Raw genomic sequence first — 60,948 nt, 5'->3', positions numbered from 1 at the left:
GGCTGAGGAAGCAGAGACATGGCATGCTCTGAGGGGCTGCGGTCTGATTACAGGGACTGAGGTGCTGAAGGGTTGTGGTCCTGGAAGGCAGGCGATAATAGAGCCTCTTCTAGGAGAAGAGATCAGTAAGGGAAGGGCCTCTCTCTGGGTCCTGCTGGGAAGGAGTTGATATGATGATGGGCAGTTGGAGATGGACACATCATGGTGAGGGAGATACTGCAGTGTTGACCAGGGTTGGGGTCGATGCCATTTTAATTCAGTCAATTTAGGAAATGAACTGAAATTTAAAAATAGAATCCTCCTGAATGAGTTGAAGTCAGAAGTTTACATACACCTTAGCCAAATACATTTAAACTCAGTTTTTCACAATTCCTGACATTTAATACTAGTAAAAATTCCCTGTCTTAGGTCAGTATCACCACTTTATTTTAAGAATGTGAAATGTCAGAATAATAGTAGAGAGAATGATTTATTTCAGCTTTTATTTCTTTCATCACATTCCCAGTGGGTCAGAAGTTTACATACACTCAATTAGTATTTGGTGGCATTGTCTATAAATTGTTTAACTTGTGTCAAGCGTTTCGGGTAGCCTTCCATAAGCTTCCCACAATAAGTTGGGTGAATTTTGGTCCATTCCTCCTGACAAAGCTGGTGTTACTGAGTCAGGTTTGTAGGCCTCCGTACACGCCTTTTCAGTTCTGCCCACACATTTTCTATAGGATTGCAGTCAGGGCTTTGTGATGGCCACTCCAATACCTTGACTTTGTTGTCCTTAAGCCATTTTGCCAAAACTTTGGAAGTATGCTTGGGGTCATTGTCCATTTGGAAGACCCATTTGCGACCAAGCTTTAACTTCCTGACCGATGTCTTGAGATGTTGCTTCAATATATTCACATGATTTTCCTGCCTCATGATGGCATCTATTTTGTGAAGTGCACTAGTCCCTCCTGCAGCAAAGCACATCCCACAACATGATGCTACCACCCCGTGCTTCACGGTTGGGATGGTGTTCTTCGGCTTGCAAGCATCCCCCCTTTTCCTCTAAACATTAAGATGGTCATTATGGCAAAACGGTTATATTTTTGTTTCATCAGAATAGAGGACATTTCTCCAAAAAGTATGATCTTTGTTCCCATGTGCAGTTGCAAACCAGTCTGGCTTTTTAAATGTCAGTTTTGGAGCAGTGGCTTCTTCCTTGCCGAGCGGCCTTTCAGGTTATGTTGATATAGGACTCGTTTTACTGTGGATATATATACACTTTTGTATGTGTGTTCACAAGGTCCTTTGCTATTGTTCTGGGATTGATTTGCACTTTTCGCACCAAAGTACATTAATCTCTAGGAGACAGACTGTGTCTCCTTCCTGAGTGGTATGACGGCTGTGTGGTCCCACGGTGTTTATACTTGCATACTATTGTTTGTACAGATGAACGTGGTACCTTCAGGCATTTGGAAATTGCTCCCAAGGAAGAACAAGAGATGTGGAGGTCTACAATTGTTTTTCTGAGGTCTTGGCTGATTTCTTTGGATTTTCCCATGATGTCAAGCAAAGAGGCAATGAGTTTGAAGGTAGGACTTGAAATACATCCACAGGTACACCTCCAATTGACTCAAATAATGTCAACTAGCCTATCAGAAACTTCTAAAGCCATGACATAATTTCCTGGAATTTTCCAAGCTGTTTAAAGGCACAGTCAATTCAGTGTATTTAAACTTCTGACCCACTGGAATTGTGATACAGTGAATTATAAGTGAAATAATCTGTCTGTAAACAATTGTTGGAAAAATTACTTGTGTCATGCACAAAGTAGATGTCCTAACCGACTTGCCTTTGTTAACAAGAAATTTGTGGAATGATTGAAAAACTACTTTTGTGACTAACCTAAGTGTATGTAAACTTCCAACTCCAACTGGACTGAAATTGATTAAACTCTGGTCTAAGTTTTTGTATATTCAAATTGGTTTAGGTCTACAGTTTTCATTTTTGGAAACGGTTCAGTTTGGCAAAGGCACTAATTGTTGTTCGAAGGAATGCCTGCGTCTTTCCTTTCCCTCCCACATATCTGTAATAAATTCTTCTGATTCCTCTGGTACTCAAAGCTTCATAAAGGAGACATGTTTGTAAGCGTTTTAATCAGATTTCACAGATCAGTGTGTCATCATGGTCTTTCATGTGACTTAAACCTTATACTTTTGGACCGATTTTTGGTGTGGGAGTTTGATGTTGTACTGTAGGCTATAATGTTGCTTTATGATGCTAGCCCAAAGCTTTCTTAATGAGCCAGATATGGACCTTATCCTCTTCTTCAAAGAATGTAGAGTCTATTTCCCTCAAACTGTGCCAAAATCATTTATTACAAAGCCAAAATTCAAATCCAACCCATAAGAAAAACCATCAATCTTCTCTGGAACATAAATCCAAACCGAACTGAGAAATGCTAAACATTCTCCTCTCTAGATGATCAAGGACATAGATATATATACTGGCATTGCAATCACCTCACAGACAAAGCCAGAACAAGTGAGCATTGCGAGACTATCTTGCTGGGCTAGCTACATAAATTCAGGGGAATATGGGATTTTCAGAGAGGATCATGGATATGGAGGAAGCAGTCACGTTCAGTATTCATCCAAAAATCTCAGGGAGAAGAAATGTGTAATTATCATGTAACATATGTAAGTATCATGATAATTGTCAGAGAAAAGGCAACAAATCTCTAAAATATCACAGTGTGTTTGGACCATGAACTTGCATCCTAAAGACCGAAGGATTTACTGTAGATTGTGGAATATTGTCACAAAAGACTCAGCTGTGAAAGACTGCTGACCCCTCATGGTCAGTTCAAAGTTCAACACCATGTCTATGAAGACTAAGCCGAAGGAAGATGGCCTGACTGACACACCAGCAAAGCCACATACGTTTACATATTAGTAATTTAGTAGACGCGCTTATCCAGAGCGTTTTACAGGAGCAATTAGGATGAACTGTCTTGTTCAAGGGCACAACGGATCGGTGATGCTCCAACACTATTAACCGTTATGCTACATGCCACTACCTAAAGATAATGGCTTTATGTTAGGTGGCATTCAATGACATCCTGAAGCTCATTGCATCCTAGAAAAGATTAAACACTTTCTCTTAAATGGAAATTGCAGATGTCACCCTATCATTAAAAGATTAGAATCAATTATTGGAGGATGAATCCGAATCAGATTGAGCATGTGATTGAGGAAACAAGAGCAAAATATGAATCTAAAAAACAATCAAGAGGAGAATGACAAGAACAATGCACCCTCTATCTAAATTCACCACGACCATTTCATGGGTTATTTTCCACACGAAGGCACTTCTGGTGCACCACGTAATTAATCTTGTGACAAATGTTCCGTACACATTATTACTGAAATATTTAACAGGAGAATTCATCTTTACACATATTATCCTCCAGTAGGTGCTAATTGAATGTGGGTAGAGGTCAGCCCAACCCTCAAACCCACTTCATTATCGCAACGCTTCTCATGTCCTACTGGGACAAACAAAAAAGGGGAAAGTACAAAATATGTCATTTGACAAGGGACTCACATCTCCGGGAAACATTGATTTTTATTGTATAACGAGTTGTAGCCCTAAATTTCTTTCACATAGAGAGAGCTGCAGTAGGGTCAAAACAAGGCAGTAACAGCCTGTTCAGGAGTCTCTCTCAGTTAGGCCAAATGGACACAATGTGCATCTGCCTATAGTCCACTGTTTATAAGACATCTATAGAAAGTCTGACCCTGTGCATCTTCTAGCTGTCTCAGCAGACTCTCCTTTCTTACCAGGGCATTGAGGCTGACACAGCGAGACGTCAGGCCGGCAGAGGACATTGTGTATGTAGGTCACCCAGCGACCTGTGTCGTATCGTGTGACAGCCACAGCGGTCATTGTCCTTGTGCTGTAGTGCCGGCCGCCCAGCGGGAGGTGGGATAGGGATTAGAGTGGACAGACCACGGTGGGGCTGAGCACAGAGGCCCCCAACACGTCAGCATGAACTTTCTCATTTCCTCCCTTAACGACTTTGACATTATCAGGCCAGGCAGTGCAATGTCCAGCCGCATTACTCTCACCGGGCTTACATTATTCAGAATGGCCGGAATGGTGAAGGGATACTGTAAGAGGCAGTGCTAGGGTTCAGATGACTGGAGAGAGAACATGGTGAAGGGATAGGAGGCAGAACTACAGTTCAGATGACTGGAGAGAGAACATGGTGAAGGGATAGGAGGCAGAACTAGGGTTCAGATGACTGGATAGAGAACATGGTGAAGGGATAGGAGGCAGAACTAGGGTTCAGATGACTGGAGAGACAACATGGTGAAGGGATAGGAGGCAGTACTAGGGTTCAGATGACTGGATAGAGAACATGGTGAAGGGATAGGAGGCAGAACTAGGGTTCAGATGACTGGATAGAGAACATGGTGAAGGGATAGGAGGCAGTACTAGGGTTCAGATGACTGGAGAGAGAACATGGTGAAGGGATAGGAGGCAGAACTAGGGTTCAGATGACTGGAGAGACAACATGGTGAAGGGATAGGAGGCAGTACTAGGGTTCAGATGACTGGATAGAGAACATGGTGAAGGGATAGGAGGCAGTACTAGGGTTCAGATGACTGGATAGAGAACATGGTGAAGGGATAGGAGGCAGAACTAGGGTTCAGATGACTGGAGAGAGAACATGGTGAAGGGATAGGAGGCAGTACTAGGGTTCAGATGACTGGAGAGAACATGGTGAAGGGATAGGAGGCAGAACTAGGGTTCAGATGACTGGAGAGAGAACATGGTGAAGGGATAGGAGGCAGTACTAGGGTTCAGATGACTGGAGAGAACATGGTGAAGGGATAGGAGGCAGTACTAGGGTTCAGATGACTGGAGAGACAACATGGTGAAGGGATAGGAGGCAGAACTAGGGTTCAGATGACTGGAGAGACAACATGGTGAAGGGATAGGAGGCAGTACTAGGGTTCAGATGACTGGAGAGACAACATGGTGAAGGGATAGGAGGCAGAACTAGGGTTCAGATGACTGGAGAGACATGGTGAAGGGATAGGAGGCAGTACTAGGGTTCAGATGACTGGAGAGACATGGTGAAGCAGGTTTTAAATATATTCCTTTTTTGACTGACACTAAACCCCACAATTGTATTATACATTTCTGAAAGACATAACATAATGCAGACTTGTTTACATTTTTGTTATTTAGCAGACACTCTTATCCAGAGCGACTTAGATGAAGTATTAGTGCTAAGTGCCTTGCTCAAGTGCACAATGAGATTTTCACCTAGCCGGCTCGAGGATTCGAACCAGTGACCTTTTCTGCAACAATGACCAAGTTCTCAAACTGTCTTGTCCCTTGAATATAAATGGAAAGACAGTGCTCTCTAGTGTTCACAAATGGAAGCACATCTGACAAATTTCTGCACTTTCACAGTATGATACTTTCTTCGAAAAATGATGTATTTAATCAAAAGATAACATAGCATACATATATCATATGAATACTTGCATTACTTTACATGGCTCACTCTGTAGGCTTCCTATCAGTATGGGATAGAGAGCGGATCTTATCGGTTGTAAGGATGCATTGAGGAGGCAGCCTTGATGTTTGTCTTGATGTTGCATGGCATTTTCCCTGAAAAATAAAATAAACAAATCAGTTACAGGGCAGTCTTTTTCTCAATACCTGAATGGTCTGGTACATTTAAAGTCATTTTTTGTCCAGGACTATGAATAATCTTTCTGAAAAACCAACTGCCCTTATTATTCAGGTCTATAGAACCTTTAGTTATGGACTTAAAGTGAATAAAACACTTAAGTGTAGCAAAGCAAGACTCTATATATGTCTATATGACATTCAGGATCTTCATACCTGGCTGTCCTTGCTGCTGAGGAGCACCAGGCCCCATGCCTTGCTGCTGGCCTGAACCCCCACCGATGGTGACCTGCTGTAAGGTGGGACCTCCGCTCATCATGGGCCCTTGTCCTGTGTGTCCAGGGGCCACAGGACCAGGGGGCCTGCACTTCGAAAGCCCCTTCCCAAATCCCACCGCTGCCACCAGTGCGTTGGTGTCAGCAGGGTTGAAAGATGGTTTGTTTTGCCGTATAGCTAAAACAGAGAGGAGAGTGCATAAGTATAAACTCCATACCATGGATTTTAGGTTAGACCGCCTGTACATCGAGTACATAAGCATCAATAAACTCCATAACAGTTCTTACGTTAGCGTATCTGTAAATGTTCTCAGGTAAAAAGGGAATCTTGGTTCAATCAGTGTACCTGCACTGTCTGCATCCCTGTCATCACGAGGATTGTTCAGTTTCTCCAGTAGATTTGAACAGAGTTTGTTCAGTGTCTGGATTTGTTTCTGTTGGGAGAAAAACAAGGCATTATTTTGTTACTCCAACTTGAGTTGTTGGATAGATAGACTACAATGTACATGGGTGCATTACATGACAAGCACCATTTTACTTTGCGTCTTCCCACCACACAACATGAGTTCGTGTTCATTTGGGCATATGTAACTAACTGTTATAGTACCGTAACCTCATTCCACAGCTTGAAATGTACGCACAAACGTTCGAAAACAGTTACATGTGTTTGAGAGGCAGATGACCCTGGTATGAGCCGTTGTACGGCCAGTGTGCCGAGAAAGGGAGGAAGCTCACCTGCTAAGCAAGCACAGTGACGTCCGTCACGCTGGCTTGAAGTGGCTTCAATATTTTATTATCCTTTTCAGCAACAGGTGGATGTAATAATTTAATAAATTTAATTAATAATTTCCCTCAGTAGTATGAAAATGATACAGGTCTCCTTATGTGAACCAGGGAGCTGCTTTCCTCTCAAACTGCAGTATGATTAGATGAAGACCAAGTCGGTTTACCTGTGCCACCTCAGGTCCTATCCGGGCAGCTTCCGCACTCAGCTGTTTCTCCTGCTCCTCCACCTCAGGATCAGGCTTGGTGCGCAGGTGATCCGGCACAATCTCATGGCTGAACACAGGCACGCGTTGCTCTGTCAGTTTCTGGAGAGAGGGGGCAGTGTATACGGCGGTAAGCAAAGACTAGGGTATGTCATCACCAATAAATCCATGATAATCGAAAATTTCAATAAGCATTTCTCTACAGCTGGCCATGCTCTCCTGCTGGCTACCCCAACCCCGGCCAACAAACTAATGCAAATTAATTACTTAAAAATGATACAATGTGATTTTCTGGATTTTTGTTTTAGATTCCATCTCTCACAGTTGAAGTGTACCTATGATAAAAATTACAGACCTCTACATGCTTTGTAAGTAGGAAAACCTGCAAAATCGGCAGTGTATCAAATACTTGTTCTCCCCACTGTACTTGCCCGAGCCTCCCCAGCTTATCCTTCACCCATATCCAGATCACAGATGTTCTGAAAGAGCTGCAAAACCTGGACCCGTACAAATCAGCTGGGCTAGACAATTTGGACCCTCTCTTTCTAAAATTATCTGCCACCATTGTTGCAACCCCTATTACCAGTCTGTTCAACCTCTTATTTAGTCCGAGATCCCTAAAGATTGGAAAGCTGCCGCGGTCATCCCCCTCTTCAAAGGGGGAGACACTCTAGACCCAAACTGTTACAGACCTATATCCATCCTTCCTGCCTTTCTAAAGTCTTTCAAAGCCAAGTTAATAAACAAATCACTGACCATTTGAATCCCACTGTACCTTCTCCGCTGTGCAATCCGGTTTCCAAGCTGGTCACGGGTGCACCTCAGCCACGCTCAAGGTACTAAACGACATTATAACCGACATCGATAAAAGACAGTACTGTGCAGCCGTCTTCATCGACCTTGCCAAGGCTTTCGACTCTGTCAATCACTTCTTATTGGCACACTCAATAGCCTTGGTTTCTCAAATAACTGCCTTGCCTGGTTCACCAACTACTTTGCAGATAGAGTTCAGTGTGTAAAAGCGGAGGACCTGTTGTCCGGACCTCTGGCAGTCTCTATGGGGGTACCACAGGGTTCAATTCTTGGGCCGACTCTTTTCTCTGTATATATCAACGATGTCACTCTTGCTGCGGGTGATTCCCTGATCCACCTCTACGCAGACGACACCATTCTGTATACTTCTGGCCCCTCTTTGGACACTGTGTTAACTAACCTCCAGACAAGCTTCAATGCAATACAACTCTCCTTCCGTGGCCTCCAACTGCTCTAAAACGCTAGCAAAAATAAAACAATGCTTTTCAACCGTTCGCTGCCACACCCGCCCGACTAGCATCACTACTCTGGACGGTTCTTACCTAGAATACGTGGACAACTACAAATACCTAGGCGTCTGGCTAGACTGTAAACTCTCCTTCCAGACTCATATCAAACATCGCCAATCCAAAATCAAATCAAGAATCGGCTTTCTATTTTGCAACAATGCCTCATTCACTTACGCCACCAAACTTACCCTGTAAAACTGACTATCCTACCGATCCTCGACTTCGGCGATGTCATCTACAAAATAGCTTCCAATACTCTACTCAGCAAATTGGATGCAGTCTATCACAGCGCCATCCGTTTTTTTTACCACCCACCACTGCGACCTGTATGCTCTAGTCGGCTGGCCCTCGCTACATATTCGTCGCCAGACCCACTGGCTCCAGGTCATCTACAAGTCTATGCTAGGTAAAGCTCTGCTTTATCTCAGCTCACTGGTCACGATAACAACACCCAGCTGGAGACTTACATTTCCCTCACAAACTTTAACATCAGCTATCTGAGCAGCTAACCAATCGCTGCAGCTGTCCATAGTCCATCTGTAAATAGCCCACCCAATCTACCTACCTCTTCCCCATATTGTTTTTAATTTACTTTGCTGCTCTTTTGCACAACAGTATCACTACTTACACACCATCATCTGCTCATCATCATCTGCTCATCTATCACTCCAGTGTTAATCTGCTAAATTGTAATTACTTTGCTACTATGGCCTATTTATTGCCATACCTCCTCATGCCATTTGCACACACTGTATATAGACCTTTTTTTCTATCGTGTTGACTGTACGCTTGTTTATTCTATGTAACTCTGTGTTGTTGTTTCTGTCGCACTGCTTTGCATTATCTTGGCCAGGTCGCAGTTGTAAATGAGAACTTGTTCTCAACTAGCTTTACTGGTAAAATAAAGGTGAAATAAAATAAATAAGTATGCCTGAAAAACTATTCTCCTCTAGCCTGGTTAAATCAGACTCAATGCTGTTCTCACCATTGTTTCACTGCCTGAGTACAGCATTCAGTCTGGTTTAACCAAGCTAATCCTCATCCACAGAAAAGATACTCACAGCTAGTTCTTCATCCCTGTCTGGAGACAACAGCAGGGGGATGATGATCTGCTGGCGGAAAGATGGCGTCTTCTCATTCCGCAACAGTTTATTGATGGTGTTCAACTGACCGGACAAGAGGGCAAAGTTGTCCAATACAGAGGGCCTATTGTTCAAGTATAGAGAGACAACAACTTCATGAATGAACTATTAGAGTACATTTATTTTCATACAATTATATTAATTTATCCAAATAGGTAACCAAGTCTCGCAATTGCTTTCAGCAATGCCATCCAAAAGCAACACTGGGACCTAGCTAGCTTACTCCAAACGTATCATATGCAATTTATATACAAATCCATTTTTACATCAGCCGATCAGATGACGATGTGTGAAAATATGGCATAATTTAAACAGCTCGACACCCAAATGCGCATCCAAAAAAGTATAATGCATAATTATGGAAGAATCAAATGTATTTAAAAGCCCTTTTTACATCAGCAGATGCTTATACAGAAACCTAGTCGAAATCCCCAAACAGCCAGCAATGCAGATGTAGAAGCAAGGTGGTTAAAAACAATCCCTAGAATGGAAGGAACCTAGGAAGAAACCAGGCAAGCATACGAACTAAAGTTAGCTAACTAACGTAAGTATTTAGCTCGTCACTTGCTAGGTAGCAGATTGTAACCGGCTAATGTGATGCTGTCAGCCATCTGGGAACAAAGCAGCTAATTGTCTGACTAGACGATATTTTTAATAGCTATAGCAGCTAAGTTAGTCACTTACCATGTCAGTCGTTCATACTCGTTTTCCAACTTGTAGATGAAACTGTGAAGAGCGTTTTTTAGATGAGCTACGCGGGAAATAAGCGATTCCACGGATGCGTCCAGCAATTTTTCTTCGCGTTGCTGGACAGAAACAAAAAAAGACAGATTTGATTAATAACGCGTTAACATTTAGCTCTTAGTGAGTCGCTAGCAGTAATTTGGGGCAACGTTAGCTGAATACAAATAAGCATGTCATGCGCTATGAGGAACTGTACTTCATTTAAGACAATTGACTGGTTCAGAATTTAACATTTTGTCGAAAAGCCACCTTACCTGCATTTTATTAGGGTAGCGAACCTGCTGGCTAGCGAAATAAATATCTACCGGAAGTAAATAATGATTGCAACAGTGGGCATGCTCCGCTCAGAATAATTTTGCTTTACGTTTTAAGTTCCAAACCTTTGTAATTAGCCAGACAACCGTGTGTTACTTTGAGTCGTTATGCCGTGAAATTCTCAATAAAATATTTTATACCACTTATCTGCACTCTTTTTCAGAAAGCTGGTATATTGGAATCAAAGTAGAACTACAAAACCGTTGAAGGCCTAGCTGTTGAACTCCGGTGGAGAAACGAAGACGGAAGCATCCAGGTCACGTGTGGTTTATAACTAAATAAACAAAATACAACAACGACTAGCCTGCAGTCGTGTATGAAAACAAAGTGAATAAGTCAGTATATGTCAGTCGTTATGCCATACAAGGCATGGCAGACAAACAGGACAATGAGATAATTTACTGAGGTTCATGTGTTTGTAATTCTGAGTTGCCACTAGCTTGTTAAACTAACTAACTTCTACAATTAATTTCAAACAGTCAGCAGAGTAACTTGAGCTAGGGGTGTTGCAAAACGCTCGCGCCTGAACTGACCTAGCATACTAAATTCCACTCCATGGTGAAGGAAGTGGAGTTTAGTCCGCTAGAAGTGAGCATACCAAAGATGTCCCCTGTATTTGCTGTCAAACGTATCTTATGCATTAGCTTGACAGGCCGCATAAAGCTATAGACCGGTTGTTTTGCCAGTGTCATGCCGTGCGTCACGTGAGTCGAATTGGGATCAGATTGCTGCTCATTTAGCTTTAAGTCACCCATTATATGGCATATGATACTGTCAGGAAGACTTCACACAGAATATGCAAACTGATTTAATGTAGTTTAATGTTATTAAGCCGTGTTGTGACAGAAGTCCAGTATCTTGCTAATATGTAGGCTATTAAACCACATTACTGAACAAAGGGCACAGAGTCCTTCCCTTGCAGACCAGATAATTTATTATTTTAGTTCATGAGGATGTCAAAGTTCATCAATATGTTGGCAGAAGCAGGGTCCAGGACAACATCCTGACTCTTCTCAAAGGGCTCTGTCATTTTTTTCACGAGATAACACCAAATGTTCTAATTCTTACTCTTTGTCTTCTTCAGGTGGAGGAGCCAGACCAGGTGTACCTGCTAATGAAGGAGGAATACCGTATCTCACGCAACATACGTCTGGCCTGGTTCCTGGGCAAGCTCAATCGGGTCATCTGGCCGGTCCCAAAGTCTGAACTGGTGGGTTAACTAGCTCTACTGGAGGAGATGTAGCTAGACTTTTGTGCTGCCGCTCTAAAGATAACGACTATAAGTGTTGGCAATATAGCGTAAATAGATCTGCGACCAGACCAGAAATCATGTAGTAACCAAAAAGTGTTAAACAAATCAGAATATATTTTATGAGATTCTTCGAAGTAGCCACACTTTGCCTTGATGACAGCTTTGCACACTCTTGGCATTCTCTCAGCCAGCTTCACCTGGAATGCTTTTCCAACAATCTTGAATTGTTCCCACGTATGCTGAGCACTTGGCTGCTTTTTCTTCACTCTGAGGTCCAAGTCGCCCCAAACCATCTCAATTGGGTTGAGGTCGGGTGATTGTGGAGGCCAGGTCATCTGATGCAGCACTCCATCACTCATTCTTGGTAAAATAGCCCTTACACAGCCTGGAGGTGTGTTTTGTCATTTTCCTGTTGAAAAATAAATGATAGTCCCACTCAGCGCAAACCAGATGGGATGGCGGATCGCTTCAGAATACTGTGGTAGCCATGCAGGATATGTGTGCCTTGAATTCTAAATAAATCACATACAGTGTCACTACAAATCACCATCACACCTCCTCCTCCATGCTTCACGGTGGGAACCGGACATGCGGAGATCATCCGTTCATCTACTCTGTGTCTCACAAAGACAGCGGTTGCAACCAAAAATCTAAAATTTGGACTGGTCTAATGTCCATTGCTCATGTTTCTTGGCCCAAGCAAGTCTCTTCATTTTATTGGTGTCCTTTAATAGTGGTTTCTTTGCAGAAATTCGACCATGAAGGCCTGATTCACACAGTCTCCTCTGAACAGTTGATGTTGAGATGTCTGTTACTTGAACTCTGAAGCATTTATTTGTGACTGCATTTGAAGAAACTTTTAAAGTTCTTGAAGTGTTCCTGATTGACTAACCTCCATGGGGCGGCAGGGTAGCCTAGTGGTTAGAGCGTTGGACTAGTAACTGAAAGGTTGCAAGTTCGAATCCCCGAGCTGACAAGGTACAAATCTGTCGTTCTGCCCCTGAACAGGCAGTTAACCCACTGTTCCTAGGCCTCATTGAAAATAAGAATTTGTTCTTAACTGACTTGCCTAGTAAAATAAAAAATAAAATAATGTCTTAAAGTAATGATTTATTTGAGCTGTTATTGCCATAATATGGATTTGGTCTTTTACCAAATAGGGGTGGTATACAGAAGATAGGGCTATCTTATCACAACACAACTGATTGACTCAAATGAAAACTTTCTGTCCAAAAATGATGCACTTGAGTGGGTTGAGTCACTGATGTGATCTTCCTGTCTGGGTTGGCGCCCCCGCCTTGGGTTGTGCCATGGCGGAGATCTGCCCTGTCTCAGGATGGTAAGTTGGTGGTTGAAGATATCCCTTTTTTATCTTTATTTAACCAGCAAGTCGGTTAAGAACAAATTCTTATTTTCAATGAAGGCCTAGGAACAGTGGGTTAACTGCCTGTTCAGGGGCAGAACGGCAGATTTGTACCGTGTCAGCTCGGGGGATTAAACTTGCAACCTTCCGGTTACCAGTCCGGTTACTAGTCCAACGCTCTAACCACTAGGGTAGCCTAGTGCTTTGGCAAAGTGGGTGGGGTTATATTCTTCCTGTTTGGCCCTTTCCGGGGGTATCATCGGATGGGGCCACAGTGTCTCCTGACCCCTCCTGTCTCAGCCTCCAGTATTTATGCTGCAGTAGTTTGTGTCGGGGGGCTAGGGTCAGTTTGTTATATCTGGAGTACTTCTCTTGTCATCTGGTGTCCTGTGTGAATTTTAAGTATGCTCTCTCTAATTATCTTTCTTTCTTTCTCTCTCTCGGAGGACCTGAGCCCTAGGACCATGCCTCAGGACTACCTGGCATGATGACTCCTTGCTGTCCCCAGTCCACCTGGCCGTGCTGCTGCTCCAGTTACAACCGTTCTGCCGGCAGCTATGGAACCCTGACCTGTTCACCGGATGTGCTACCTGTCCCATACCTGCTGTTTTCAACTCTCTAGAGACAGCAGGAGTGGTAGAGATACTCTTAATGATCGGCTATGAAAAGCCAACTGACATTTACTCCTGAGGTGCTGACTTGCTGCACCCTCGACAACTACTGTGATTATTATTATTATTTGACCATGCTGGTCATTTATGAACATTTGAACATCTTTGCCATGTTCTGTTATAATCTCCACCCGGCACAGCCAGAAGAGGACTGGCCCACCACTCATAGCCTGGTTCCTCTCTAGGTTTCTTCCTAGGTTTTGGCCTTTCTAGGGAGTTTTCCCTAGCCACCGTGCTTCTACACCTGCATTGCTTGCTGTTTGGGGTTTTAGGCTGGGTTTCAGTACAGCACTTTGAGATATCAGCTGATATATGAAGGGCTATATAAATACATTTGATTTGATGTTGATTCTTCTGTAGCCCAAGTGGCCATCGCAGGCACATAATAAAGCCATGAATAGCCGTAGCATTATTCTCACCATTTCAATCACCATTTTATAATCAGAAAGCAACCAAAAAACGGTTCCTTTTGTAATGGAAGGATTTGTATGGAAAGCGAAGTTGAAGCCTGCATTAGATATATTGTCGTTCTCATAATAACCACATGTGGTTTTACCGCAACAGAGTAGCGGTGGGAAACAAACAAAAGTGGCCACATCTCACACAAAAACGGATAAATAATGAAATCACAGATAACTAAAAGTGAGCAGGAGAACTTATAAATTGTCTACAATAATTACAACGACTTCTCAAGCACCAAATTGAGTAAATGTCTGATCTTCATTGTAAGCCTATTCCAGTACTTGCATTTCTGAGCTCAGTATTCAATTTCAAGAAGCCTACTTCAAGCCCCTTGTAATTGTTCGAAATTGCAGGTATAACCAGGGGTGAAAGTAAGGTGGTACGGTCCATTACAGCGTCCCTGCAAAATAAATAGTGGGGGTACGCCGTACCAGTAAAACATGAGCCTATCACAATAATGAAAACAAAATGTCAAATCTATAGGCTATTACACCACTATTTATCATTACTGCATGCCAGAGGAATGATGAATTTGCGAATGGACTTGAAAACAGGTGGTATAACTTACACACCAAAATGTGGTGGTTCGACGAGAACACTGACATTTTGTCAAGGCAGAGATGAGTGGTCGACAATGAGACGCGCGCGGACAGCAGTGGAGGCATAAATTCTGTGAAAGATGTGGCTTTCTATTCACCACTGTTTGAATGTAGGAAATATGTTGCAGGTGGTTGAATTTGCACAGGTAGTCTAGTAAAGGAGGCATTTGAAGTGATTGTTTGACAATCAGATGAAAACATCATGACTGGTAGTGTTTATGCCACAATAAAAAGTAACACGTTTTAAAAAATGAAGTGACAAATCTTTACGACTAGGTCCTATTGAATAGGGATTATTTATGTCATTCTATAATTAGGCCCATAAAAAGTATTGTACCGGGAAGAAATTCAATCTACTTTCAACCCTGGGTGTTACATAAAAACCAAAATGTATTTGTCATGCTATTTCATTACCAGATCATATTGTGAATAAGTCCATTAGGCTATGTAATTGGTTGTCATTATATCCAGAATAATTCATAGGAATAGTGTTGGGTGTTGCACAATAGTCTATCCTACACAATTGTGTACAGTAAACTCTCCAATCTGAGGCTAAAAAACATACGAAAACGAACTCATTACCTTGATGCTTTCTCTGTTAAATCTTGCGAGACCCTGCTGTAAATCAAGCAAACAACCGATGAACATCAATTCGCTAGGGATATTAGATCCAGGACCAGCTGTCTTCACCGTCATAAAAAATGAGACACCAAAATATTCTAGACGTTCCTCACCAACACTTTTTTACAGCACTTGGGCTGTTGTTGCAACAGCTGTTCTTCACTTGACTGTCATTCAGAAATTCCTTCCTGGATCAGATGATGATGTGGGAAAATATGGCATAATTAAACAACTCGACACCCAAATGCGCATCCCAAAAAGTATAATGCATAATTATGGAACAATCAATCAATCAAATGTATTTAAAAGCCCTTTTACATCAGCAGATGCTAATACAGAAACCCAGCCTAAAACTCCAAAGAGCAAGCGATGCAGATGTAGAAGCACGGTGGGCAGGAAAAACTCCCTAGAAAGGTAGGAACTTAGGAAGAAACCTTGTGGGGAACCAGGCTCTGAGGAGTGGCCAGTCCTCTTCTGGCTGTGCCGGGTGGACATAAGAGTACGTGGCCATTAATGCCAGATAGTTTTTTTAAAGATGTTCATAGATGACCAGCAGCGTCAAATAATGGTCAAAATGGTTGTAGAGGGTGCAACAGGTCAGCACCTCAGTAGTAAATGTCAATTCGCTTTTCATAGCCAAGCATTCGGAGGTTGAGACGGCAGATGCGGTGGAGGGAGAGAGAGAGTGTCGAAACAGCAGGTCCGGGACAAGTTATCATGTCCTGTGAACAGGTCAGGGTTCCATAGCCACAGGCAGAACAGCAGAAACTGGATCAGGGACGGTGACAGCCAGGAGTCGTCAGGCCATGTAGTCCTGAGGCATGGCCCTAGAGCTCTGGTCCTCCATGAGGGGAGAGAGCAAGAGAGAGATGGGAGAATTCGAGGGAGCATACTTGAGATCACACAGACACCAGACAAGATAGGACAGATTGACCCCAGACTCCCGGCACATAGATTATTTCAGCATAGATACTGGAGGCTGAGACAGGGGTGATTGGGGGACACTGTGGCCCTGTCCGACAATACCCCCAGACAGGGCCAACCAGGCAGGATATAGCCCCACCCATTTTGCCAAAGCATAGCCCCCACACCACCTGAGGGATATCAACAGACCACCAACTTACTACCTTGAGACAAGGTGGAATATAGCCCACAAAGATCTCCATAAAAATGTAGCTCTATAGGAGAAAGTCCTTCCTCCAGCTGTTTGCTTAGAAATTCTAGGAACAATAAGGAAGCCTGCCTCTTGTTATCGTAGCGTACGTGTAGGTACAGTGCATTCAGGCGCCTTGACTTTTTCCACATTTTGTTAAGTTACAGCCTTTTTCTAAAATGGATTAAATAGTTTTTTCCCCTAATCAGTCTACACACAATACCCCATAATGACAAAGTGAAAACAGTTTTATTTTTAGGAAATGTTTGCAACTGTACAGTGAGGGAAAAAAGTATTTGATCCCCTGCTGATTTTGTACGTTTGCCCACTGACAAATAAAATATCAGTCTATAATTGTAATGGTAGGTTTATTTGAACAGTGAGAGACAGAATAATAACAAAAAAAGCCAGAAAAGAACATGACAAAAATGTTATAAATTGATTTGCATTTTAATGAGGGAAATAAGTATTTGACCCCTCTGCAAAACATGACATAGTACTTGTTGGCAATCACTAGAGGTCAGGCGTTTCTTGTAGTTGGCCACCAGGTTTGCACACATCTCAGGAGGGATTTTGTCCCACTCCTCTTTGCAGATCTTCTCCAAGTCATTAAGGTTTCGAGGCTGACATTTGGCAACTCGAACCTTCAGCTCCCTCCACAGATTTTCTATGGGATTAAGGTCTGGAGACTGGCTAGGCCACTCCAGGACCTTAATGTGCTTCTTCTTGAGCCACTCCTTTGTTGCCTTGGCTGTGTGTTTTGGGTCATTGTCATGCTGGAATACCCATCCACGACCCATTTTTAATGCCCTGGCTGAGGGAAAGAGGTTCTCACCCAAGATTTGACGGTACATGGCCCCGTCCATCGTCCCTTTGATGTGGCGAAGTTGTCCTGTCCCCTTAGCAGAAAAACACCCCCAAAGCATAAGGTTTCCACCTCCATGTTTGACGGTGGGGATGGTGTTCTTGGGGTCATGGGCAGCATTCCTCCTCCTCCAAACACGGCGAGTTGAGTTGATGCCAAAGAGCTCCATTTTGGTCTCATTTGACCACAACACTTTCACCCAGTTGTCCTCTGAATCATTCAGATGTTCAATGGCAAACTTCAGACGGGCATGTACAGTGGGGCAAAAAAGTATTTAGTCAGCCACCAATTGTGCAAGTTCTCCCACTTAAAAATATGAGAGAGGCCTGTAATTTTCATCATAGGTACACTTCAACTATGACAGACAAAATGAGAAAAAAAATACCAGAAAATCACATTGTAGGATTTTTATTAATTTATTTGAAAATTATGGTGGAAAATAAGTATTTGGTCAATAACAAAAGTTTATCTCAATACTTTGTTACATACCGTTGTTTAAAAAAAATGTATAGTGCGAACAGTAAAACAATTAATAAATAATGCCGCAAGAGGTACTGTTAAATTAAGTTTGCTCCTCGTTATTTCTCCTGACCCATCATCATGTAAAAGTGTGGTGACCCTTCTGTGTAATCATCCTATCCTGCCACACTGATTTAAACTAGCAATACAGTGGGTGGAATGTACAGTTACATCCTCTGCCTCAGTTGTAAAAAAGCAAAAAAAACAAAGAGCCGTCAGAAAAAAGGTTTTTGAACATGCTCCAACCAAGGTGCATTTGGTGTCAGCCAGCCCTGTAGACAAGGACACCCAGGTTATAGTTACTCTACAGACAATTTTTTCATTTTGAGTGTTATCTTCCCAACCTCCTTAGGAGGCTAAACATCACAGCCACAGGCCCTCTCATAGCTTTGAGCAAGAAATTGACTGTCAGTGGTTAAGTGGACTTGATACGGGGATTGTCATTGTGGGAGGTTAATGTGAATATGTGCATCATATTGTCACATAGGCAGGAAGCCTATATATTCTCGTGTGTTCTGCTGTAGCCTATATTGATTTATTTGATTTGAAGTGATATATATATAATATATAATATCTTCCGATATTGTGATATTTGTTCTACTGCTACATGATGTCTGGTAAGCCCCACAGCTGACTGTGTGTATATGGCGGGCTTTCTGCAGTGATGTCTTGAAAATAATATGAATTCGAGTCTGGTAAGCCCCACAGCTGACTGTGTGTATATGGCAGGCTTTCTGCAGTGATGTCTTGAAAATAATATGAATTCGATTCTGGTAAGCCCCACAGCTTACTATGTGTGTGTATATGGCGGGTGTTCTGCAATGATGTGTAAAAACGTTGCTGTACATTGATGTCTAGAAAATGAGGCAATAAGAAATTCAGACTTGTGTAAGCCCTGCAGCTATACTCAAGTATGTGGGCAAAAATGCTTTGAAATAATCAGCACCTTGGAGAGTGCTGTCCATTTCACCACCATAGATAGTAGGCTACTTGGCTGTTTACTCTGTCTGCTGTGCTGCTACGTTGTTTGACTTCTTTTTCTCAATGCGTTCTGGTATCTCATAGCCCCCCAGATACCCCCCCCCCCCCTCCATTTTCAGGTTGATCTCAGTTGATCATTCATTTTCTCTCTCATAGTTTGTTGGGCCAATCCCTTGCCCTGGGTTCGGCAGTGACATGATCATGGAGGATGTGCCTGTGAGGAAACATGGCGTTTCCATGGTGACTGCAGACGTAGGGCTGGTCAGCATGGTGTGACAGTGCATCCTAGCTCTACAGCTGTTGCCCCCCAACTCCATTGCAGGTTGGTTTAGACCGTCCATACTTACTGCATTTCTTTGTTCAATCGAACAATCAAGGTTGGTTTTCCACACTGTGCCTATTTGTCTTTGAAAGCCTAGCTTCTTACCACTGCTCCCTAGGGAAGAGTGACATTTGTTTCAGTCAGTTTTACCTGCCTTAACCTGAGTTGATCCTGTTTTGTTGTAACCCATTAAACCAAACTCTCAATCAAACTTCTCCAGGTGTAATCGTAATTACAGATGGGGTGACCAGTGTTTCTGACGTGGCTGTGTGTGAGACCCTTCTGAACCAGCTCACCATGAGCTCACCATGAGATCTGCTGTCTACTGTGGATTATTGTATCTTCTCAACTGAGGCAGACAACGAGCATGGAATCCAAACTGAGTCCATGCTCTGTTTAACAAAGTGAAACTCATGGATTCAGTTTGGATTTTAGGCCAGCAGGCAACTGCCCTTCAGAGAATCCATCTAACTAAATATTGTCTCTCTCATTCAGTAACACTATTTTTGAAATCAAAGTTGGTTCTGAATAAATCTTCACATATTGTGGATAATCTATAGTTGTGGTTGGTTTCATATTTTGTTTCCGTTCTCTGTGTATGTTGTCAGGTGGGCGGGGCCTACTCATACGACTTGTAGTTTTGGGTACATCCCTAACGTTGAGCTGATGAAGTTCATCTCCTTGGCGACCTTTGGCTCCTACCTGTCTAGCTGTCCTGAGCCTGACCTGGCCAGTCAGAACATGAACACCTACCACAAGGCCTTCCTCACATACTCTTTCCTCAAGACCAGCGAGTCCATGAACCCTGAGTACTACTGTGGTAAGAAAGAGTATGGTATTTTGTCAATTTTTCACTCTACAATTGTTGTTCGCCATTACAGTTTTGCTCAATGTCCTGAGCCAAAACAGGATTTGAGTAGATCACTTTCATATTCTCAGATTTGTTTCATATCCCACCATTAGCTTTTAAATTGCACAGCACATCATGATAATACAGACATGTCGTTACCCTTGTCACATTGTTATGCCGGCATTATGTCGGAAGTTAAACATTAGTAATTGGAATATTTTAGTTGGTGACATCCACTTAGTGGTCACTGATTATCAACTACAGATTGCACTATGACTACGCTAATCCAGTGGTGCAAACAGGGCTGCCGCCAGGGATTTTGGGCCCCCATGAATGATATCACTTTGGGCCCCCATGAAAGATATCACTTTGGGCCCCCATGAAAGATATCACTTTGGGCCCCCATGAAAGATATCACTTTGGGCCTCCATGAAAGATATCACTTTGGGCCTCCATGAAAGATATCACTTTGGGGCTCCATAAAAGATATCACTTTGGGCCTCCATGAAAGGTATCACTTTGGGCCTCCATGAAAGATATCACTTTGGGCCCCCATGAAAGATATCACTTTGGGCCTCCATGAAAGATATCACTTTGGGCCCCCATGAAAGATATCACTTTGGGCCTCCATGAAAGATATCACTTTGGGCCCCCATGAAAGATATCACTTTGGGCCCCCATGAAAGATATCACTTTGGGCCCCCATGAAAGATAACCACCACAGGCCACACCATCCCTGCGCAATTGCTGTAACCATACACCTCCAGAACCCAATTGACCCGTTCAAAGCCTTAAATAACTCTACCTTTGCAGGCTTGCAACTCTCTTGTAGTCCAATATTTACTGTACGATATTTACTGACAGTGAGCTGTGAAAATATAACACTGTGCAGACATTCATGCAACACTCTGCAGTGGAATTTGCTATTTGATGCAAGACTGATACCCTCTATAAGAAATTAGCAATTACAATTCTTGAATGTAAAATTCTCTTAACTTTAATGAATAACTTTCCTTTGTGAAAAATTATGTGACATACTGTCACCCTTTCTTTTCTCTCTCCTGTCTTTTTCTTTTCTTTCTTTTCAATTTTGGAAGCCAGATTTTTCTTTGGGAAGCTAAGACCTGATGCTCCACCAGCACTCCTCACTCACAATTCACTGCTAGCAAGTACCGTTTGTGCCTGGTTTGGGGGCAGGACCGAACCATTTCATATAGATAGAGGGAGGGGAGGGGGCAATACAGGCTCTCTGGATGTTTACTTTTTGCCAAAAACAAGACAAATCAACCATTTAGTTTTATTAGTACATTGTAAATAAAATATTGTGTTAATAATTTAATATTGGAAATGTTTTACCTAATGTTCTAATATTTTTTTAGGGCCTCTGTCAGTCACAGGACCTAACAGAATCGTCCTACCTTTCCCCCCATATGGTGCCCCTGGGTGTAAAGTACTTAAGTAAAATTACTTTAAAGTGCTACTTAAGTCTTTTTTGGGCTGTACTTTACTATTTATCTTTTTTTACTACTTTTACTTCACTACATCCCAAAAGAAAATAACATATTTTTCACTCAATACATTTTCCCTGACACTCAAAAGTACTCATTACAATTTGAATGGCTAGCAGGACAGGAAATGGTCCAATTCATGCATTTATCAAGTGAATATCCTTGGACATCCCTATTGCCTCTGATCTGGGGGACTCATTAAACACTGCATCTTTTTTAAATTATGTCTTGAGTGTTGGAGTTTGCCCCTAATATATATGGAATTTTAAATGATTTATACTTTTACTTTCAATACTTAAGTATATTTTATGAATTACATACACTTTTGATACTTAAGTATATTTTGTCTGTTTTTCTGCATACACACAAATCAACAGAAAAATAGTCTGAGAGCTGAGGACATTATTTGTTCTCTTTATTTAGTTTCCGGGACATGTCTATGATCATTGTTGTCTGTCGTCTGCTGTGTACCTGATCCCCATCGGAGTGCAATTTAGGCTGAAACAAGTTATTTTATAGATAGTGTTCTTGATTGAACTCCTTAGCGCTCTCTGTGATAGTCCAAACACAGTGGCTTTTGTACGATTCTCTTGTCATTTCCAAACACCCCATTATTATCCGTGTGAATCAGGATAAACCCGCAGAGATGTCTGGCTGCTCTCTGAATAGAAGTCAATCTTTATAATGTGAGGTTTAACATGAAGAGATGCTGATGAAAGAACAGGCTTTAATGGCTGGCTTAGACACCTCGACAAGATAAAATTGGTTGTCTTTTTTTGTCTGTTTCTGATGCTTTTCAAAGTGAGAGGGACCAGAGTTTTGGTCGGGCAAAGTTTGTCACAGTCCATATTGCAACAGGGGAAGTGAAAACACATGATGTTGATAATAGTAATTTATTTACCTTGCTTCTCAATAATAGTATAAGCTACTGTATATTGAATCACACGTCAGGGCCTTCTTGTTGCCGTTTCTTTAACAATGCATGAATTAATTCACTTATTATGTATTTGTATGTGTGCTTCACAGTGTCTCAGCACAAGCTGTTCAATGAGCACCTGGTGTCAGCCCTTGGGAACCCTGCATTAGTGATGAGGAGGAAGAAGCACACAGAGAAGGAGGTGCACGCCCACCTGGTCAGTGTGGTGTCGGTCAGACTGAGAGAGGGATACACCATCAGGGAGATCAACCTTACCAAAGGTACAGGACTCTTTCAGACCAGTCACATTACCTCACAGCAGTACTGTAGTTGCGTCACTACAACTTGAGGTCGAGTCACTATGGCTGAAGGTAGAGTCTTAGTCTGAGTCACCAATGGTAGAGTCACGAGTCATCCATTTTTAATATGTCTTATTCTTTTACCAAACAAAAGTTCTATAGTTATAATGACACCAATATTTAATTTAGTGAAACCCCTTAGAATTAGTAGACCTTTAGGGTCAGGGCTGGGTAGGAGACCTTTAGGGTCAGGGCTGGGTAGGAGACCTTTAGGGTCGGGGCTGGGTAGGAGACCTTTAGGGTCGGGGCTGGGTAGGAGACCTTCAGGGTCGGGGCTGGGTAGGAGACCTTCAGGGTCGGGGCTGGGTAGGAGACCTTTAGGGTCGGGGCTGGGTAGGAGACCTTTAGGGTCGGGGCTGGGTAGGAGACCTTTAGGGTCGGGGCTGGGTAGGAGACCTTTAGGGTCGGGGCTGGGTAGGAGACCTTTAGGGTCGGGACTGGGTAGGAGACCTTTAGGGTCGGGGCTGGGTAGGAGACCTTCAGGGTCGGGGCTGGGTAGGAGACCTTTAGGGTCGGGGCTGGGTAGGAGACCTTCAGGGTCGGGGCTGGGTAGGAGACCTTTAGGGTCGGGGCTGGGTAGGAGACCTTTAGGGTCGGGGCTGGGTAGGAGACCTTTAGGGTCGGGGCTGGGTAGGAGACCTTTAGGGTCGGGGCTGGGTAGGAGACCTTTAGGGTCGGGACTGGGTAGGAGACCTTTAGGGTCGGGGCTGGGTAGGAGACCTTCAGGGTCGGGGCTGGGTAGGAGACCTTTAGGGTCGGGGCTGGGTAGGAGACCTTCAGGGTCGGGGCTGGGTAGGAGACCTTTAGGGTCGGGGCTGGGTAGGAGACCTTTAGGGTTGCAGATGCTTATGCAGTAAAACAGTTGCAGTAAATGTGATGTGGATGCTAGATGGTGGCTTTGAGATATCACTGGTTTAAGAGTGTACCTTTTGAGGTACTGTGTGGCACTGGTGAGGTACTTTGAGCCAGTGTTGTAGTGCTAGAGTTCTGAACTCATGACTTTTGACTCAACTTGGGCTCGACCATTGGTAACTTGGACTCGCTTTCTCGTGACTTGGACTGGATTGGCTGCTATGATAAGCAGAATATTAGCAGCACTGGGTGCACAGACCAGCAAGGTTTCTGTTCTCTAGCAGTGGGAAGGATTCGCCCATACCGACACATAGCCTACGCCAGCTGGTGAGCTGCAGGGGAGAAAGCAATGATTTTGGGCAGGCAGGCTCCGCTCTGCCTCCGATCACAGGCTACACATCGTGCAAGTGACTCTCTTGCTTCCCTGTAACCACCAGGCTTCCTGAGTCCGAGTCGAGTCCTGGTTAAGAGACACAAACTGCTTTACGAAATTGAAAACAATACTAGTATTGAGTTTAATAGTAAAAAAACAGTCGCACAACAGAACAGTGTACTGTCTACACTTGTTTTGTTGTTTTTATCAAATCATTTTAATTAAATTGTTTTTAATCATAGCTAAATTTTTTATTGCTACTGATTCCGCGACGCAGTTAGCCTTTTTACAGCTGGGACCGCAAGTTTGTGTTCCAAATTCCTGTTGTTGTGTCTCTGACTGATTAAATTATATGACAGGCTATTTTATCAAATTGATTACCTAACATTTGATTGATTACGTGATTGAGTTAAACAATGCAAAAACTAACTTGTTAATAACCTGGGGCACCACAGAAGAGTGTTTTATAGGGCTGCTGTCTTCTGAATAAACTCTTAAAGATCTGAAGATCTTTTATATCAATAGCAGTCAATTATTAATCGGCACCTTATTCAGTCTCATCTGAAAGTCGTCAAATTCTTGGTTATCTTCACGAAGCCTGGCTAACAAGTTGAATCAGCAATACAAAAATTGGCTTATTTATTTACTAAATACCTAAATAATCACATAGAATTACATATACACAGGATGGATCATACATCGATTACTAATCATGTCATAAAAGAAAAAACGGTATGACGGCTGGTTACACAAAGAAGGGGGGTTGGGTTTGAATGAAAGCGCGGGAAGACTGAGGGAAAAGGGGATTGGGTCTCTATCGGACCTTGAGAAGCTATGCTACCGTAAATACAGAATCTTATGCATTCTAATAACCGCCCATTCGGAAAAGGAAAATGCAGGATATATATTACACTGAGCTACTCTTCGATAGATGGGTCGAAGATGGAAGACTGGTTTGTCCAGCAGAGATCGCCCTTGTCCTTTGTAGAATATTTCAGGTCGTATTGTTGTAGAGCAGATACGTTGAAGTATCCTGTCTTCTCATAGGATTGTCTGTCCTGCAGCTGCAGCTGACAACTCAACGCCTAGGATGTATCACTTGAATAAGAGTTCAAAGTTCATACCAAGTTGCCATACTCAGCTCGTGCTGTATTCTGGCTGCTCGAAATTCATCCTTCCAGCATGGTGATCTTCACCTCCAGGTGGCGCTACAAAGTATTAACTTAAGGGGGCTGAATAATTTTGCACGCCCAATTTTTCAGTTTTTGAATTGTTAAAAAAGTTTGAAATATCCAATAAATGTCGTTCCACTTCATGATTGTGTCCCACTTGTTGTTGATTCTTCACAAAAAAATACAGTTTTATATCTTTGAAGCCTGAAATGTGGCAAAAGGTCGCAAAGTTCAAGGGGGCCGAATACTTTCGCAAGGCACTGTAAGTAGTAGTTAGCTGCCAGCCGTCATGAAAACAGAGCAGGCTAATGCTAGCAGTGCTAGCCCACTGGTGTTTTTATCCACGGCTGGGCACAAATGCTTTAGGTGTGAGATTCTTTCCACACAATCACAAGATGAAGATAAGATGGAACTGATAAATTGAAAAGTGCTTTGTCTGCTTTAAATGCACCACCATCAAGCAGCTTAGGGAATAGGTCCTTCTGGCTGCTCAATCAGCTGTGAGAAAAAGATAACCTGCTTTCTATGTACCACGACTTTGCTATAGCCCAGGCAAACTGACTCTTACTTATGGTCTGGTAGAGCTCCAGTCCTCGCTGTCAGAATAAGCAACAGAGGACTTGGAAATCATATCAACTCCCGTAGAAATGGCACTATGTATCTCTAACTCCGGCTTCTAGTGAGTTTATACAAACGGTCATATCCTACCATTCTGATAGATTGAAGACTGTCCAAAGATGTGGTTGCAACATTAATAATATGGTTGTTATCCCATTGGTTACCTCGAGCCAGATGCCCCAGGGGCAGAGTGGCACACACTCATTGAATTTGGAGCTTTTAAATGTTAGAGCAATCACTGGTAAAACCTTTCTCGTGAATGACCTCCTGACTGAGCACAAAGTTGAAAAAGCCACATCCAAACGGAGCTCCCCTTGGAGTAGTGAGGAAATAAATCAATTGGACAAATTGCCGAAAGGCAGAGACGGAAGTTGCAGGTCCATTATGATATTTTGAGGTGGCAAATATAACAAGTCAGAATATTTTGAGAGTGCTCTTCTCGACCATTGATGGCCTGATAAATCCTACCCCCACAAACCTCTGAACTTTCCTCATCTAAATGTGATGAGTTTGCAGCATATTTGTCAGAGATAAGATAACAAACATTAGGCTAGGTGTCAGTCAAGCAAGACCTGATGAGAAGTTTGATATGTTCTGTAGCCTTCCATGCAAAGGCACTATGGCGTTATTTTCCCTAGTTGACACAGACATGCTCAGGAAAGTGATATCACAACTTAAGCCTTCTACCTGCCTTCTCAATCCTATCCCCACCAACTTCTTCAAAACAGTTTTAATTGCATATCTGAAGAAGTGTAAGCTATTGTTAACCACTCCCTGTTTACAGGCACTTTCCTCAATGCACTAAGAATAATATAGATTCTTCAGCATTAGCCATTTTCGGCCAATTTCTAATCTTCCATACTTAAGCAAAATTCGGGAGAAACTGTTTTTCAAACATCTAAAATATTTTTGGGGAAGTGCCAACTGTATTTCTGAAAATTCCGATCTGGTTTTCATGCACACCTTATCACAGATGTTAAAGTGGTAAATTATCTTCAGCCAACAGATGCCAAACTCTTGGATTTAAGTGCTGCATTCGACTCTGTTGACCATGATGTCCTTCTGGATAGACTGGAGAGGTGGGTTGACCTTTCCGGTCCTGTTCTAAATTGGTTTAGGACCTATTTAACCGGTCAATAGTTTCGTCACCCTTGGTGAACATAGCTCAGAGAAAATAGATATCACAAGTGGCTTTCCACAAGGTTCGATTTTGGGTCTGGTACTGTTTAGTTTATAAATGTTACCCCTTGGCAGTGTTATCAGAAAGCACAGCATTGATTTTCACTGCTACGCAGACAACACACAACTTTCCATTTCTGTGTCACCAGAGGATTTTAGCTCCACAGATACATTATTTGACTGTATTAGTGATTGAAATACTTGGATGGCTCACAACTTCCTCCAGCTAAATCAAGACAAGATCGAGGTACTTATTATTGGAGCCAAAGCACAGAGAGAATCTGTCCGCACATTTTAATGAATGGGCAATAAAGGTTAACCACCTTGGTGTCATTTTAGATTCTGAACTCGATTTCGAATCACATGTTCGGTATGTGACCAAAATGGCTTTTTACCACCTGAGGAGCATTGCCAACATGTGGACGTTTCTGTCTCAGGCTGATATTCATCCATGCTTTTATTATAAGCACGCTTGACTACTGTAATGCTGTCTTGTCCTGTCTACTAAGCATGCCATTGGTCAACTACAAAACATATAGAATGCTGCAGCTCAGGCACTGACCAAGACCAGATGGAGAGCACTGACTGCCTGTGAGTTTTAGAATTAATTTGAAGTTTATTCTATTGGTTTTTAAATCAATCCACTATTGTGCACCCCAATACATATCAGACGTGTTTAAAACACCTTTTTAACTTTCCTTAACCTTATGGTCCTTTTTGAGTCTTTCTAGTTTTGTTATTCATTTTTGTAACCTCTTATGTTTGTGTAGTAGTAAATATATATATATTTTTTTTCATTGTGTTTTTAAGTATTTTTTTCCTGTGAAGCTCATTACGTTGCATTCATGTTTGCAATGTGTTATGTAAATGAAGTTTGATTGAGGGCAAAATGTGTAGTAGGAATACCGCTGCTAGTCATTGTGCAGCTCGTGAGCTGCATGTTGCTCTCACGAACTAATTGGCAGCTTGCGAAAATATATATTTTTTTAGTAGGGGTCCTCACCCAGGGGATCATAACATTTGGGGGTCCTTGATGTTAAAAAGTTTGAAAACCCCTGTACTATCCAGCCCCAAGTAACCTCAAGTTAGCATCTACTATTCACGTAAAAACCTCCATATAGATCTGTTTTACTGCAGTAACATTCACTAGGCCCAGTCTTCCAGACTAACTGTATACATTTCTATAAATGCTGTGTTTCAGTGTCTGTTCTGCTTCCTTTCCCACTAGGTGGCACCCAGCTGGAGGTGAAGCTGGTGTTGCTATGGAAACACAACATACTATTAGAGTACCTAGCGGTGGCCCAGTGGCCCCTGGACCCTGCCAAATGGACCACCTGGGTAGAGGTCACCATGGAAGGAAGCTACGACATCCTCCATGATATCAGCTGTACTCTGAGGAAACCCATCTCCTCCCCATACCGCACCTCTGTCATACGACGATTTTGGAACACACTGCAGAGGTCAATAAAATAGATACTCTATTGGCAATTTTGTGAATGTGAGAAAATGAGATTTGTCTTCTGCTTATCTCAACCCTCCTCAACTACACACGTTGAGAGGTACAGGTTCAGCCACGGAGTAGTACCTCAGGATAGAGGGTTGTTTAAAGTGCCTTGCTTCAAACAATTTTGTGAGCATATACTGTGTATTTCTCTTGTTAACGCCCATGTCATTCTGCCCTCTGTAGTATAAACCAGACGAATCAGATGCGGGTCTACTTGCAGTCCTTTAACTCTCTCCCAGAGAATTACACCATACCTGAGAGCACCAAGAACGGAGTTCCTCTCTCCTACATCCCCCCCTGGATCCACCATGCCGGTATCTACTCTGTCTGGCTTTCATACAATGCATTTTCACCATTAGGGACTGAGCCTAGTTAGTTTATTTAGCCTTTATTTGACCAGTTTGGAGGTACTCTGTCTGCTCTAAGTAACGTTGATTCAGCAAATAGAGGCTATTTTGAATGTTTTACTGGCAAATATTGTGATGGTTGTTTTCTGTACTGTGTTGTCACAAGCCACACCGACTCTATTTACCTCAGGACACATAGTCACAGTCTGTATCCCAAATGCGACCCTATTCCCTACATAGTGCACTACTTTTGACCAGAGCCCTGTTTTGTCCTCCAGGTTCTCTCCCTTCAGCACAGTTGCTCTAAAGACTCCTCCCAGTCCCAGTTTGCCTCATACTGGAAGCCCATCCTGTCCATGGATGCAAACCTCTGGCAGAGATGTCTTCACATGCACCGCATCACCATCATCCTGGAGCACGACATGTGAGAGATGCCTTGAGAGATTGTACCTTTTTTGTTGTTGTCAATTTATCAATATCATCCTTGGGAGCAGTCTTTACAGTCCTCTCCCAGTCAATAGTAGAGAGAGAGAACTGTGGACCTTCTCTTGTTCCGCTACTGACTGTTTCAGGTCTACGCACCAACTATTGTACAGTTGTTCCTCCTTTAAAAGTTGCGAGCTTACGCTGCGGGACTTAGAGGTCATTTGTGGTTTAGTATGGTACCCTGCGTCACCACTTCATTGCTCCAGTCCAGTGCAAGTGGGAGTTAGAGCACTGATTATGCTTTTGGGTCCTACTGTGTCTCTAGGAATCTACCATTTTTATGTCTCTGCGACCAGTATCAAATCAAATCAAATTGATTTATATAGCCCTTCGTACATCAGCTGATATCTCAAAGTGCTGTACAGAAACCCAGCCTAAAACCCCAAACAGCAAGCAATGCAGGTGTAGAAGCACGGTGGCTAGGAAAAACTCCCTAGAAAGGCCAAAACCTAGGAAGAAACCTAGAGAGGAACCAGGCTATGTGGGGTGGCCAGTCCTCTTCTGGCTGTGCCGGGTGGAGATTATAACAGAACATGGCCAAGATGTTCAAATGTTCATAAATGACCAGCATGGTCGTATAATAATAAGGCAGAACAGTTGAAACTGGAGCAGCAGCACGGTCAGATGGACTGGGGACAGCAAGGAGTCATCATGTCAGGTAGTCCAGGGGCATGGTCCTAGGGCTCAGGTCCTCCGAGAGAGAGAAAGAAAGAGAGAATTAGAGAGAGCATATGTGGGGTGGCCAGTCCTCTTCTGGCTGTGCCGGGTGGAGATTATAACAGAACATGGCCAAGATGTTCAAATGTTCATAAATGACCAGCATGGTCAAATAATAATAAGGCAGAACAGTTGAAACTGGAGCAGCAGCACGGCCAGGTGGACTGGGGACAGCAAGGAGTCATCATGTCAGGTAGTCCTGGGGCATGGTCCTAGGGCTCAGGTCCTCCGAGAGAGAGAAGGAGAGAATTAGAGAACGCACACTTAGATTCACACAGGACACCGAATAGGACAGGAGAAGTACTCCAGATATAACAAACTGACCCTAGCCCCCCGACACAAACTACTGCAGCATAATTACTGGAGGCTGAGACAGGAGGGGTCAGGAGACACTTATGACAGAAGTTAAATATTTTTGAATTCTAATTTATATAATTATTTCAAACAGTAACATGCAAAATGCAAAAAACAGAACAGCCAGAGGGAGTATACAAAGAAATAATGAAGAGGAAAATAATCCACATTATATCAAATGAAAAAGACATGTTTGTAACGAATACATTGAGACATTTTGTTTAGCATACATTTTAATGATTTAAATAGTTTTCCAAATACGTTTTTTTTTTTATTCAACAGGCATTTTTCTTCATTTTTTCATTTTTCTTCATTCAGAACTCTTTAGTGAGTCTTGCAACCGAGGACAGACTATTTTTATGTGCCGCGCACTTCCGTGGTCCGATTCTGTGAGCTTGTGTAGCCTACCACTTCGCGGCTGAGCCATTGTTGCTTCTAGAGGTTTCCACTGCACAATAATAGTACTTACATGGCCAAAAGTATGTTTCGTTGCGAAAACATGTTACTATCGATGTTCCTTAACAGATTTAAATTGTTTTCCCAAATTAAGGATTGGTAGCTGCATGAACAATGATGGAGAGCCCATGGCATACATAGTTTGCGCGGAATATCACTTGTTGGGCAGCTAGAGCATGCTCCTCAAACAGTGTGAAGTGAAATATGTGTTTTTATAGGTTTTTCTCAGCTGCTCATATTAAGCACATGCTCCACTATAAACCTGAAGTAGCCTACAAAACAGAACGGTGGGAAAGCGTGTAGGCTCCATTCGCTATTGGGGTGCATACAGAGAACGTGTCTTTTTTCCCTTGCCCCTGTTCCTGTTCCTGCCCCTGTTCCTGCCCCTGTTCCTGCCCATTTGATAATGGGCCATTCTAAATCTAAACTAATTTGACATGTTAGTAAAGATTAAATTGAGAATAGTTTGATGGGTGAAAACATTATCACTTGAGAGATCAGATATGCCGTCTGAGGCAAGGAACAGAACGCAAGCTTTTTTTGACACTTTCTCAAATCATCAATAGTCAATAGTCGCACCATGCAGCCCATATATGTTTTGATTTCTAAGACATTCTAAGGTTTGTATCATCACAACTGAAGTTGCCAAATAACTCTACATCTAGCATATAGGACCTGTTTCAAATGTTCATATGCACACTCGCTCTGTAATGGGAAAAATATCCTTTCTATTTTATTCAGCTAAGTACAATTATATTATTCTTACTATAAAATAAAATGTCACGGGACTCATACATAAGCATATATTGTATGTCACCGGACTCATGCATAAGCATATCTTGTATGTCACGGGACTCATGCATAAGCATATCTTGTATGTCACGGGACTCATACATAAGCATATCTTGTATGTCACGGGACTCATACATAAGCATATCTTGTATGTCACGGGACTCATACATAAGCATATCTTGTATGTCACGGGACTCATGCATAAGCATATCTTGTATGTCACGGGACTCATGCATAAGCATATCTTGTATGTCACGGGACTCATGCATAAGCATATCTTGTATGTCACGGGACTCATACATAACCATATCTTGTATGTCACGGGACTCATGCATAAGCATATCTTGTATGTCACGGGACTCATGCATAAGCATATCTTGTATGTCACGGGACTCATACATAAGCATATCTTGTATGTCACGGGACTCATACATAAGCATATCTTGTATGTCACGGGACTCATACATAAGCATATCTTGTGAGCTAAATGAACAAGCCTACAGCCTATAGCAGGAATCATCAACTAGATTCAGGCGCGGGACAATTTTAACTTGAGTGGATGGTCTGGGGGCCGGAACATAATTACAAATCATTTGTAGACTGCAAATTGACCGCAAGAATACCAAACAGATAGAAAATGTCTATTAATAACTGGGCCGCCAGATGGGGGTTTCTGGCCTATGGAATGGAGCACAGCCATATAACATAGGCCTACAGTAGGCCAACTCATATTCTGTTCTTCTGAAATACATTTTTTTTCACATCATAATGTTTCTTTAGACCTGACTAAAATAAATAATGGATATATTCTGATGGTATGTATTAAACTGATTTATTCAACTTTTAAATGTAGATGATCCAAAAGGTAAGCATTAATGGCTTGTATGTGTGTAGGCCTGGAGATGCTAAGCATGACAATAACATCTGACAAAATTCCATGACAGCCACAGCTCTAGACACAGAGAACGTTATTTTTTTTTAACGGTAGGGGTGTGGATAAAAAAAACAGTCAGTATCTGGTGCTACCACCATTTGCCTCATGCAGTGTGACATCTCCTTCGCATAGAGTTGATCAGACTGTTGATTGTGGCCTGTGGAATGTTGTCCCATTCCCATTCAATGGCTGTGCGAAGTTGCTGGATATTGGCGGAAACTGGAACATGCTGTCGTACACATCACTCCAGAGCATCCCATACATGATCAACGTCCGGTGAAATCCTATGTATTTAGGCTAGCTACCAGCCTAGTATCATGTGCTCGTTTTAACTGATTGTGACCTGCTTATCACCAGAAAGTGCTATTGCTACAGTGCCGTGTGTTTATAGACGTTAGTAACATTACCGTGTCAATAAAGCTCTGAGCGTTGTTGTTTTCTCTGCAGATATTCAGATGTTGATGTCATCTGGGCTGGATACAGAGCCCCAGGGTAATGAAGAGGATGATGACACCCTAATTATCAGCAACAAATCACAGGCCGATTCTCACTCTGTCTCCACCAATGGGCTGGATGGTGGGTTGACTGGCGAGCTGATGTCCCCTCTGCTTTCCCCTGGTGGTGGTGTTCCTGTGAGACCCCGGTCTAGCCTGCTCTCATGCTCCACGGTGGAGCATGATAACTGGGAGAGCCGGCCTTCTGAGCCAGAAAATGGCACCAAAGGTGCATTTATATTATTCTTAGTCTGTTGCTTCCAACATACATACCTCCTCACCAACCCCATCTCTACCTCTCTCTCTCTCTCTCTACCTCTACCGCTCTCCCTCCCTCTACCTCAGCAATAACATAATATTACTGTTGTGGAAGGGAAAGGATGGGGCTCCCAGAACAAATTGTGGTTATTTTGCTTTCTGGCGTCACGCTGAAATGAATCCCCCCTCTCTAGTTGTAGCTGTAAATGATTCTCTCTCTACCCCTCTCTCTACTTCTCTCTCTTTCTCCCTCCTTTCTTGCTCTCTCTTTCCCTCCCTCTCTCAGGTGTGGATGAGAGGGATGGGGTGCAGTTTGCTGAGCCCCAGAAGCGAGACTTCCACATCACGTTCAGTAGCCAGGGGTCCCAGCAGAGCTCATGGGACCTGTCCCATCCGTGCTGCCCTGTGTACATCTATAACGGTTCCCTGGACTCTCTAAAGGACCAGCTAGTCCATCCCCACTTCAACAGGCAGCCAAGGGACATCTTCAGGTATCCAGTAACACACACACTTGGGCTACTGATGGGAAGCACATCTGTGTTCAATAGTATTTGTTTTCTTTCGAGTTCTTTATCTGCATTTGATTGAGCTTGCCTGATACCATGGAACTAATGGAATATTCTCAGCAGTGGAAATATAGCCATCTGGGACACTGGACAGGCTCAATCAAAATCTCCAAGTATTATGAGGAACAAATAGAATTTCAACCCAGGTCCGGGGAGGGGAATGCCATCAATCATATGTGACTGACTCTTGAAACTCTCTATCAAAAGTCGTACCATGTCATACCTGATTATACCCTTCATAAGTTTACCCTTCACTCAACATTGGTGTACAGCAAGGTCATTGTGGTTACCTGTGCCACATGCTAATGTTGTTTTCCTTTATTATGATGAAAAATAGACCTCAAGACGCTGATTCCTAGGAGATGCATCAGCAGATGAAGTTCAGGTAGAACAACACTGCTAGCTTACTGCTGCTTCCATCATCCTGCCTGTCTCCTCCTCTGTTGAGATCCATCTCAATTCATCTGTCCTCAATTTCTTGCATCTTTGAGGGGATGGGACCGATACGGTTGAGATGGAGGTGAGGGGAAAGGATGGAAGGAGTCATGGAAAGATTAACTGAGCTGTGGTGTCTGGATCGGTGCCTGTGGGAGGAGCTTAGGCCTAATCACATGCTCCCATCTCCTCTGTTTTCAGACCAGGGAGAGGCTCCTGGGGTTGAGTAAATCACTATCTCACTCCAGGCTGTGTTGCTATGGGGCTGTTGGTATATACCTCCAGAGAAGACTGTCGCCTCTAGACATTTTGACTTGATATTCAATAACATACTTGAAGGCTTGACTCCACAAAGCATGACCCTTATATTTGCTGGAGCTCCTAGCTTCTTTTAGGAGGCCGTCTCTCTGTCTATAGTCATGTATAATGGGTAGAACTGCCAAAAGTCAACATGGCTGCTGTGTGAACTGACAATATCTTACTTATTGTAGGTTCCCAGGTTCTTGCAGTTAGGGTCATTTTGTCTTGACATTTGCAGACCCTACTAGCATTGTGCTATGAAAAAAGCTGGTAGGGGAGCTGGTAGGGGATGCTGAAAGATGCAGGTGGGTGAGGGCTGGTAGGGGATGCTGAGAGAAGCAGGTGGGTGAGGGCTGGTAGTGGATGCTGATAGAAGCAGGTGGGTGAGGGCTGGTAGAGGATGCTGAGAGAAGCAGGTGGGTGAAAGCTGGTAGGGGATGCTGAGAGAAGCAGGTGGGTGAAGGCTGGTAGGGGATGCTGAAAGATGCAGGTGGGTGAGAGCTGGTAGGGGATGCTGAGAGATGCAGTTGGGTGAGGGCTGGTAGGGGATGCTGAAAGATGCAGGTGGGTGAGGGCTGGTAGGGGATGCTTTGAGATGCAGGTGGGTGAGGGCTGGTAGGGGATGCTGAAAGATGCAGGTGGATGAGGGCTGGTAGGGATGCTGAGAGCTGCAGGTGGGTGAGGGCTGGTAGGGAATGCTGAGAGATGCAGGTGGGTGAGAGCTGGTAGGGGATGCTGAGAGAAGCAGGTGGGTGAGGGCTGGTAGGGAATGCTGAGAGATGCAGGTGGGTGAGAGCTGGTAGGGGATGCTGAGAGAAGCAGGTAGGTGAGGGCTGGTAGGGGATGCTGAAATATGCAGGTGGGTGAGGGCTGGTAGGGGATGCTGAAAGATGCAGGTGGATGAGGGCTGGTAGAGGATGCTGAAAGATGCAGGTGGGTGAGAGCTGGTAGGGGATGCTGAGAGATGCAGGTGGTTGAGGGCTGGTAGGTGGATACGGCAGGATGATTAAAGCTGCCACACGTTAGATGCGCATGAAAGTGGATATTATTGGACTGGGGTATCCAAGAGACTAGTTGCTGTTGCTTAAAATATGTAAGTGAATTTATAAACAAAACTGACTGTATAAACAGGCACCAGCTGGTTATTTAGAACTATAGGGCTGAAGAATGTGGTATTGTCGTGTTCAAAAATGTTGGTATCATGACGTTTTTATACAGTGACATTACCGTGGTACTGGTATACCGTGCAACACTAGTATGTTATTTCCTATCAGTTGCTCTCAGTCTTTGCAGTAGTTGTGTATCCACTCTCCAGGACAGTGAAGAAAACACTAAATAACTGCGACTGGGAATAACACAGTGCTCTTCCTCCTTTATTTTTTGTTCTCCTCATGAGGACTCTGATGGGGAAGAGAAGAGACAACCTAGTGAAGAGGTTGTGTCAGAGGCTGAGCCTGCTACAGAGGACGGTGAGGATCCTTGTATTTTATATGATCTATTTGACAATACATCAAATACTCTATACTCATCCTCTGGACCATAGAGAACATGTAGTTAAGGATATGTCATAAATCCTGTGTACTATCTCACCGTTAATAACCTCACACTCAATGTCAACAAAACTAAGGAGATGATTGTGGACTTCAGGAAACAGCAGAGGGAACACCCCCCTATCCACATCGATGGAACAGTAGTGGAGAGGGTAGCAAGTTTTAAGTTCCTTGGCATACACATCACAGACAAACTGAATTGGTCCACTCACACAGACAGCATCGTGAAGAAGGCGCAGCAGCGCCTCTTCAACCTCAGGAGGCTGAAGAAATTCGGCTTGTCACCAAAAGCACTCACAAACTTCTACAGATGCACAATCAGGAGCATCCTGTCGGGCTGTATCACCGCCTGGTACGGCAACTGCTCCGCCCACAACCGTAAGGCTCTCCAGAGGGTAGTGAGGTCTGCACAACGCATCACCGGGGGCAAACTACCTGCCCTCCAGGACACCTACACCACTCGATGTCACAGGAAGGCCATAAAAATCATCAAGGACAACAACCACCCGAGCCACTGCCTGTTCACCCCGCTATCATCCAGAAGGCGAGGTCAGTACAGGTGCATCAAAGCTGGGACAGAGAGACTGAAAAACAGCTTCTATCTCAAGGCCATCAGACTGTTAAACAGCCACCACTAACATTGAGTGGTTGCTGCCAACACACTGACTCAACTCCAGCCACTTTAATAATGGGAATTGATGGGAAATGATGTAAAATATATCACTAGCCACTTTAAACAATGCTACCTAATATAATGTTTACATACCCTACATTATTCATCTCATATGTATACGTATATACTGTACTCTATATCATCTACTGCATCTTTATGTAATACATGTATCACTAGCCACTTTAACTATGCCACTTTGTTTACATACTCATCTCATATGTATATACTGCACTCAATACCATCTACTGTGTCTTGCCTATGCCGCTCTGTACCATCACTCATTCATATATCTTTATGTACATATTCTTTATCCCCTTACACTTGTGTCTATAAGGTAGTAGTTTTGGAATTGTTAGCTAGATTACTTGGTGGTTATTACTGCATTGTCGGAACTAGAAGCACAAGCATTTCGCTACACTCGCATTAACATCTGCTAACCATGTGTATGTGACAAATAAAATTTGATTTGATTTTGATTTGATTTATGTGGGCAGCAGGTAGCCTAGCGGTTGGGCCAGTAACCGAAAGGTCGTTGGTTTGACTCTCAGAGCTGACTAGCTGAAAAATGTGCCCTTGAGCAAGGCACTAATTGCGCCTGTAAATTGCTCTGGATAAGAGCAGCTGCTAAATTACATGTTTTCTACATTTATTTTGATGTAAAAACGTAAATCCACCTGTGTACCTCAGAGAACATGTCAGGCTGTTGCATTGTGACCGAGAGCGACACAGACCTGGAGGTGGAGTACCAGGAGAGGGCTGGAGGCCGGAGATCTTTAGGGGCAGACAGAGAGGGGGAAGCAGGGGGAGAGGGGGAGGATATGAGTCCCTGTCTGACTCCAACACAGTCAACCAGGATGATGTCTCCTTCAGAATCCTAGAGGGAGACAGCCTGTTGGAGCCAGAGGGGCCACAGCCTGAGATGCCCCCGCTGTTCATCCACCTCACCTGCTCTGTTAACATGAAGAGCTGCCACGGATCCATGCCCATAACCACGCTACCCACCTGCCTGGGTGAGTACACACTGCCTCTGCTCTGTACCTGGCACCCCTCACAGAATAGACTCAAGTCAATAGACAGCATGTGAATCAGACCTGGGTTGAAATAGCTGCACTTTGAGTTTGTCTGGCACATTGGAACCAGTGGACTAGTTCTTAAAGTGCTAACCCTTTCTGGCACTACAGGCAGGCTCACTCCTACACTCAACGTATTTGAAAGACAACAAATACTATTTGAACTCAGGTCTGGTGTGACGTTTTAATGATATTAAATGCCCTAGTGTTTATGTTGAGACGTGTACTGTGTTATTGCAGGTGAGGTGATCATGTGTCTGGAGAATGCCCCTCAGGCTGTGAATCTGAATAATCTGTCTGTCACACTGGACATCTGTCTGTCACATCTTTGTTCTCACCTTACCCCTGGAGATAGAGGACATGCAATCAGACTTGAGACACAACAGGTTAGATCCTACTTTTTTTTAAATGTGGTTGAAAATGACAGATTTGGTCAATGATAAGTACATAAATTGGAACACAGTGGCTGCACAGTAACATACTATGAATGATGTCAGAGCATGAATGGTTTTGGATTGTGTAAACAACAACAGTAGCTGTGTGATTTGATGGGGATGCAGTGCTGTCTTCCAAAGAAAACAACTACAAGTGTGCTTGCTTTAGTTCCTCAACGGCACAGCTAGGAGAGCTGAAAAAAACAACTTATAGTTTGACTGTTCTTTGAGTCATAAAAGGGTATTGAAATGACTTAGGAACTGTGTACACTTTGGAGAGGTGTGTGGAGCCACCAGTTAGTCCTCTCACTCAAACCCTTGTCATTGTTTTGTCTTATGTTGCGCCTACCCCACATTTTCAGATTGTGTTAACAACAAATGCAGCAAAAAGTACAGTAAATGTAAAATGCACATAATCAACAGTGTAAAAAGTCTTGTCAGGTGAACTGTTGTGTCCTCAATTTTGGTCTAATAATTTTCACATCAACCCCCAACAGTTCCCTCTCAATTGCTACCATGCTTATGCATATGCATGCCATATTTATTTTGTGAGAAACATTTTAAAAGAATTTGGAGCTGAAACTTGTAGGATATCACTCATCCAAACACACACAGGCACTCTTACCGGACACATTATCATTTCATTGATAAGGTGCAATGTGGATGAGCATAGCCCTGTGCTGTATACGTTCATCAAACTGCATTTCTTTCACAAGAAGGTGATCATGTTAACTAACAGCCTGCACTCTCTCTAGGTACACGTCAGAGTGTGTCTCTGAACCACTCTCCAGGTCAGCCCTCTTCCTACCGCTCTGATGAGGATGTGATGGGCAACCTGGACAGAGTAGTAGAGGTCGACGGGTGAGTCATTGGGAAGGATGAGAAGCGGAGAAGTCTTGTCCTATATCTGTTTGTGCTGTATAGCCGTTGTCAGTTGGCTTTACAGCACAAACAGTTCTGGGACCAGGCTAAAGGAGTAGGTGTTAATGGGTGATTGATCTTGATTTTACTGGACTGCTGGTACCTGCATATGATGGTCATGGTGCTTTCAAAACAACTGGGAACTCTGGAAAAAAAACTAGGTCAAATCATGATGTCTGTGATCTTCAGGTCTGAAAGTCAGAGGTGTGAGTTGGATGACCGTTCAAAACGATTTTTCCCAGTCGGTTCTCGTTTTTTTCCGACTTCCCATTTTTCTTGAACACACTGAAGTGCGACTGACCAGAGAAAAGGGACACCCTCTTTCACCTGATGGCAAAACTTGAGTCGCACCGCATCTGCCTCATACTCAAATTCATGTTGTTTCTATGATCAGATAATTTTTTTGTTGTTGTCGATATTAAAATGGACATGACAAGCTGCTTATAATAAAGTGTTGACAGTGCTGAATAAAAAATGTAATATAGCTCTTAGCTGTATTCTTTGACAGTCTCTCTGTGGTCATGGTATTATTAAATCTTATGTAAGCTAGTATCAAACTTTGCTGTGACTTCAATTCTTAAAAATGGGAACACTTAACCGCTGGGCATGGCTTCTGAATCAAGTGCACCTACTGACAACAGCGCAACGAATTAAACAGAAAGGAGTGCAAGCCTTTATCACAGCCTTTATCATTGGTTTTTCTACAGAATTGTTAGGTGTTCCACTAGGAATTACTTGAAGATGGACCAGTCAATCGCCATAGACTGGTTGGTGACCACTGATCTAAACGGTAGATAAAAGCATGTTGAGGGTTTGGCTGATGATGACATTTGTCAGCCTGCATGATTTCTGTGACTTTGCAGTAGTTCATTATTTCTTTATTTCAACAGGGTTGGAGGATACTCTTTCTCCAAACTCGATCTTGGAACTCGATCTTGATATGATTTGAGCTAGTCGAACCACTAAATAGCCGGAATTCCTCTGTCACTGAGCTACATGTTTCTGGCCCATTCACTCAGATCTCCCTGTTGCCTCTCGCTGTAGATCCGTTGGCTCCTGGAGGATGAGATTGTGTCAGCTCTGCGTCACTCCCGGGTTATCAGCTTGTCCAAGCTACAGAAGGTGGCGGGTCACATGCTTCGCTCAGGCGGGCGACCACGCTGCCACAGTGAGGTCGTTCCTCTGCAGTTTGTCTTCGGCCCTGAGCAGTCCCTGGAAAAGTTCAAAGAGGTGGGCTGGGATGATGACCAGGAGGGGTGACAACTGTTCTTCTTTCATATGAGAGATGAGTTTCTGTCCTTTTTTCTGGGGGGGTCAATATGTTTTTCCCATCGTTACGAACCTTGCATGTTTGTTGCACACCCAAGTTCTACTCTGTCAATGGCTTTTAAATTAGGAAAATTGGTATTGGAATTTCAGTTTTCTTCCTGGATTAAGATGGAACTGACCCTAACCCTTCAATCTTATCCTCAACAGGAGTTCCGTAGGATGTCAGCAGGACAACTTCCACTACATTTCTCGGAGTAGACTCCACCCACAGAGGATCCAGGCTTCTAAGAGGCTGTCTGAGAGTGCTGTTAACACTGAGGGGGCGGGACAGGCCACCCAACCCAAAAATCACTGTGCTGATGTGGACGACAGTGCCAGGGCTCCGTCCAATCATGGTGCACCAGGAAGAAGACCTGACCACGAAACAGAGGTGGAGAGGGTGAAGCTAGACAGTGAGGTTTGTCAAACTTTTTTGGGGGGGGTTTCAACCTGACCAACTAGTTTATTTCCATACATCCTCTTTCATGATCCTTTGAGTCGAATGAAGGTTTCCTATCTTTTTCATGTTTATTTCTGAATAAATGCAATTTGTATGAATGAATGAATGTATGGATGAATGTGTATGAATTTGAACTGAATTAATTATTCTATATATTTTATTTTTAATTTTTTTATTTCACCTTTATTTAACCAGGTAGGCTAGTTGAGAACAAGTTCTCATTTGCAACTGCGACCTGGCCAAGATAAAGCATAGCAGTGTGAACAGACAACACAGAGTTACACATGGAGTAAACAATTAACAAGTCAATAACACAGTAGAAAAAAAAGGGGAGTCTATTTACATTGTGTGGAAAAGGCATGAGGAGGTAGGCAAATAATTACAATTTTGCAGATTAACACTGGAGTGATGAATGATCAGATGGTCATGTACAGGTAGAGATATTGGTGTGCAAAAGAGCAGAAAAGTAAATAAATAAAAACAGTATGGGGATGAGGTAGGTAAAAGTGGGTGGGCTATTTACCGATAGACTATGTACAGCTGCAGCGATCGGTTAGCTGCTCAGATAGCAGATGTTTGAAGTTGGTGAGGGAGATAAAAGTCTCCAACTTCAGCGATTTTTGCAATTCGTTCCAGTCACAGGCAGCAGAGATCTGGAACAAAAGGCGGCCAAATGAGGTGTTGGCTTTAGGGATGATCAGTGAGATGCACCTGCTGGAGCGCGTGCTACGGATGGGTGTTGCCATCGTGACCAGTGAACTGAGATAAGGCGGAGCTTTACCTAGCATGGACTTGTAGATGACCTGGAGCCAGTGGGTCTGGCGACGAATATGTAGCGAGGGCCAGCCGACTAGAGCATACAAGTCGCAGTGGTGGGTGGTATAATGTGCTTTAGTGACAAAACGGATGGCACTGTGATAAACTGCATCCAGTTTGCTGAGTAGAGTGTTGGTAGCAATTTTGTAGATGACATCGCCGAAGTCGAGGATCGGTAGGATAGTCAGTTTTACTAGGGTAAGTTTGGCGGCGTGAGTGAAGGAGGCTTTGTTGCGGAATAGAATGCCGACTCTTGATTTGATTTTCGATTGGAGATGTTTGATATGAGTCTGGAAGGAGAGTTTACAGTCTAGCCAGACACCTAGGTACTTATAGATGTCCACATATTCAAGGTCGGAACCATCCATGGTGGTGATGCTGGTCAGGCGTGCGGGTGCAGGCAGCGAACGGTTGAAAAGCATGCATTTGGTTTTACTAGCGTTTAAGAGCAGTTGGAGGCCACGGAAGGAGTGCTGTATGGCATTGAAGCTCGTTTGGAGGTTAGATAGCACAGTGTCCAAGGACGGGCCGGAAGTATATAGAATGGTGTCGTCTGCGTAGAGGTGGATCAGGGAATCGCCCGCAGCAAGAGCAACATCATTGATATACACAGAGAAAAGAGTCGGCCCGAGAATTGAACCCTGTGGCACCCCCATAGAGACTGCCAGAGGACCGGACAGCATGCCCTCCGATTTGACACACTGAACTCTGTCTGCAAAGTAATTGGTGAACCAGGCAAGGCAGTCATCCAAAAAACTGAGGCTACTGAGTCTGCCGATAAGAATATGGTGATTGACAGAGTCGAAAGCCATGGCAAGGTCGATGATGACGGCTACACAGTACTGTCTTTTATCGATGGCGGTTATGATATCGTTTAGTACCTTGAGCGTGGCTGAGGTGCACCCGTGACCGGCTCGGAAACCAGATTGCACAGCGGAGAAGGTACGGTGGGATTCGAGATGGTCAGTGACCTGTTTGTTGACTTGGCTTTCGAAGACTTTAGATAGGCAGGGCAGGATGGATATAGGTCTGTAACAGTTTGGGTCCAGGGTGTCTCCCCCTTTGAAGAGGGGGATGACTGCGGCAGCTTTCCAATCCTTGGGGATCTCAGACGATATGAAAGAGAGGTTGAACTGGCTGGTAATAGGGGTTGCGACAATGGCGGCGGATAGTTTCAGAAATAGAGGGTCCAGATTGTCAAGCCCAGCTGATTTGTACGGGCCAGGTTTTGCAGCTCTTTCAGAACATCTGCTATCTGGATTTGGGTAAAGGAGAACCTGGAGAGGCTTGGGCGAGTAGCTGCGGGGGGGGGGGCGGAGCTGTTGGCCGAGGTTGGAGTAGCCAGGCGGAAGGCATGGCCAGCTGTTGATAATCATGGATTTATCGGTGGTGACCGTGTTACCTAGCCTCAGTGCAGTGGGCAGCTGGGAGGAGGTGCTCTTGTTCTCCATGGACTTCACAGTGTCCCAGAACTTTTTGGAGTTGGAGCTACAGGATGAAAACTTCTGCCTGAAGAAGCTGGCCTTAGCTTTCCTGACTGACTGTGTGTATTGGTTCCTGACTTCCCTGAACAGTTGCATATCGCGGGGACTATTCGATGCTATTGCAGTCCGCCACAGGATATTTTTGTGCTGGTCGAGGGCAGTCAGGTCTGGAGTGAACCAAGGGCTATATCTGTTCTTAGTTCTGCATTTTTTGAACGGAGCATGCTTTTCTAAAATGGTGAGGAAGTTACTTTTAAAGAATGACCAGGCATCCTCAACTGACGGGATGAGATCAATGTCCTTCCAGGATACCCGGGCCAGGTCGATTAGAAAGACCTGCTCACAGAAGTGTTTTAGGGAGCGTTTGACAGTGATGAGGGGTGGTCGTTTGACTGCGGCTCCGTAGCGGATACAGGCAATGAGGCAGTGATCGCTGAGATCCTGGTTGAAGACAGCGGAGGTGTATTTGGAGGGCCAGTTGGTCAGGATGACGTCTATGAGGGTGCCCTTGTTTACAGATTTAGGGTTGTACCTGGTGGGTTCCTTGATGATTTGTGTGAGATTGAGGGCATCTAGCTTAGATTGTAGGACTGCCGGGGTGTTAAGCATATCCCAGTTTAGGTCACCTAACAGCACAAACTCTGAAGCTAGATGGGGGGCGAACTGTTTGGGTATGGACTGCTATCTCTGCAGTAAACTGCAACTCCTCCCCCTTTGGCAGTTCTATCTTGACGGAAAATGTTATAGTTGGGTATGGAAATCTCAGAATTTTTGGTGGCCTTCCTGAGCCAGGATTCAGACACGGCAAGGACATCAGGGTTAGCAGAGTGTGCTAAAACAAACTTAGGGAGGAGGCTTCTGATGTTGACATGCATGAAACCAAGGCTTTTTCGATCACAGAAGTCAACAAATGAGGGTGCCTGGGGACATGCAGGGCCTGGGTTATGTGTTACATTATTTCCTTCCAGGTGCAGGGAGAAGAGAAGAAGCCTGCTGTTGGGGATGTTAGTGATTCTGGTAGTGACCTAGCCCAGGACCCCTGCAACCCTCCAGCCAAATCTACCCGGGATGACTCAAAGGAGGGCCCCAGATCTCTGTTGAGCTCAGCCGGTGCAACCTCCACAGCCATGGGGGATGGACCTCGGGAGAGTTCTGTTGGTGTCTCCACCGGCCAACCCCGACTGAGCTCTGTGGGCAGAAGAGGAGAGGTGATAGGACCTCAGCTGAGCTCTGTAGGCTCCTCCTTCACGGCCATGGGGGATCAAGGCCATCCCAGCACCCCCCACCTCAAGCCCAGCACCGACCGCTCCTCAGAAAACACCAAGACCCCATCCGCAGTCAGCCTGGCCGAGTCGGTGCAGTCCACCACCCACAGTGAGTGTCCCTGTCCCCCAGAGCCCAGACCCAGACAACATCTAGGACCTTAAGTGATGAGAAGTTACAGCTACACTGCTTGGGTAATATTCCGTTTTTCATTTAAAAAACAAAACAAAGTGCAACAAGGAGGCTCGCTGTTTTTGCAACGCTGTGAAATGACAGAACCCATTCACATGGTAACTTCCTACAGTCCTGTATGTTTGCCCATACATTTTTTTTTATGGAACCATGCTGTGACCTGCCATATCTCCCAGCAGAGGAGAGATTACTAGTTCAGCTCTTTGTCTGTGTGTGTCTATACAGTGCATTTGTCTGTGTGTGTCTATACAGTGCATTTGTCTGTGTGTGTGTGTCTATATAGTGCATTTGTCTGTGTGTGTCTACACAGTGCATTTGTCTGTGTGTGTCTACACAGTGCATTTGTCTGTGTGTGTCTATACAGTGCATTTGTCTGTGTGTGTCTACACAGTGCATTTGTCTGTGTGTGTCTATACAGTGCATTTGTCTGTGTGTGTCTACACAGTGCATTTGTCTGTGTGTGTCTATACAGTGCATTCGGAAAATATTAAGACCCCTTCCCCTCTTCCACATTGTGTTACGTTACAGCCTTATTTTAAAATGGCTTTAAAAAATCCCCTCATCAATCGACACAGAATACCCCATAATGACAAAGCGAAAACATTAATACCGTATTTACATAAGTATTCAGACCCTTTGCTATGATACTGGAAATTAAGCTCAGGTGCATCCTGTTTCCATTGATCATCCTTGATGTTTCTACAACTTGATTGGAGTCCACCTGGGGTAAATTCAATTGATTGGACATGAAGGCTCACACCTGTCTATATAAGGTCCCACAGTTGACAGCACATGTCAGATCAAAAACCAAGCCATGAGGTCGAAGGAGTTGTCCGTAGACCTCCAAGAGAGGATTGTGTTGAGGCACAGATCTGGGGATAGGTACCTAAAAATGTCTGCAACATTGAAGGTCCCCAAGAACACAGTGGCCTCCATCATTCTTAAATGGAAGAAGTTTGGAACCACCAAGACTCTTTTAGAGCTGGCCACCTGGCCAAAATGAGCAATCGGGGGAGAAGTGCCTTGGTCAGGGAGGTGACCAAGAACCCAATGGCACATGAAAGCCCGCTTGGAGTTTGCCAAAAGGGACCTACAAACTCTCAGACCCGTGAGAAACCAAATTCTCTGGTCTGATGAAACCAAGTTGAACTCTTTGGCTTGAATGCCAAGTGTCATGTCTGGAGGAAACCTGGCACCATCCCTACGGTGAAGCATGGTGGTGGCAGCATCATGCTGTGGGGATGTTATTCAGCGGTAGGGACTGGGAGACTAGTCAGGATCAAGGAAAATATGAATAGAGCAAAGTACAGAGAGATCCTTGATGAAACCTGCTCCAGAGCACTCAGTACCTCAGTCTGGGGCGAATGTTCACCTTCCAACAGGATAATGACCCTAAGCACACAACCAAGACAACACAGGAGTTGCTTCGGGACAAGTCTTTGAATGTCTTTGAGTGGCCCAGCCAGAGCCTGGACTTGAACCAGATCAAACATCTCTGGGGAGACCTGAAAATAGCTGTGCAGCAACGCTCCCCGTCTTCCCTGACCAGAGCTTGAGAGAATCTGTCTCAGCCTCCAGTATTTATGCCGCAGTAGTTTATGTGTCGGGTGGCTAGGGTCAGTTTGTTATATCTGGAGTACTTCTCCTGTCCTATCCGGTGTCCTGTGTGAATTTAAGTATGCTCTCTCTAATTCTCTCTTTCTTTCTCTCTCTCGGAGGACCTGAGCCCTAGGACCATGACTCAGGACTACCTGACATGATACCTCCTTGCTGTCCCCAGTCCACCTGGCCGTGCTGCTGCTCCAGTTTCAACTGATCTGCCTGTGATTATTATTATTTGACCATGCTGGTCATTTATGAACATTTGAACATCTTGGCCATGTTCTGTTATAATCTCCACCCGACACAGCCAGAAGAGGACTGGCCACCCCACATAGCCTGGTTCCTCTCTAGGTTTCTTCCTAGGTTTTGGCCTTTCTAGGGAGTTTTTCCTAGCCACCGTACTTCTACACCTGCATTGCTTGCTGTTTGGGGTTTCAGGCTGGGTTTCTGTACAGCACATTGAGATATCAGCTGATGTACGAAGGGCTATATAAATACATTTGATTTGATTTGATTTTGATCTGCAGAGAAGAATGGGATAAACTCTCCAAATACAGGTGTTGCCAGCTTGTAGCATCATACCCAAGAAGACTTGAGGCTGTAATCGCTGCCAAAGGTGCTTCAACCAAGTACTGAGTAAAGGGTCTGAACACTTAAGTAAATGTGATATTTCCATTTATTTTTTAAATAAATGAGCAAACATTTCCCCCCAATTTTTGTTTGCTTTGTCATTATGGGGTATTGTGTGTAGATTGACGAGAAGAAATAAACTATTTAATCCATTTTAGAATAAGGCTGCAATGTAACAAAATGTGGAAAAAGTCATGGGGTCTGAATACTTTCCAAAGGCACTGTATGCGTGTGTCTGTGTGGATAGTCTCTTGCGAGGCTGGCTGTGTGACAGATAGTGACACACCGATGAGGAGAGTGTGAGTGAGGGAATCTTCGGCACAGTACTAGCAGCACAAGTCTCTTACGTCTGTTGACTGAGCTGGCAGCTTTACCGCGTTTCTCCCTCTCCATTCCCAAATCAACAGGCAGCAGCACTCCGCTCAGAGCTGACAGACAGAATATTACATGAGATGACCCCCCCCACAAACACACTCTTCTCTCTAGAGTACATGTTCCAACATTGAGGTGGGGAGACTCCTAGGGCCTGCCAGTGTAGAAGCGGAGGGAGAAGGAGAAATCCCAGTGGGTCTTAGTCATGTCTCTGACAGTCTAAGATAGTGGGCTTCTGTAGATTAATCTCTGCTACCTCAGGTGAATGTGGTGTAAAACTGTAAAACTTGTCTCCTCCTCAGGTAGTGGCAAGCTGAGGCCCAGCAGAGTACAGAGTGTGGTCTCCAGTCAAGGCAGCCTGCACTCTGACATACTGGGTAAGAGATGGACATTATAATGAGTATGATAGTGTTGCTCATAACGAGGATAATGATGATCATGATGTTTATCACAATGATGATAACGACGGTGGTGACGATCATGATGATGATGATGCTGCTAATGAAAGCTAATAAAACATTTTTAGCCGTATATTTTTAGGTTATGATGGTGGCAGCAGTGACTCTGAGTGTGAGAGCCCCACCATGGAAGAACAGGAGTCCCAGTCCCCCCTGGTGCCTGACTTCTGGCTCATCGTTAAGATCCACCAGGACAAAGCAGAGGTGTACTCCCACTCCAGGTGAGAGAGGGCAGGGGCTTCGGGAGGATGCAGTTCATATCTGCTGCTCACCTTCAGCCATTTAGAATGTTCAGTGTGCCTTTTTACATGACACAATTATTACATAATGATTCCATTATTTATTTATACAGGTTATTCTCATCGAGATAAACATCTCAAAAGAGACCTGTAAGAGATCAATTCGTCATGGAATATTGTTTGCAGGAGCTTCAACGAAGGGAAGGAGGACGGAGTAGGGGAGGAGGAGGACGTGCCAGAGTACTTACAGTTGCATCAGATGGTGGTGAGGAAGATTGGGGAGATCTTCCGTATAGTCAATCAGATAGGTTATACTCCTTTGTGTGATTGTGATTCTCTGTTTGTTTGGCCTTTAATAGACATTTTCAATTGTTCGAAATAGGTAGATTACACTCTCCCATTAAGACATTTCTGACACTTCAATGCTTATACAGTTGAAGTCGGAAGTTTACATACACTTAGGTTGGAGTCATTAAAACTCGTTTTTCAACCACTCCACAAATGTATTGTTAACAAACTATAGTTTTGGCAAGTCGGTTAGGACATCTACTTGTGCACGACACAAGTAATTTTTCCAACAATTGTTTACAGACAGATTATTTCACTTATAATTCACTGTATCACAATTCCAGTGGGTCAGAAGTTTACATACACTAAGATGAATGTGCCTTTAAACAGCTTGGAAAATTCAAGAAAATTATGTAATGGCTTTAAATGCTTCTGATAGGGTAATTGACATAATTTGAGTCAATTGGAGGTGTACCTGTGGATGTATTTCAAGGCCTTCCTTCAAACTTCCTTCAAACAGTCCCTCTCTGCTTGACATAATGGGAAAATCAAAAGAAATCTGCCAAGACCTCAGAAAAACAATTGTAGACCTCCACAAGTCTGGTTGATCCTTGGGAGCAATTTCAAAATGCCTGAAGGTACCACGTTCATCTGTACAAACAATATTACGCAAGTATAAACACCATGGGACCATGCAGCCGTCATTCCGCTCAGGAAGGAGACACGTTCTGTCTCCTAGAGATGAACGTACTTTGGTGCAAAAAGTGCAAATCAATCCCAGAACAACAGCAAATGACCCTGTGAAGATGCTGGAGGAAACAGGTACAAAAGCATCTATATCCACAGTAAAACGAGTCCGATATCGACATAACCTGAAAGGCCACTCAGCAAGGAAGAAGCCACTGCTCCACCATAAAAAAGCCAGACTACGGTTTTCATCTGCACATGGTGACAAAGATGGTACTTTTTGGAGAAATGTCCTCTGGTCTGATGAAACAAAAATAGAACTGTTTGGCCATAATGACCGTTGTTATGTTTAGAGGAAAAGGGGGATGCTTGCAAGCCAAAGAACACCATCCCAACCGTGAAGCACGGGGGTGGCAGCATCATGTTGTGGGGATGCTTTGCTGCAGGAGGGACTGGTGCCCTTCACAAAATAGATGTCATCATGAGGCAGGACAATTATGTGGATATATTGAAACAACATCTCAAGACATCAGTCAGGACGTTAAAGCTTGGTCGCAAATGGGTCTTCCAAATGGACAATGACCCCAAGCATACTTCCAAAGTTATGGCTTAAGGACAACAAAGTCAAGATATTAGAGTGGCCATCACAAAGCCCTGACCTCAATCTTATAGAAAATTTGTGGGCAGAACTGAAAAAGCGTGTGCGAGCAAGGAGGCCTACACACCTGACTCAGTTACACCAGCTCTGTCAGGAGGAGTGGGCCAAAATTCACCCAACTTATTGTGGGAAGCTTGTGGAAGTCTACCCAAAACGTTTGACCCAAGTTTTAACAATTTAAAGGCAATGCTACCAAATACTTGTTGAGTGTATGTAAACTTCTGACCCACTGGGAATGTGATGAAAGAAATAAAAGCTGAAATAAATAATTCTCTCTACTATTATTCTGACATTTCACATTCTTAAAATAAATCCTAACTGACCTAAGACAGGGAATTTTTACTACGATTTATTGTCAGGAATTGTGAAACTGAGTTTAAATGTATTTGGCTAAAGTGTATGTAAACTTCAGACTTCAACTGTATATAGTGTTCACCCATTCTGGTGATTGGTTGAAATTGCGTTTGGTGATGAGATTTTACTTCCTTATGTTATCAAATACATTTTACCAAGACAAATATGATTCTTCATGTTCTGAATTGTTCAGTGGGGTCTTTCTCTAACATATCATTATCGGATTTCATAACCTAATGCATCCGATAATAAGCCCCGAACTCAGTTGACATAGCGGTGCAGGTTTCTCGTAAAACCTTTTGAGGATTTTACGTCTTGTGGTCTTCTTCTTCAAAGTTATTCTGTGGGTCGCAAAAAGCTAAATTAGCGTGACACAAGCTGAATTAAATAAAACTGATTTGAAAATAAAAAGCTGGGTATATGCTCAGTGCTCCGTTGACATTTCACAGAGATACGTTTGTTTTGTGAGAAATCTTTCAACTTAATATGAAAAGTGTATAAAAAAATATGAAAATACAAAATTTCATGTCTCAAATCGATATCCACCTTACCTCCTATATTGTTTTATTTCCTGTGGATTCGAGAAGAAGGATGACGAGTTTAATGGGAAAGTGAGCCACCCAGCTAGCCATGTAGCCTTAATTCTTGCAGAGAATCCACCAAGCTGATGCGATGCAATTTTTCAGATTTTTGAACAGCAATTTGTCAGATTTTCTCCTCTGGCCTCCATTGATTTAGTCACCCTGATTCTGGCCAGCCTCCAAGGGTAAAAACATCCCTCTCTCTGTCTAGTTGGTGCTGTTCAACCTCTAAGGCTACGTTCAAATATCCACAGTAGCATACCACTTATAACAAAGCAATTACATTCTAAGTAGTATGCTAGTGTGGATATTGGAACAGGAACAAACTCCCTCTGTCTGGTCTCATCTCTCCTATGTCTGGTCTCTCATCTCTCCTCTGTCTGGTCTCTCATCTCTCCTGTGTCTGGTCTCTCATCTCTCCTCTGTCTGGTCTCTCATCTCTCCTCTGTCTGGTCTCTCATCTCTCCTCTGTCTGGTCTCTCATCTCTCCTATGTCTGGTCTCTCATCTCTCCTCTGTCTGGTCTCTCATCTCTCCTCTGTCTGGTCTCTCATCTCTCCTATGTCTGGTCTCTCATCTCTCCTCTGTCTGGTCTCTCATCTCTCCTCTGTCTGGTCTCTCATCTCTCCTCTGTCTGGTCTCTCATCTCTCCTCTGTCTGGTCTCTCTTCTTCTTTACTCTGTTTCTCCACAGCGTCTGCTACTCCAGGACCTCAATGACAGCCACGTGTGTAACTCTCTTCTGGTGGCAGAGAGTGAAGAGGATATCTGGAAGAACGAGTCCCTGTGTCTGGTCTCTCATCTCTCCTCTGTCTGGTCTCTCATCTCTCCTCTGTCTGGTCTCTCATCTCTCCTCTGTCTGGTCTCTCATCTCTCCTATGTCTGGTCTCTCATCTCTCCTCTGTCTGGTCTCTCATCTCTCCTCTGTCTGGTCTCTCATCTCTCCTATGTCTGGTCTCTCATCTCTCCTCTGTCTGGTCTCTCATCTCTCCTCTGTCTGGTCTCTCATCTCTCCTCTGTCTGGTCTCTCATCTCTCCTCTGTCTGGTCTCTCATCTCTCCTCTGTCTGGTCTCTCATCTCTCCTCTGTCTGGTCTCTCATCTCTCCTCTGTCTGGTCTCTCATCTCTCCTCTGTCTGGTCTCTCATCTCTCCTCTGTCTGGTCTCTCATCTTTCCTCTGTCTGGTCTCTCATCTTTCCTCTGTCTGGTCTCTCATCTTTCCTCTGTCTGGTCTCTCATCTTTCCTCTGTCTGGTCTCTCATCTTTCCTCTGTCTGGTCTCTCATCTTTCCTCTGTCTGGTCTCTCATCTTTCCTCTGTCTGGTCTCTCATCTTTCCTCTGTCTGGTCTCTCATCTTTCCTCTGTCTGGTCTCTCATCTCTCCTCTGTCTGGTCTCTCATCTCTACTCTGTCTGGTCTCTCATCTCTACTCTGTCTGGTCTCTCATCTCTCCTCTGTCTGGTCTCTCATCTCTCCTCTGTCTGGTCTCTCATCTCTCCTCTGTCTGGTCTCTCTTCTTCTTTACTCTGTTTCTCCACAGCGTCTGCTACTCCAGGACCTCAATGACAGCCACGTGTGTAACTCTCTTCTGGTGGCAGAGAGTGAAGAGGATATCTGGAAGAACGAGTCCCTGTACAGACAGAGACTGGCCAACTCTGATGGTTAGTCAGTCAACACTCACGATCACTATCATCTGCACACACTTATACACACGCTACAGACAGACACTTGCCGTATATTTTCAAATAACTGTATTTTTCTGTCTCGCAAATTGCTTTTAACTAACAATTTGTTTCGAAATAGAATCTGTGCAGCCCTCTGCTGAAGTATTTTATCCTCGCTCCAAAATGTTTGCCCATCCTTGCTTTAGAAGGGCTCTCCAATACATTTTTGCAAACACCATAAACTTAATGTACATCATATGTACGCCCTTGATGGCACTGAGTTTGTCATTGTAAAGTACACAAGTTAATAATGCATTGCACTTTCTTGGCCCTGTGAGCTCCCAACTGTCCCAGTGATGATGGAGCACAATCAATACAGGGCCAAGTAGAAGGAAACACACACTCTCTCTCTCTCCCTCTAATAATGTATGCAAGGTTACAGGGAAGAGCATCAGTGACAGGCCAGTGAAGTATGCTTGGAGAGGGAACCAGTGGGAACGCTCATGCGATTAACTTGATCTTTTATGGAAGCCGTTAAGACAGAATTACCAACTGTAATTTCCTAATATTTCTGTTTGTTTTGCTCCAGTGTGTGTAAATGAATTGGATCCTGGAGAGGGGATAGGCATCAGAGAGGGCTTGTTGTTTGTGACTGCAGTGCAATAACATAATGTTACTGGGGCTGGGAAAAGGCTCCCATAGCGATTGTGTTGTTTCTTTTCCTGGCTGGCGTCACACTGAAATGCATCTCCCCTCTCTCTCACCCATCTCCCCTCTCTCTCACCCATCTCCCCTCTCTCGCACCCATCTCCCCTCTCTCTCACCCATCTCCCCTCTCTCTCACCCATCTCCCCTCTCTCTCACCCATCTCCCCTCTCTCTCACCCATCTCCCCTCTCTCTCACCCATCTCCCCTCTCTCTCACCCATCTCCCCTCTCTCTCACCCATCTCCCCTCTCTCACCCATCTCCCCTCTCTCTCACCCATCTCCCCTCTCTCTCACCCATCTCCCCTCTCTCGCACCCATCTCCCCTCTCTCTCACCCATCTCCCCTCTCTCTCACCCATCTCCCCTCTCTCTCACCCATCTCCCCTCTCTCTCACCCATCTCCCTCTCTCTCACCCATCTCCCCTCTCTCGCACCCATCTCCCCTCTCTCTCACCCATCTCCCCTCTCTCTCACCCATCTCCCCTCTCTCTCACCCATCTCCCCTCTCTCTCACCCATCTCCCCTCTCTCTCACCCATCTCCCCTCTCTCGCACCCATCTCCCCTCTCTCTCACCCATCTCCCCTCTCTCTCACCCATCTCCCCTCTCTCTCACCCATCTCCCCTCTCTCGCACCATCTCCCCTCTCTCTCACCCATCTCCCCTCTCTCTCACCCATCTCCCCTCTCTCTCACCCATCTCCCCTCTCTCTCACCCATCTCCCCTCTCTCTCACCCATCTCCCCTCTCTCTCACCCATCTCCCCTCTCTCTCACCCATCTCCCCTCTCTCTCACCCATCTCCCCTCTCTCTCACCCATCTCCCCTCTCTCTCACCCATCTCCCCTCTCTCTCACCCATCTCCCCTCTCTCTCACCCATCTCCCCTCTCTCTCACCCATCTCCCCCTCTCTCTCACCCATCTCCCCTCTCTCTCACCCATCTCCCCTCTCTCTCACCCATCTCCCCTCTCTCTCACCCATCTCCCCTCTCTCGCACCCATCTCCCCTCTCTCTCACCCATCTCCCCTCTCTCTCACCCATCTCCCCTCTCTCTCACCCATCTCCCCTCTCTCTCACCCATCTCCCCTCTCTCACCCATCTCCCCTCTCTCTCACCCATCTCCCCTCTCTCTCACCCATCTCCCCTCTCTCGCACCCATCTCCCCTCTCTCTCACCCATCTCCCCTCTCTCTCACCCATCTCCCCTCTCTCTCACCCATCTCCCCTCTCTCTCACCCATCTCCCCTCTCTCTCACCCATCTCCCCTCTCTCGCACCCATCTCCCCTCTCTCTCACCCATCTCCCCTCTCTCTCACCCATCTCCCCTCTCTCTCACCCATCTCCCCTCTCTCACCCATCTCCCCTCTCTCCTCTCTGCAGTTGTGGTTGTAAATTATGTTCTCTTTTCTGTCTCTCTCTCTCTCTCTCTCTGTCTCACTCACCCACCCACCCCCTCTCTCTCCCATCTTCTTCACCCCCTTCACCCACCAACAGATTACAATGTTGAGGAGAACTACCTTGCTGCCACCATGCAGTTCATCCCAGGTCACTTTGCCTGTGAGGTGGTGTGGAGCACCGTCATCCACATCCACCCTCGCCTCAAAGTGGGACCCAACGTAGGTGTGTTCAGGGGTGAGTCAGTGCCACTGGCAAAATACAGAACAAAAATGTTTTTTGAGCGTGCAGAGAAATAAAGACCACTGACAGAGTAGGAATTCATGTCTTCATGACCATTAACAATAACATATTGATCCTGAATTGTACTTTAAATATGCCAATATTAACAAAGGTATGACAATTATGTGCAAATGATGATGATGAATAGGAAAATGAATGACTTCCTTTACTTAAAGGAGCAGTGCAGTCAAAAAATGATTTTTCTGTGTTTTATCTATATTTCCACACTATGAAAGTTGGAATAATACTGTGAAATTGTAAAAATTATGATAATGCCCTTTTAGTGTAAGAGCTGTTTGAAAAGGCCTCCTGAAATGTCAGTTTGTTTGCATGGGTGGGGGTTTTCAATGGCCTGGTGACATCACCAGGCAATATAAATGAATAGACCAATAACAAAGAGAGTTTGCCCTCCTCTCTTCAAATAACAGATAGTTTTCTGGTTACACATCCCTCCCATTAGGCCCCTAACTCAGGCCACTCCCAGACAGTCTTAGGAACATTTTTGCTTGAGAAATTGCTTTTGCTAAGAAGATATTTGTATTTATTATTTTTCTTAAATTTAATTACTTTCTTAAATTTGTTACCCAGAAATGATTTGATATTAACATACAAATTGCTGCTTTGGCCTTTAAAAAAAGACTTTAATATGATGAATTCAATACAATCAGTGTCAGTATAATTGAGATGGTTTGCTCAGTATCTTTATTTGTGTTGAAAGACTCTCTTCTCTCCATATCCCAGCTATCCAGGCTCTGCGGTCAGTGCTCAACGCCTTGTGTGTGGTCTATAAGGAGCGCACTACCAAATCAGTCTTCTACCTCAGGTTAGCCCTGGTGCCCCCCTTATTCTTACGCCACTGCCTCCCCTCATTGTAGAACAGTCCCACCTCTTCATAGGCACTTCTCTCTGCTGCATCCAACCCTACACCCAGAGACTTGTTGAAGGAATTGAGTTGAGCATGCCACTTCTTGATTATGCATTTTAAAGTTTCCTTACCCGCAACATATTCCCATGATCTCTGTTCTTCCCAGACTTTGTGAGACTTCTCAAACAGGGAAGTACTGTGACCTGGATGGCAGCCTACAGCCCATGTCTCGCCCGGAGCCAGGGGCCCCTCTTCTCTGAGGAGTTCACGGTGCAGTAGCACACTTACAGAGGGCTTCTCTATTGCTCAACAAGCAACTGTGGCCCTGAAGCACCATTAGGGCTGTATACTCTGAGGATCCCATAGTACAGTAGCAAGCTCATAGTTGATTTCTCTATTGAAGTGCAGGCAACTGTGGCACTGAGAAACCATTAGGGCTCTGAAGTGGTGTCACCAATACATGCCCTTGGGTTAGAGATGATTTTAGGTTGTAATGTCAAATATCTGCAGTGGTCTGACGTGTGTGTGTCTGCATGTGTGTCTTTCTGTGCATGCGTGTATGTTTTACTCCATCCATCTGCAGGGCTCCCGGTCATCTCTGGAAGGTGTCCGTCCAGTGGGACAGGTGGACAAACACATCCTGTTGCTGGTGTATGGAGTGGGAAGTGCTGGTAAGACAGGGATTTGGAGAGCAAGGGGAAGAGAGGGGCTCATGGGGATCGGGGAGCATTGGGACAGAATTCTGCAGTGTATGGATTGTGAGCAGAGGTAGCATAATGAGAGATGGGCTGAGCCTGCAGTTAACAACGGAAGTTAGGACTAAGAAACCTCTGTACACCTCTGTGTCCCCTCTCAGTCCATTCCCACTCTGAGATAAACTTGCCCACACTACTGTCCTCATGGCTAACTTAAGAGTAACAGATGAAATCGCTGATTCATTGTGGGTGTCAAATAGTGTGAACATTCTGTACGCTGTGCTGCAGTACCTCTAACACCCTTCTAGATGGCACTGTTGATCTTGCTCCATTTAACTCTGCCCAGGCTTCATCTATGATGTTTTTTCATTTTTTTATTTTATTTCACCTTTATTTAACCAGGTAGGCTAGTTGAGAACAAGTTCTCATTTGCAACTGTGACCTGGCCAAGATAAAGCATAGCAGTGTGAGCAGACAACAAAGAGTTACACATGGAGTAAACAATTAACAAGTCAATAACACAGTAGAAACCAAAGGGGGAGTCTATATACAATGTGTGCAAAAGGCATGAGGAGGTAGGCAAATAATTACAATTTTGCAGATTAACACTGGAGTGATGAATGATCAGATGGTCATGTACAGGTAGAGATATTGGTGTGCAAAAGAGCAGAAAAGTAAATAAATAAAAACAGTATGGGGATGAGGTAGGTGAAAAAGGGTGGGCTATTTACCAATAGACTATGTACAGCTGCAGTGATCGGTTAGCTGCTCAGATAGCTGATGTTTGAAGTTGGTGAGGGAGATAAAAGTCTCCAACTTCAGCGATTTTTGCAATTCGTTCCAGTCACAGGCAGCAGAGTACTGGAACGAAAGGCGGCCAAATGAGGTGTTGGCTTTAGGGATGATCAGTGAGATACACCTGCTGGAGCGCGTGCTACGGATGGGTGTTGCCATCGTGACCAGTGAGCTGAGATAAGGCGGAGCTTTACCTAGCATGGACTTGTAGATGACCTGGAGCCAGTGGGTCTGGCGACGAATATGTAGCGAGGGCCAGCCGACTAGCGCATACAAGTCACAGTGGTGGGTGGTATAAGGTGCTTTAGTGACAAAACGGATGGCACTGTGATAGACTGCATCCAGTTTGCTGAGTAGAGTGTTGGAAGCCATTTTGTAGATGACATCGCCGAAGTCGAGGATCGGTAGGATAGTCAGTTTTACTAGGGTAAGCTTGGCGGCGTGAGTGAAGGAGGCTTTGTTGCGGAATAGAAAGCCGACTCTTGATTTGATTTTCGATTGGAGATGTTTGATATGAGGGCGGCAGCGTAGCCTAGTGGTTAGAGCGTTGGACTAGTAACCGGAAGGTTGCGAGTTCAAACCCCCGAGCTGACATGGTACAAATCTGTCGTTCTGCCCCTGAACAGGCAGTTAACCCACTGTTCCCAGGCCGTCATTGAAAATAAGAATGTGTTCTTAACTGACTTGCCTGGTTAAATAAAGGTAAAATAAATAAATAAATAAATGAGTCTGGAAGGAGAGTTTGCAGTCTAGCCAGACACCTAGGTACTTATAGACGTCCACATATTCTAGGTCGGAACCATCCAGGGTGGTGATGCTATTCGGGCATGCGGGTGCAGGCAGCAACCGGTTGAAAAGCATGCATTTGGTTTTACTAGCGTTTAAGAGCAGTTGGAGGCCACGGAAGGAGTGTTGTATGGCATTGAAGCTTGTTTGGAGGTTAGATAGCACAGTGTCCAATGACGGGCCGAAAGTATATAGAATGGTGTCGTCTGCGTAGAGGTGGATCAGGGAGTCGCCCGCAGCAAGAGCAACATCATTGATATACACAGAGAAAAGAGTCGGCCCGAGAATTGAACCCTGTGGCACCCCCATAGAGACTGCCAGAGGACCGGACAGCATGCCCTCCGATTTGACACACTGAACTCTGTCTGCAAAGTAATTGGTGAACCAGGCAAGGCAGTCATCCGAAAAACCGAGGCTACTGAGTCTGCCGATAAGAATATGGTGATTGACAGAGTCGAAAGCCTTGGCAAGGTCGATGAAGACGGCTGCACAGTACTGTCTTTTATCGATGGCGGTTATGATATCGTTTAGTACCTTGAGTGTGGCTGAGGTGCACCCATGACCGGCTCGGAAACCAGATTGCACAGCGGAGAAGGTACGGTGGGATTCGAGATGGTCAGTGACCTGTTTGTTGACTTGGCTTTCGAAGACCTTAGATAGGCAGGGCAGGATGGATATAGGTCTGTAGCAGTTTGGGTCCAGGGTGTCTCCCCCTTTGAAGAGGGGGATGACTGCGGCAGCTTTCCAATCCTTGGGGATCTCAGACGATATGAAAGAGAGGTTGAAGAGGCTGGTAATAGGGGTTGCGACAATGGTGGCAGATAGTTTCAGAAATAGAGGGTCCAGATTGTCAAGCCCAGCTGATTTGTACGGGTCCAGGTTTTGCAGCTCTTTCAGAACATCTGCTATCTGGATTTGGGTAAAGGAGAACCTGGAGAGGCTTGGGCGACGAGCTGCGGGGGGGGCGGAGCTGTTGGCCGAGGTTGAAGTAGCCAGGCGGAAGGCATGGCCAGCCGTTGAGAAATGCTTATTGAAGTTTTCGATAATCATGGATTTATGTCAGCTGTTTCTCTCTGAAAGTCTTTCTGGGCTTCAACAACAAGTGACTTATTAAAATATTCCCAAGTTTTTTTTCTTCTCCCCAACAACTGTTCATACAGCTCAACTTCCTTTGTTTACAGAGGGTTTACGTTTTCTATACGTGTGTGTATGTGTTTCAATTCAATGTTTGTTTCTAAGGCTCAAACACCTCACTGAGCATTGATTTGCATAAATATATCAGAGAGAGAAAGACACCACTAGGGTTGCACATTTTGGGGAATATTCAGAGGTGTAAACTTTCCGTGGGACTATATGGGAATTAAAGGAAATATATGCAAATGAATATTAATACCATTTAAATGTAGATGTTTTTTGCATTGGATATATCTACCATATCATATGGAGACAGAAACATGAACCTTTTACCTCATCATAATTAGACATAATTGAAAATTATTAAATCCTTTCAATAGACATTTTTAAAAACAATTTACTTACTAATTGAACTTTAAGTAAATGAGTTGACTCTTCACATGGGATGATTTCACTGAACAACAAAAGAAAGGGAATTGAATGATCCCCAATGATACATTGCATCTCCCAAAGAGTTTTTAACATACATCTGTAAAATGTTAGTCTAGAAACTAAAGCTTTGGTTGTCTTCCTCTCAGGCTTCCATGTCTTCTGCCTGGACCTCCTCAATGTCCACCTCTTGGACATCAGACTCTGAGGCCTCATCTTCACTGTCACTTTCCAGCCTTGTTGAGGATGGCTTGTTGTCAGGCTCAAAAAGCCTCAAATTTGCCAGGATGGCCACCAATTTTTCAACACTTGTATTGGTCAGCCTGTTGCATGCTTTGGTGTGTGTTCCCAAACAAGGACCAGTTGCGCTCTGAGGCGGCTGATGTTGGTTTGATTTAGAGGATGATGGAGGCAACAGGGGAAATAGCCTCAGATCCACAAAGTCCCTTCCACCAGGTGGCTGATGAGAGACGTTGGCACGACTGCCATATTGCATCTCCATCCCAAAGACTGTCAAGAACCTTGCCCTCATCCAGGCCAAGGTGGCGAGACACGGTAGTGATGACACCATAGGCCTTGTTGATCTCTGCACCAGACAGGATGCTCTTGCCAGCTTGCCAGCATACTCTGGGTTCAACGTGTACACTGCGGCGTGTATGGGCTTCAGGCAGAAGTCTTCACACTTTTTGATGTATTTCAGAACTGTAGTTTTCTCTGCTTGTAGCAACAGTGGAAACAGTGAAGTGGGCAGGTCAGTGTAGATTTCTTCTCTTACATCTACAAGCAGAGTCTGAACATCAGACAGGATGGCATTGTCTCCCTCAATCTGTGCAATGGCTACTGCTATAGGTTTCAGGAGTTTCAGGCTGCTTACCACTCTCTCCAAAAATACATCATCCAGGAAGATCCTCTTGATGGGGCTGTCCATATCAGCAGATTGTGATATGGCCATTTCTTGGAGATACTCCTTCCCCTCCAGGAGACTGTCAAACATTATGACAACACCACCCCAATGGGTGTTGCTGGGCAGCTTCAATGTGGTGCTCTTATTCTTCTCACTTTGCTAGGTGAGGTAGATTGCTGCTATAACTTGATGACCCTTCATATACCTAACCATTTCCTTGGCTCTCTTGTAGAGTGTATCCATTGTTTTCAGTGCCATGATGTCTTTGAAGCGCAGATTCAATGCATGAGCAGCACAGCCAATGGGTGTGATGTGAGGGTAGGACTCCTCCTCTTTAGACCAAGCAGCCTTCAAGTTCGCAGCATTGTCTGTCACCAGTGCAAATACCTTCTGTGGTCCAAGGTCATTGATGACAGCCTTCAGCTCATCTGAAATGTAGAGAACGGTGTGTCTGTTGTCCTTTGTGTCTGTGCTCTTGTAGAATACTGGTTAAAGGGAAGGAGATGATG

At 44.2% G+C, this 60,948-nt stretch overlaps 2 protein-coding genes across 4 annotated transcripts; one reads left to right on the top strand and one right to left on the bottom strand.

Moving 5' to 3' along the window:
- Window positions 1-2,336: 2,336 nt before the first annotated feature.
- On the bottom strand, window positions 2,337-11,164 carry LOC109902769 (mediator of RNA polymerase II transcription subunit 8). Its single transcript, XM_020499396.2, has 7 exons — window positions 10,412-11,164; window positions 10,098-10,219; window positions 9,333-9,477; window positions 6,911-7,051; window positions 6,307-6,394; window positions 5,902-6,138; window positions 2,337-5,664 (listed from the first exon to the last, which is right to left on the bottom strand). Exons 1-7 carry the CDS (start codon window positions 10,415-10,417, stop codon window positions 5,597-5,599), a joined length of 807 nt encoding a protein of 268 aa, XP_020354985.1. The 5' UTR covers window positions 10,418-11,164; the 3' UTR covers window positions 2,337-5,596.
- On the top strand, window positions 10,620-34,692 carry LOC109902770 (KICSTOR complex protein SZT2-like). 3 transcript variants are annotated; one of them, XM_020499401.2, is made up of 11 exons: window positions 10,620-10,728; window positions 11,557-11,682; window positions 19,115-19,280; window positions 19,501-20,100; window positions 22,665-22,835; window positions 28,336-28,567; window positions 28,795-28,925; window positions 29,237-29,382; window positions 33,145-33,420; window positions 33,736-33,940; window positions 34,353-34,692. In XM_020499401.2, the coding sequence occupies exons 4-8, from the start codon at window positions 19,947-19,949 to the stop codon at window positions 29,263-29,265; spliced, it is 717 nt and encodes a 238-aa protein (XP_020354990.1). In that variant the 5' UTR covers window positions 10,620-10,728; window positions 11,557-11,682; window positions 19,115-19,280; window positions 19,501-19,946; the 3' UTR covers window positions 29,266-29,382; window positions 33,145-33,420; window positions 33,736-33,940; window positions 34,353-34,692. The 3 variants fall into 3 exon arrangements, with proteins under 3 accessions (XP_020354990.1, XP_020354986.1, XP_020354989.1); XM_020499397.2 differs by having other exon boundaries at window positions 10,723-10,807; XM_020499400.2 differs by lacking the exon at window positions 10,620-10,728 and adding an exon at window positions 10,966-11,060.
- Window positions 34,693-60,948: the final 26,256 nt, after the last annotated feature.

Source organism: Oncorhynchus kisutch, linkage group LG13, assembly GCF_002021735.2.
Source record: "Oncorhynchus kisutch isolate 150728-3 linkage group LG13, Okis_V2, whole genome shotgun sequence".
Classification (NCBI taxonomy): Eukaryota; Metazoa; Chordata; class Actinopteri; order Salmoniformes; family Salmonidae; genus Oncorhynchus; species Oncorhynchus kisutch.
The sequence above is the reverse complement of the archived record's forward strand: the minus strand, read 5'-3'. Positions and strand labels throughout refer to the sequence as shown.

Bases quoted from the DNA above. Each gene is read 5' to 3' on its own strand.
- LOC109902769 (XM_020499396.2), bottom strand. The intron at 9,478-10,097 runs GTAAGTGACTAA...CTTGAACAATAG, and splicing joins GAGTATGAACGACTGACATG to GCCCTCTGTATTGGACAACT. The intron at 5,665-5,901 runs GTATGAAGATCC...TTTATTTTTCAG, and splicing joins TCAGCAGCAAGGACAGCCAG to GGAAAATGCCATGCAACATC.
- LOC109902770 (XM_020499401.2), top strand. From the start codon at position 19,947: ATGAAGTTCATCTCCTTGGCGACCTTTGGCTCCTACCTGTCTAGCTGT. The intron at 22,836-28,335 runs GTACAGGACTCT...CTTTCCCACTAG, and splicing joins GGAGATCAACCTTACCAAAG to GTGGCACCCAGCTGGAGGTG. The intron at 28,568-28,794 runs GTCAATAAAATA...TGCCCTCTGTAG, and splicing joins TTTTGGAACACACTGCAGAG to TATAAACCAGACGAATCAGA.